This window comes from Rhinoderma darwinii, chromosome 10 (assembly GCF_050947455.1).
Source record: "Rhinoderma darwinii isolate aRhiDar2 chromosome 10, aRhiDar2.hap1, whole genome shotgun sequence".
Taxonomy (NCBI): Eukaryota; Metazoa; Chordata; class Amphibia; order Anura; family Rhinodermatidae; genus Rhinoderma; species Rhinoderma darwinii.
In genome coordinates this window covers 46,942,640-47,014,267 of record NC_134696.1, presented here as the reverse complement: position 1 = coordinate 47,014,267, position 71,628 = coordinate 46,942,640, and the positions used below count along the sequence as shown (strand labels likewise).

Sequence of the window (71,628 nt, the reverse complement as noted above, 5' to 3'; positions counted from 1 at the left end):
GTGGATCCGGTGTTATATATATCTAGGAATTAACTTGCATTGTAATCCTGCCTGTGATAATGAGGACTGCTAAGAAGTGATCTCTACAGAACAGGAAGTGTCAGTCTATTCTGAGGCTCAGTGGCCAGAGTGAAAACTGCAAGATTTTAGGATTTTTTTTATATAGATAATGAAGGAAAATTTAAAAAAAAAAAAAAAAAAAAAAAAAAAAAAATTTTAAATTTGTCTAACAAAACTTGTTTAAAGGCTATGTAAACCTTTGAAAGCATTATATATAATAAAATGTTTTATAGTATTTTAAATAAGTTTACAGTTGGGTTTTGTGAAAAAAAATAAAAAATTCTGTGTCGTCAGCATGACAGATTCAGTGAGCGCTGGTCCTATGTGACAGACACGCAGGATCCAGCTATTATCGATCACATCCAAGTTTCTGTACAGAAAAGACAGAATAAGAGTAAGGCCCCGACACTGCTGCGGCGAACAACCGCGCCAGAACCATGTTCAGCACAGCTGCCAAATACCCTGTTAACGGCCATTTGTTAATGCGGGTAAAACGTTCCTTTATCTACGAAAGTGTGGCCATTAATTAATATGCCCTTTATGGCCGCACGATTTTGCAGGTAAATGGCCGTTCTACCTGCAACAACGTGAGGCCATTAACAGGATATTTGACAGCCGCGCCGAAGATGGTGCTGGCGCAGTTGTTGTGGCTTTACCCTGGACCATCTTATCTATGTAGAAAGAGGCTGCAGAAATTCTGAAGTTTATGCAGAGGGTATGAAAAGACCATCTGGGATCCATACTGAAAGAACCAGACAGACACTCATCTTGATTTTGGCGACCATGATACGAGTGAATGCAGTTATATTTTAGGTTCATTAGAAGCCCAGCTGTTAGTATTACGTGTATATGTAGTCATGTCGCTGCATGGCATTAGAGGTATTTATACTTACATGGGGGTCTTTCCGATCTGTTGCCACATTATGCAATTCCAGTACAGCCTGGTTAACAGTCTTCTCCAAGGTCAGGGCTGTTTGCATCGCATCCAAGGGGCTTCCCCATTCATCACGTTCTGGTTTCTGGACAACAACATGGCATAGGAGACATCTTACATAAAGGCTTAAATGGGGGAACTAATTTAATCAAGGAATTTCCAATCATTTATAATATTGTGTGCAAAGTATCATAATAAAAAAATTATATATAGGATACATAAAAATAATAATGTTTACACACTATTGGTATTACACAAGTCTAGGCTCCCTGCATAAAAGTATAATTAAAGCTGCACTACCACATATGGCCTCTAGGTGCTACTGTACTTCGTCAAATAATGGGCAGATCTATCAATATATAACCTGGTGAAAAACGTGCATTTGAGGATCCTGAAAACTACCCCATGTGGTATACATCATATTAACAAATAGTTGCGCTGTTTGATGAGGCTAACAACTAAATTTAAGATACTTTTGAATTTTGTATTTTAAGGCTGGGTTCACACGTCATGGTCAAGATGCGCAGTTTTGCCGCAATTTTGGAAAATCGTGGGTAAAATGCACTTTTACCGCAACGTGTGAATCCAACCTAAAAGCTACATTACAGGAGTGCGGCATAGTATAACAATATTGGGTCCAGAAAGTACAAAACACAGGCTCAAATACGTAATTGAGGGGCCTTGGTACAGATTTAGCATCGGAGCCAAAGTTACGGCTCTGGCTCTGCTATATATTTACTATATAAAAATTGCTGCTGCTTTTACCTGTTTCACAACAGTTGTTAGCGGTACTAAACATGATAGTTAAGTGATTATGTTATTATTTTCTATAAGGCACATATGGGGGGAATTACACTGGGTATGGGAGGGGGCTGTCTGATATGATGGCAGCTATAGGGTTGCATTATACTGTGTGGGGGCAGCTACGGGGTGCATTATACTGTGTGGGGGGCAGCTACGGGGTGCATTATACTGTGCGGGGGGCAGCTACGGGGTGCATTATACTGTGCGGGGGGCAGCTACGGGGTGCATTATACTGTGTGGGGGGCAGCTACGGGGTGCATTATACTGTGTGGGGACACACACACTTCCTTTTGCTAGCAAACCCCTGTAACAGGTTTTCTATACTAGTAAAGTTATAATAGAGGCGGGCAGAAGAGCTCTATACCTACGGCACCCGTCACAGCTTGTACGGCTCTGCCATGTGCATGGGGCTTTATGTCTATATTTTATCTGCACGGAGGCCGATTACACTATGTTTTTTCCCCTCCATCTCACCTTGACGTCCTGTAGAACGACACGTCCACCACGTGCGTTCTGATATTTCATGAATTTCTCAGCATGCTCGTTCTCTTTATGGCTCTGCTCCTTGAAGAACTCAGCCACATGGTGAAGGGCTACATCATCACGGTCAAAAAAGTAGAACTTGAAAAAAGGAAGAAAGATATTAGGAGCACATAGAAAGTCAAAATAAAAAGAAAATTATACATGTGTGGACCAGGAAAAATGCCACCAGGCAGACAACGTCTCTTGTTGGTCCCCCCTGTGCCCTGTTCTAAACTGCACGATTATTTAAAAAAAAAAAAACCCCAAGGAAGGTTTCCCACGATTAGGCATTATCCATGATGCTAGGAGTCCCTGCCTCGTTGCAGAATTACTGTCCCGTACTAAAAGCCTGATTAAAGTACGGGACAGTTTTTCCACAGCGAGGCAGGGACTCCTAGCATCATAGCTATCTATGATGCTAGGAGCCCGGCTCCCTGCAGTGTGTTCGGTCCGGGAAATACTGCCGACATACGGACCGTTTATCACGGACTGAACACGCTCGTGTAAGTCCAGCTATATTCCCACAAACATGGAGTTTTGCACGCGTAAAAACGCACAGCAATTTTCTTGCTTGTCAGTTTCGTATCCGTCTGCGTTTTTAATGCACGTATGTCAAGCGGTTTTTAAGTCAGCAAAGAGGTTTTTTTACTTCTCATCACTGCTTCAGCAACGGGTGCGTGAAAAACACAGCACACAGATGCGGTCCATTTTTTTTCACGTACCCATTGACTTCAAGGGACTACGTGGTGCTCAGAAACGCACCAAAATAGGACATGCAGTGGGTTTCACGCAACAGACACGCTGAATAGCCTCATTGAATGTTATAGGTCCGGACAGCACACGGACGTGAAATACGCTCATCTGACTAAGGCCTTAAAAAAAGAGTTCTCTGGAGTAATACAGGGGAAAGCCACGGCCAGCCAAGTATTTCACCTACATAGGCATTTTACCCAACCTCTGGGACCCCAAATGATGCCTACAACGAGGGTTACAGAAATCACGCATAACGTAAACCCAGACTATGGGGACTGTGCAATGCGGGAAACAACAGGTCCACCTTGCTGCCAGCACACGGAGATAACGGCACTTTCTTACTAAATTAAAGGTCAATGTTTGTTTTAGAGCCAGGTGGAAAATCTGGAACACTTACCATGGACAGGTAGGTATAAGAGGAGTACATTTTGAGGTTCACCATACGATTAATCGCCGCCTCGGTGTCATGGCTGTAGTTCTGACGCAGTTGAGATTGCATCTTCCCGGTTGGTTAACGGATCTCGGTCTTTGAGAACGCAGGTAAATTTGTTCTGCTGATGGCGCCAGGCAGCGTTCCGTTCAATCACTGTTGAAGCAAGAACTCTTTCTGACTGGGAGGTTTCAAATCCTATGAGGATTTTTATAGTGTCGTGAGTCCCACAGGATGAAGTCACGCCTCACACTTCAGTGATCACACATCCCATTCTGCTGAGTCAATTGGACACCTGAGCCAGAAGCTGCTAATGTTACAAATGACTCTATTTCATTAGAATTACTGCAGAGTCATGATGTTTTCCTAATGGCGAATATTTTTTATAAACTTGTCAGATACAATTCTGCAAGATTAAGACATTTCTTCAGTCTACATTGCATTGGTAGGAGTCCCAGCAGCAGGACACCCTGTGATCAGTTTATTGCCGGCCCCTGTAACAAAATGGGATTGTCCAAATCAGATAACTCCCTTAATGTAATTTGCTAATATTTTAACGAAGGAGCCTCCAGCTTCAGTGGTAAGGCCTCATGCACACGACCGTAGATTTCATCCGTAATTACGGACCCATTCATTTCTATGGCCACTGGAGCCGTGTGAGGGCTTATTTGTTGCGGGACAATCTGTAGTTTTCATTGGTACCATTTTGGGGTAAATGCGATTTTTTGATCACTTTTTATTTAAAATTTTTGGCAAGCAAGGTGACCAAAAACCAGCAATTTTAATAATGTTTTTTTGTTTTTTTACGGCGTTCACCATGCGCTATAAATGACAATTTTACTTTATTCTGCGAGTTGATACAATTACGGCGATACCAGATGTATATCGTTTTTTTATGCTTTGCAGCGTCGGCACAATAAAATCACTTTTGTTTCAAATAATAAATTTTTTGTGTTGCCATATGTGAGAGCCATAACTTTTTATTTTTCCATCAAAAAAGCGGTGGGAGGGGCTTGTTATTTGGAGGACGGGCTGTCGTTTTTAATGGTATAATATTAGGGTACATGCAACTTTTAGATCACTTTTTTTATTCTGTTTTGGGAGGGGTAGTGACTACAAAAAGCGATTCTGGAATATTTTTTATTTTTTTTACGTGTTCACCGTGCGGGTAAAATAGCCTGATATTTTTATAGTTTGGGTCTTTACGGACGCGGTGATACCACATATGTGTACTTTTTTTTAAATGTTTTCCATTTTTTCCTATGATAAAAGACTTATTATGGGAAAAAAGGCGATTATTGTTTTTTTAACGTGAAACTTTTATTTTTTAACTTTTTTAAATTTTTATTAACTTTTTTTTTTTGTCCTACTAGGGGAATTGAAGGCATGAAGCCCTGATCGCTATTCTAATACACTGCCCTACCTACATAGTGCAGTGTATTGGGGTATGTTCACACGCTTAGGGTATGTGCCCACACACTAATTACGTCCGTAATTGACGGACGTATTTCGGCCGCAAGTACCGGACCGAACTCAGTGCAGGGAGCCGGGCTCCTAGCATCGTACTTATGTACGATGCTAGGAGTCCCTGCCTCGCAGCAGGACAACTATCCCGTACTGAAAACATGATTACAGTACGGGACAGTTGTCCTGCAGCGAGGCAGGGACTCCTAGCATCGTACATAACTATGATGCTAGGAGCCCGGCTCCCTGCACTGTGTTCGGTCCGGTACTTGCGGCGAAATACGTCCGTCAATTACGGACGTAATTAGTGTGTGTGCACATTACCCTTAACCAAAAACTTCTGAAAATACTGAGCAGTTTTCAAGGGGAAACAGCTCCTGATTTTCAGAAGTTTTTTGAGCAACTCACGATTTTCGCAGTGTTTTTTACGGCTGTTTTTCTATAGAGTCTATGAAAAACGGCTCTAAAAACGTTCCAAGAAGTGACCTGCACTTCTTTTTCATGGGCGTCTTTTTATGTGCCATTTTCGGAAAGCGAGGCGTAAAAAAACGCCCCGTTGGAACAGAACGCCGTATTTCCCATTGAAATTAATAGTTTAATAATGTTAATGATAATGTTTGCAGGCGTTCTGCTTCCGATTTTTCAACTGTTTTTTTGATCGTTTACGGTCCGAAAAATGGCTGAAAACACTACGTGTGAACATACCCTTAGAGCTGTCAGCTATTCACTGACAGCAAGCCGATTAGGCTTCTGTACTAGGAGGCCATTGTTAGGGCTATGGTTGCCATAGCAACCATCGGCACCCCTGCAGGTGCCCATTGTTGCCATTAGCAACCATCGGGTGCTCTCTAACCACCTAGATGCAGCGATCGCTTTTCATCGCTGCATCTAAGGGGCTAATCGTCCGGATTGGAGGTCCGGTCCTGGCCATTACAGCATACAGCCGACACCCGGTGGTGATGACGCTGGCTCAGCTTCTGAGTCAGCTCCAGCACATACATGTTCTCAAAGAGCTGTGATTGGTCAGTCTGCTGTGACTGACCGATCACAGCGATCGCCGGCAGGGGACCTCTGTGATTGGTCCCCTGCTGTCTTACTGTGCCGATCAACTGTCATAAACAGTTGATGGCACATTTCTGTCACCCTGTCCTTTGACAGGGTGACAGTTGTTAGCCAGGACGCACCGGTACGTCCCGGTGCCTTAAAGCACTGCAATATAGGACGTACTGGTGCGTCCTGGTGCGGCAAAGGGTTAAGCACGGACGCTTGCTTTAATCTTAAGGTTCAGGCCAATGGTAAATAAAAAAACAAAACACATTTGTAAAATCGCTGAGTCATCCCCTGGAACAGAAAAGTCTGCAATTCAGCCTGTGTACTGTAGGGTGACGGTCTGAAGGGAAATGATTAAAACGGAATAAAACCACAAGGTTATACATATAAAAATATTATTGCTGACACAATAAAAAATATTTATCATAAAATTGATGGTAGATGCATACGTGATACGCGTAGTCTGAATAAAGAATAAACCTTGAGGTGAAAGCAAGTTTCCGTGCTTCATGTCAGCAGCGCTGTAACATATATCCCAGATTTGCTTTTCCTGCTCTCCTTTTATAGCGGTGGCATTAGGCTGTGTTCACACTGAGTTTTTTGCAGGAGGAAAATTCTGCCTCAAAATTCAGTTTGGGATTTTGAGGTAGATTTTGACCTTCCTGCACTCAGTTTGCCGCGATTTTCACAGCGTTTTTCGCTCGCGCACATTGAGTGCTACGGGCAAAAAACTCAGCGAAATACACTTTCTCTGCCTACCATTGATGTCAATGGGAGGTCAGAGGCGTAACCGCGCGAAGATAGGGCATGTCCCTTCTTTCTCCCGCCTCCCATTGAAATCAATGTGAGGCATTTTTGGCCGGTTTTTGAGAGCGGTTTCCACGCCAAAAAACTTGTCAAAATACTCCGTGTGAACAGGGCCTTACTGTCAACTGGCTGGGATAAAGCTGCAGTTGACTATATTATAACCTATGTCTACACCAGAGTTGTGCCACATCTACCTCAGGTGAGCAAAACCACTTCTGTCTTCTGCTTCCCTCCACACTGAGGGGACCTGCACATTGAGGCGCTGTGTACCCTTTTACTTTTAGGGTATGTTCACACGGAGTGTTTCCAGGCGTATTTCATGGTGTTTACGCCTCGAAAAACGGCTGAAAAAAACGGAAGCAGAATGCCTACAAACATCTGCCCATTGATTTAAATGGGAATAAGGCGTTCTGTTCCGATGGGGCGTTTTTTACGCCTCGTTTTCCAAAAACATCTGTGAAAAAGAAGTGCATGTCACTTCTTGAGCCGTTTTTGGAGCCATTTTTCATTGACTATAGAAAAACAGCTCCAAAAACGGCGCGAAAATCGCAAGTTGCTAAAAAAAACGTATGAAAATCAGGGGCTGTTTTCCCTTGAAAACAGCTCCGTATTTTCAGAAGTTTTGGAGTTTGCGTGTGCACATACCCTTAGTATGATCATGGGCCCTGTAAAAAGTAGTTTTATTTGATTTTTACTAATTTTTATTTGATTGACTTATTTTATTTGATTTTATAACTGATTGACATTTTTTTTTTTAAGTCCCACCAGGGGACTTCACTATGCGATCTGCTGATCGCATATATAATGCTTTGGTATACTTAGTATACCAAAGCATTATTGCCAGTCAGTGTAAGGGCAGATTCAGACGAACGTTGCGTTTTTGCGCGCGCAAAAACCACTTGACAGCTGCGTGTGTCATCCGTGTATGATGCACGGCTGCGTGATTTTCGCGCAGCCGCCATCATAGAGATGAGGCTAGTCGACGCCCGTCACTGTCCAAGGTGCTGAAAGAGCTAACTGATCGGCAGTAACTCTTTCAGCACCCTCGACAGTGAATGCCGAACACAATATCGAGAAACCTGTTAAAAAAAAAGTAAAAGTTCGTACTTACCGAGAACTTCCCTCCCGGCCGTTGCCTTGGTGACGCGTCCTTGGTGACGCGCCTCTCTTGACATCGGGCCCCACCTCCCTGGATGACGCGGCAGTCCATGTGACCGCTGCAGCCTGTGCTTGGCCTGTGATTGGCTGGAGCTGTCACTTGGACTGAATTGTCATCCCTGGAGGTCAGACTGGAGGAAGAAGCCGGGAGTTATCGGTAAGTCAGAACTACTTTTTTTTTTTTTACAGGTTCATGTATATTGGGATCGGAAGTCACTGTCCATGGTGCTGAAACAGTTTAACTCTTTCAGCACCCTGGACAGTGACTATCTCCTGACGTCGCGTACCGGAATTTTTTTTGCCGGGTTCGGCCAAAACGAGTTCGGCCGAACCCGGTGAAGTTCGGTTCTGTTGTCCGGGTTCGCTCATCTCAAAGACACTCCGTTTGGATGTTTGGAAAAAGAAAAGCACGTGGTGCTTTTCTGTTTACATTCATCCTTTTGACAGCTGGTGCGACCTGCGTGGTTTTCACGCACCCATTGACTTCAATGGGTGCGTGATGCGCGAAATACGCGGAGATATTGAGCATGTCGCGCTTTTTGCGCAGCTGACAAACGCTGCGCAAAAAGCACGGACTGTCTGTACTGCCCCATAGACTTGTATTGGTCTGTGCGTGGCGCGTGAAAACCACGCGGCCTGCACGGACCCAATACACGTTCGTGTGAATCCCCCCCTAAGGGTATGTTCCCACAGCAGCGTCCGTAACGGCTGAAATTACAGTGCTGTTTTCAGGAGCAAACAGCACCGTAATTTCAGCCGTAATGGCATGTTGAGGCGCTATTTGCTGCATCCATTACGGACGTTAAATGAAGCTGGTTTTCTACATGTGAAGAAGTGACAGGCACTTCTTTGACACGGGTGTCTTTTTTACGCCCCGCCTTTTGACAGCGGGGCGTAAAAAAAATGACCGTCTGCACAGAACATCGTAAGACCCATTCTAATGACGACGCTATTGAGCCGCTATTTCGAACGTAATTCAGGGCAAAAACGCCCGAATTAGGTCCGTAATTAGTGTGTGTGAACATACCCTAAAACTGACAGGCAACCTGTTAGGTCATGCCTCCGGCATCGCCTAACAGGCATTTGCTGAAGACAGACCTGGGGGTCTTTGTTAGGTCCCCGGCTGTCATGGAAATCCGACGGCGACCCGCGATTTCTTTGTGGGGGCGCCGATCGGGTGACAGAGGGAGCTCCCTCCCTCTGTCAAACACATTAGATGCCGCTGTCACTATTGACAGCGGCATTTAATGGGTTAAACTGCCGGAATCGGAGCGTGCTTCGATTCCGGCAGTTGCAGCAGGAGCCAGGCTGTGTATAACAGCCGTGCTCCTGCCGCTGATCGCGTGGGTACAGTGTCAGTACCCGCGCCATCACAGGACGGATATATCCGTCCTCCTGCGCGAACTAGCAGCTGCTGAGGACGGATATATCCGTCCTTCGGCGTTAAGGAGTTAAAACCTGCATACTAAAGCAACAGTACAATGACAGTAAATAAACAGCAATTTTCCTGGGTATTACACTGGTACCTCAGGTGCTCCGTAAATTAAACATGGCACCCAGGAATCAATCCAGCAAAATCTGCGCTCCAAATGCCAAATAGTGCTGCTTCACCTCTGATTCCTGCCGTATATCCAAACAGCAGTTTATGACAACATATGAGATATTTCCATACTCTGAAGAAGTTGTTTTATAAATGTGAGGGCTTATTCAGACGAACGGGATATACGTCCGTGCAACACGCATGATTTTCACACGCGTCGCACGGACCTATATTAGTCAATGGGGCCGTGCAGACAGTTGTGTGATTTTTACGCAGCGTTAGTCCGCTGCGTAAAAGTCACGACATATCCGTTCTTTCTGCGTTTTTCACGCATCACGCACCCATTGAAGTCAATAGGTGCGTGAAAACCACGCATGGCACACGGAAGCACTTCCGTGGGACAAGCGTGATTCGCGCAACAGTGAAAAGGATGAATGAAAACAGAAAAGCACCACGTGCATCATACAGGGCTGACACATGAAGCTGTTAAGTCTCTTTTGCGCAGGCAAAACGCTGTGTTTTTTGCGTGCGCAAAAAGCACAAGCTCGTGTGAATCCAGCCCGAGGGTGCTTTTTCTCCTTTATTTGATGAGAATATGAAACATTGAGCTAAAGCTACATCTTAGTGCGATTTTTTTTTTTTTTTTTTTTTTTCACTGCCTAGACCTTCTGTGTTACGGAAAAACTGGATTCAAATTGAATTTCTGCAAAAAAAATAAATATATATATATATGAAATTTGTAAACTTCACCTCTACTTTGCTTCAATTCCTTTGAAACACCTAAAGGGTTAAGAAACTTTCTAAATGCTGTTTTGAATACTTTGACTGATGCAGTATTTAAAAAAGGTTGATTTTTTCTTGGGGGTGGGGGGGTGGGTTCACAAAATATAGGCCCCTTAAAGCTACTTGAGAACTGAACCCTATAAAAATAGGCTTTTGAAATTTTTCTTGAAACGTCCTAGAAATGTTCAAAAAACGATGCAAATCTAAAGTAGTCATATGGGGATGTTAATTAGTGACTACGGTATTGTGTGTATTACTATCTGTCTTAGGCCTTATTTACACAAGCGTGTGCGTTTTGCGCACGAAACCATGCTGCGTATTGCGCGCGTTGACATTGCGTTTGCACTGCGTATACGCAGCGTTGTTTCGTTTTAAACGCGCACACGACCAGCGTTTGCAACGCGCGTAAAAAATGCAGAGGTGATTAATGCGAGGCCAGCCTACAAATAGGCCTGCTGGCCCAACCCCTGCTTGCTGGGAAAACAGGTTTTGCGCCTTAATTTCCGCCTCTGCGGAAACCCCAGTGTGTATTTCTCCATTGAAGTTGTAATTGGCTTTGCACGGCACACTTATGCCTTCTCAGTCGCTGGCACGTGTGCTTCTCGCCTGCATGATCTCGCGTCGTTTTGGGGAGCGTCGACCCATGCTGCAGCACCAGACGCGTGGAAGATGTCGCATTTGGGTTCATCCACTTGTGGCCCAACGTACGACCAAAGGCCATTTCCATTCCCTGTATGAGGACTTACGCCGGCACCCCAAAAAATTTAGAGCGTTCTTCCGCTTGCCTGTGGCCACATTTGACCTTCTGCTTGAGCAGATTCGCCCTCGTATCACCTACAAGAATACCGACATGAGACGCTGCATTTCCCCTGAGGAACGTCTGCTTGTGACCTTGAGGTATGTGTGCAGTTGCAATTACTTAGTCAATGCTGCTGTCAGTTTTACCAGCCCCCCTAACATGTGTTGTGGCTTTCTTTTTCTCTCTTTGCTTTCTAGATTTCTGGCCACAGGCAATAGTTATCATTCGTTACATTTCGAATTTCTTTTGGGAGTGATCACCATTTCGTTCATTGTCACATCCACCTGTGTCGTGTTGTGGCAAAGCTTAAAAAGCACGGTCATGCCTCAGCCCACGACAGAACAGTGGTTACGAATTTCAGAGGGATTTCTTAGAGCAAGTCAATTTCCTATTTGCATTGGTGCCCTAGACGGCAAACACATTCGGGTGAAAAAGCCCCCACGCAGTGGCTCGCGATACTATAACTACAAACAGTTTTTTTCTATGGTATTGTTGGCCTTGGCGGACACAAATTATTGTTTCACTATTGTAGACATCGGCTCGTATGGAAGCTCTGCAGATGCACGCATATTCCGTTCATCCAGAATGGGGAAGCGACTCGTGAATAATCGACTGGCAGTGCTGGAACCTTCCATGCTCCCTGGCTCCAGCGGACCCCCAATCCCATATGTCATCGTGGCGGATGAGGGGTTTGCCCTGACAAGGCAAGTCATGCGGCCTTTTGCAAGAAGGGGCTTGGATGAGCGTCGGCGCATGTTCAATCTCCGCCTAGGACGAGCTCGTAGATGTGTGGAATGTGCCTTTGGCATTATGTCGAACAGGTGGCGGGTCTTTCTGACGACAATGCAATTGTCCATGCAGAATGTGACGTGTTATACAAGCGTGTGTCGTTCTGCATAACTTCTGCCACATTAATGATGCAAGCTTTGATGCAGAATATATCCTAACACATGCAGCCACCAGCGACACCGGCTATTCCTCTCGGCCGATCTCTCACATACGGGCTTCGAGTGCGGAATACTTTGGTGGCATATTTTGAGTGCCCATCAGGAGCCGCACCGTGGGGGCGTGATGACATTTGAAGGGTTGTCTATTTTTTGGAGGCTTCAGGACACAGGTCCCAAGTGGCCAGTGTTTGTTGTTTTATGTTTTGTTCGTGTAGGGTTAGGGACTCGCAAAACATGAGGACCCTTGACGCGGGTTGCGAGCTTACATCTGTCGGGGTTTGATCAGTAGATTTGCCATTGGGAAACATGTTTTCAGGAGATAGAATGACGGTCGGCCAAAAGTTAGGCGAATCCAATTGCGACTGTCCTTAGTGTGCTTAGAGTCCCATGACAGCACCCAAACGTTCTCATCTCTTGCAAACAATGACAAACCCCGATAGATGAACTAAAACCTCATAACATGTGTGCACGCATTGGGGCCAAAGCCCAGAAGTGACTGAGTGTATAGGCGAAATAAATGTGGGGCAAAGATTGTGTTGAGGGGTGTGAAATAAAAACAACACGCAATAGAAACAATGAACATCCATGTTTTATGTGTTTGTAATTCACACTACCGAAACATGGTGTGGACAGAAACAACAAAAGGCATTAGAAACAAAATAACACCAACATGGTGTAAAAGACATAAGGGACGAGTTGCCATCCCTTAACAAATAGTGAGGCCAACTTGGAGCACACCATCACACTCACAGGTGTTGGTAGTGGTGGCCCGGGGAGGAATAAGCAGACCTGGAGCTGCGGAGGATGTTCCTCGCCAGCCTAGTGGTGCTGATGTTGGCCGTGGTACGTTGGGGCAGGGAACGGGGGAGGCATAGGTCGCATATAGGGGTGCGGCCGTGCGATCGGGGTGGGTGGATGGTAGGGTGCCGGCAAATGTGGCGTGGTGGGTGGCGTGGCAAATCTGTGCCACTGTTCTATTGCCGTGAAGCAGTGGTTTGGATTGTGGGGGGGTGTGGAGGCGTCGATCAACGTTATGATCGAGGCATGGAGCCGAGCCATGCGATCCATAGGGACCAGGCGGAGTAGGGGAACAATGCCACGGGCAAAAAAGTCCTGTCCATCCTCATCCGCGGCTCGGCTCAGGTATTCTAAAACCCGGCTATCCACTTGGCCGCCGGCGGAGGGCTGCGGAGCACGGCGCCGGCGAGTTGTGGTTCGCAGGGGGCGCTCCTCAGGCGCAGAGGCGACGGCCCGTGCAGACTGTACAGGGGCGGGGTGCAGGGGTGTCGGCTCCGGGCTAAGGGGCAGGTCATGGGCAGCAGGTGGTTGCGGCTGAGACTCAGCGATGGTGTCGTCGGCTGTGTCCTCCAAATTGTCGGTGGTTCTGGAATGGGAAAACAGGGTTAGAACACAGAGATCATTGCCCACAACAACACGATGGCAAACAGGACCTGGGCGACAAAACATTAGACACATGCAAAAGCACAATCTCTTACGTCCGCATTTCCATAATGTCCTTCAAGAACATCAGCTGCTTCATGTATATGTAGGGGCGCTTACGCGAGCCCCCATCTCCGCTGCGTCCCTTTTCCCCGATTTCTCGGCGAAATTGGTTGCAGCAGCTCCACCACCGTGTTTTTATATCTTGGACTGTTGGAGGAAACGCAAATACATGGTGACATATTGCGACAACGCCATAACAACTCTGCCCTATCAAAAAATGAGGGGCCCTACCCTGGTAATGACATGGTACACTGATGCGCCTGCTACACAAAAGGTCATTTGGCAATGGAGCGGAAGACACATACAGGGCCACAGTACGTCAATAGGGAGGACATTGCATTGCTTAAAAACACATGGTACTCACCCATCCGACTGCGGTCACGGGTTCGGCCACACTCCCATTCCTCACCAAAAAGATCCTTGGCGATCTCCTCCCAGGCGTCCTCCTTGGCCGTGCGGTCGTGGTACGACTCTGCACGAGTGTTCCATATAGCAGCATGGCCCTGGACCAGGCTGATGAGGCGCTCCACGTCAAGCCCACGCAGCAAGCCTGCAGATCTCTGGGGAGTGTAGATTCTCTTCACACAGGCTTGCCCACTCACAGAGAATACGCAAGCACTTCCTGGTTTTTGTTTGCTTTGTCCAGCTTTATAAACTCTTTTGCATGGACAGAACAAGTGGTGTGAAAATCGCGCATGCAACGCAGGAGCATCCGTGTGGCATGCATGGTTTTCACACACCCATTGACTTCAATGGGTGCATGATGCGCGAGAAACGCATGATTTTAGAACATGTCGTGAGTTTTACGCAACGCACTCGCGCAGCGCAAAAATCACAGACTGTCTGCACTGCCCCATAGAGTAATATAGGTGCGTACGTCACGCGTGAAAAGCACGCGTGTATATTACGCTCGTGTAAATGAGGCCTTACAAGCAGATACATTCACATTTATAAAAAAGATAATTTTTGCAATTTCTCAAACTGTTGGTGTTTTCCACAAATAAGCCAGGAACTTGACAATTTTACCCCTGATATAAAGTACAACTTTTCACAGGAAAACAATCTCAGAATCACTTGGCTAGGTGAAAGCATTCCAAAGTTACCACATAAAGTGACGTCAGATTTTAAAAATGGGGCTCTGTCATTTAGTCCAAAAGTGGCTGCCGACAGGAAGGGGTTAAGGTCAGTGTTGGTGCATATTTTTTTTTTTCTCCCGATTTCTTTAGCAACTGGTGCGTGAAAGACTGACAGTAGACAAATGACGTCTGTGTGCTGTCCGTGATTTTTACACCCCCCATAGACTTTAATGGGCGATGTGGTCCACAAAACGGACTAGAATAGGACACAGTGAGTTCCGTGCAATAGAAACATGCTGCGTGACAAATCACTAATGTCTGAATAGCCCCTTCAAATTGCAAAAGTCTGTGTGCCGTTTTTTTTTTTTTTAATGGACAGCACACAGATGTATACAATGTTTTCGGAATAAGGCCTAGAATGTTCCAAGCAGAGCAAAATATAAATGCAGTGGTGTTTAGGAAATAGCGGCACCTAGTGGCCAAATTGCTTTTTACTCACAAGTAGCATCAGAGTTATTAAAAAATATAGCCATGATGCTAGTGAGAACAGAGGCTGTGTTGATTTTTGTGGTCATGTGTAGATGAGAAACTACTGAAGATTATGGACTTGCTTGGAAACGTGACAAAATTAATCTTAAATGTCCCTCTTTGACCATCTGATATGGTTTAAAGGTTTTTGTCCGTGACCAAACTTGTGTAGAACGGTCAAAAGACAAAAAAATAAATTATGAGGACATAAAAACCCTGATCACTGTCTAAGTTTCGCCTAAAGCGGCCCATAAACATTGGGGCCCAGCAATTTGACAAATGAGCAAACATTGACCTTAGTTGCCAGGGGAATCCCATTAACATGACCAGTACTATTGTGGGTAGTATATGCTGAAAATCCAATCTAAACGTGAATGGGTGGAATTCCCCTTTAAGGAAATAAACATGGTACCTATGACAATGTTACTCCTTGTATGATGTAATGGTCATTGACACTTCATATAAATTCAAAAAAAACTTTCCACATTTTGCCCCATAGGAGAATTGTAAATACAAGTATATACACCTATGGGGGGGGGGGGGGTCATCTCACCAGGTGCGACGGCCGCAGACTCTAAGCGGGGTCTAGTGGAGAGATGGCCGTGCATGAGAACACCTTTTTTTGTGGTAGCTCCAAATTGGAGCTTCGATGTGATGGATCCAGACTGAGTAGTTATGCAGAGACATACTGATATTAGTGACACCGCACAGCTTTATTATTATCATTATATGGTCATATTAGATCAGATAACATCATGTTAGTAAACAGACTCGCCCGGTGTTCCAGGGCTCTCTGATGTGCTGGTTTTAGCTGCTTTCCTCCATACTGTGCTTGTCAAACAGGTATTCACCCATGCCATTGCTGGGCGCCCCAAGTCGCTTCAAGTTGGTAATATGGTGTCCTATCGTCTTAATACGCTCCACGTGTTCTTCTAGATGCTCAGACTCCAGATAGTCACACAGCTGCAAGTGAGTAAGTTTTGGGATAGGTTTATATTTGCAAAAACAAAGTCAAGTTTCTTTCTAAAGGACAGCAAAATTGCAGCGTGTTGCTGTGAATGTGTAACAATTGTTCAATTTGACCCTAAAACATTGTATTAAAAGTTTTTTTTTATTTTTATGTCAACCTCTGTTGAACTCCTGTTAAGTTTGACTACTAAAGGCCACCTATCCACTGCCCCCTGAGCACAAGGGGTTTCCCCCATCTTAAACGTTTATGGCCTTAAATGTGGGTCCCACCTCTGGTACCCGAACCTATATAGAGTATGGGGGGGGGGGGGATCACCCAACCCCTGCCTCACTTGGTGCGCCAGCTGCTGGCCACAGACTCCAAGCAGGGTCCAGTGGAGAGGTGGCCGCGCATATTCACAGCTCTCCATTCTTTTTTTTATAGTTGTCACGGAAACAACCAAGTAGCGCTTGCTTGGCCATTTTCGTAACTCCCATTCAACAGCCATCTCTCCACTGGACCCCGCAGTCGTTGTACTGGGCAAAGCGGGAGTCAGGTCCTGTAGACATGCCATAAATGTCTAAGATGGGAATACTTGAGGCACAAATGAGGCCACAAAAGTTTTAACTAGTGATCACAAAGACCTCTCCCTTACCCATCTGCGGTTTTGAAATCTTCATGAACCCAGAAAACTGACACCAAAAAAATGCATCACCTATATTTTGTCTATTTTCTGTACATAATTATAGGGGCAGCCATCTTGCCTGAGCTGCTGTGAAGAGTGTTTATAGTTATGCTCTACAGCAGCCATATGGACCATAGGAACCTGTGAACAGGAGGGGGACCCATTGACTTCTATGGGAGAGTTTTCTAGGCACTCTGTGCAGAGGCCATTGTATAGGGAGGGGGAGGAGGGGAGCTGTATCCATCACCTATTGTTGATGGTGGATCCGGTGTTATCTATATCTAGGAATTAACTTGCATTGTAATCCTGCCTGTGATAATGAGGACTGCTAAGAAGTGATCTCTACAGAACAGGAAGTGTCAGTCTATTCTGAGGCTCAGTGGCCAGAGTGAAAACTGCAAGATTTTAGGATTTTTTTTTTTTTTAATATAGATAATGTAAGAAAATGTAAAAAAAAAATAAAATTTGTCTAACAAAAACTTGTTTAAAGGCTATGTAAACCTTTGAAAGTATATATATATATATATATATATATATATAAAAATCAGTGTTTTATAGTATTTTAAATAAGTTTACAGTTGGGGTTTGTTAAAAAAAAAAAAAAAAAAAATTTACTTTGAGATTCTGTGATGTCAGCATGACGGACAGCTTCAGTGAGCGCTGGTCCTATGTGACTGACAAAATCTATTTTGTCTATCTGATATTGGGGACCGCGGATCCGGTCCTATTGAGGCGTGCACCCACTTGTGGTCTAGTGCTGTGGTAATTTTCTGCTTTGGTCCTATGTGACTGACACGCAGGATCCAGCTATTATCGATCACATCCAAGTTTGTGTACAGAAAAGACAGAAGAGTAAGGCCACATGGAGCGGCCCTGACACTGCTGCGGCGAACAACCGCGCCAGAACCCTGTTCAGCACAGCTGCCAAATACCCTGTTAACGGCCACGTGTTAATGCGGGTAAAACGTTCCTTTATCTGCGAAAGTGTGGCCATTAATTAATATGCCCTTTATGGCCGCACGATTTTGCAGGTAAATGGCCGTTTTACCTGCAACGTGAGGCCATTAATAGGATATTTGACAGCCGCGCTGAAGATGGTGCTGGCGCAGTTGTTGTGGCTTTACCCTGGACCATCTTATCTATGTAGAAAGAGGCTGCAGAAATTCTGAAGTTTATGCGGAGGGTATGAAAAGACCATCTGGGATCCATACTGAAAGAACCAGACAGACACTCATCTTGATTTTGGCGACCATGATACGACTGAATGCAGTTATATTTTAGGTTCATCAGAAGCCCAGCTGTTAGTATTACGTGTATATGTAGTCATGTCGCTGCATGGCATTAGAGGTATTTATACTTACATGGGGGTCTTTCCGATCTGTTGCCACATTATGTAATTCCAGTACAGCCTGGTTAACAGTCTTCTCCAAGGTCAGGGCTGTTTGCATCGCATCCAAGGGGCTTCCCCATTCATCACGTTCTGGTTTCTGGACAACAACATGGCATAGGAGACATCTTACATAAAGGCTTAAATGGGGGAACTAATTTAATCAAGGAATTTCCAATTTGCAATCATTAATAATATTCTATGTAAAGTATCATAATAAAAAAATTATATATGGGATACATAAAAATTATGTTTACACACTATTGGTATTACACAAGTCTAGGCTCCCTGCATAAAAGTATTAAAGCTGCACTACCACATATGGCCTCTAGGTGCTACTGTACGTAGCCAAAAAATGGTCACATTTATCAATATATAACAGGTGAAAAACGTGCATTTGAGGATCCTGAAAACTACCCCATGTGGTATACATCATATTAACAAATAGTTGCGCTATTTGATGAGGCTAACAACTATATTTGAGATACTTTTGAATTTTGTATTTTAAGGCTGGGTTCACACGTCATGGTCAAGATGCGCAGTTTTGCCGCAATTTTGGAAAATCGTGTGTAAAATGCACTTTTACCGCAACGTGTGAATCCAGCCTAAAAGCTACATTACAGGAGTGCGGCATAGTATAACAATATTGGGTCCAGAAAGTACAAAACACATAGGCTCAAATACGTAATTGAGGGGCCTTGGTACAGATTTAGCATTGGAGCCAAAGTTACGGCTCTGCTATATAAAAATTGCTGCTGCTTTTACCTGCTTCACAACAGTTGTTAGCGGTACTAAACATGAGCAATGTAACATGTTAATAAATATGACTTATACATCACTTTAATTTTAATGTATGGTTCTTAAAGTAGGGCAGGTAACAAGCACAGGTATTAGTCCATAGCAACCAATCAGATCACCTTTCATGTGCTCAGCTGTAGTGTACAAATGAAAACTGAAATCTGATTGGTTGCTATGAGCACGAATGCTTTCACTTTCTGCTCACCTAGGTTTTATACAGAAGACCTATAGTTTGTGGACTAGTCTAGGGTATAATTCAGATATGCCCCTCATCTGTATTTATGTAATAGGAAAATGTAAAATGAGAACGCTGTGACAAAAAAGCTAGAATGTGGTTAAAGTCTCATGACTATACTGCAGGAGGAGGTTTATAAACATGTATAGGGGTTGCCCATAATGACCAATCAGATCGCTGCTTTAATTTTTCCTACATGTCCTAGAGTAATAACTACTGAATTCTGGCTGGCTTCTATTTGGATTACGCCTTATGCACACGGCCATATTTATTATACAACCAAGAAGGATGTGGCGTCCGAAGCCCAGATAAACCACGTGGTTTCCGAGGCACAGTTGATTGGACACCACGTCCTCGCTCAATATATATAATAAAGACCGTTGGAGGCACTCACCTATATTTCCCTTTATGAAGAGCTTAAAGTAATTATGTTATTTTCTATAAAACACATGGGGGCATTACACTGGGTATGGGAGGGGGCTGTCTGATATGATGGCAGCTATAGGGTTGCATTATACTGTGTGGGAGCAGATACGGGGTGCATTATACTGTGTGGGGGCAGCTACGGGGTGCATTATACTGTACAGGGGCAGCTACAGGGTGCATTATTATACTGTGTGGGGGCAGTATATATATATAGACCACTGCATTCCTTTTGCTAGCAAACCCCTGTAACGGGTTTTCTATACTAGTAAAGTTATAATAGAGGCGGGCAGAAGAGCTCTATACCTACGGCACCCGTCACAGCTTGTACGGCTCTGCCATGTGCATGGGGCTTTATGTCTATATTTTATCTGCACGGAGGCCGATTACACTATGTTTTTTCCCCTCCATCTCACCTTGACGTCCTGTAGAACGACACGTCCACCACGTGCGTTCTGATATTTCATGAATTTCTCAGCATGCTCGTTCTCTTTATGGCTCTGCTCCTTGAAGAACTCAGCCACATGGTGAAGGGCTACATCATCACGGTCAAAAAAGTAGAACTTGAAAAAAGGAAGAAAGATATTAGGAGCACATAGAAAGTCAAAATAAAAAGAAAATTATACATGTGTGGATCCAATGGGTGGACCAGGAAAAATCCTAAAGGAAGGTTTCCCACGATTAGGCATTATCCATGACGCTAGGAGTCCCTGCCTCGTTGCAGAATTACTGTCCTGTACTAAAAACCTGATTAAAGTACGGGACAGTTTTTCCACAGCGAGGCAGGGACTCCTAGCGTCATAGATTGCAGGGAGCCGGGCTCCTAGCGTCATAGCTGTGTGTTCGGTCCGGGAAATACTGCAGACATACGGCCTGATCACGCTCGTGCAAGTCCAGCTATATTCCCACAAACATGGAGTTTTGCACGCGTAAAAACACGCAGCAATTTTTAAGGCACGTATGTCATTCGGTTTTTATTTTTACTCATCACTTCTTTAGCAACGGGTGCGTGAAAAACACTGACAGCACACCAATGTCCGTTTTTTTTCACGTACCCATTGACTTCAATGGGTTACATGGTGCTCAAAAACGCACCAGAATAGGACATGCAGTGAGTTTCATGCAATGGACACATGCTGCGTGAAAACCCACCACATGTCTGAATAGCCTCATTGAATGTTATAGGTCCGGACAGCACACGGACGTGAAATACGCTCATCTGACTAAGGCCTTAAAAAAAAAGAGTTCTCTGGAGTAATACAGCGGAAAGCCACGGCCAGCCAAGTATTTCACCTACATAGGCATTTTATCCAACCTCTGGGACCCCAAATGATGCCTACAACGAGGGTTACAGAAATCACACAGAACGTAAACCCAGACTATGGGGACTGTGCAATGCGGGAAACAACAGGTCCACCTTGCTGCCAGCACACGGAGATAACGGCACTTTCTTACTAAATTAAAGGTCAATGTTTGTTTTAGAGCCAGGTGGAAAATCTGGAACACTTACCATGGACAGGTAGGTATAAGAGGAGTACATTTTGAGGTTCACCATACGATTAACCGCCGCCTCGGTGTCATGGCTGTAGTTCTGACGCAGTTGAGATTGCATCTTCCCGGTTGGTTAACGGATCTCGGTCTTTGAGAACGCAGGTAAATTTGTTCTGCTGATGGCGCCAGGCAGCGTTCCGTTCAATCACTGTTGAAGCAAGAACTCTTTCTGACTGGGAGGTTCCAAATCCTATGAGGATTTTTATAGTGTCGTGAGTCCCACAGGATGAAGTCACGCCTCACACTTCAGTGATCACACATCCCATTCTGCTGAGTCAATTGGACACCTGAGCCAGAAGCTGCTAATGTTACAAATGACTCTATTTCATTAGAATTACTGCAGAGTCATGATGTTTTCCTAATAGCGAATATTTTTTATAAACTTGTCAGATACAATTCTGCAAGATTAAGAAATGTCTTCAGTCTACACTGAATTGAATTACAGTCGAGAAATATGACTTTTCCCTTGCAGATTATACCTGATTGGTAGGAGTCCCAGCAGCAGGACACCTTGTGATCAGTTTATTGCCGGCCCCTGTAACAAAATGGGATTGTCCAAATCAGATAACTCCTTTAACCCCTTAAGGACACGGCCAATTTTGGCCTTGAGGACAGAGCAATTTTTTTAGATTTCCCTCTTTGCATCCCGACGCTCATAACTCTTTTATTTTTTGTACGACGTAGTTGTATGAAACTTTGTTTTTTGCGGGACGAGTTGTACTTTATGTAGGTACCATTTTTTGGTACAAATACATTATCGTTTCATTTCTATAAATTTTTATTTTGGCGAAATTTCAGAAAAAAAGCAGTTCCGCTTCAGTTTTAATATTTTTTTTTTTACACCATACACGGATCATCATAAATAATGGCATACATTTGTTGTACAGGTTGTTACGGTCGTGGCAATACCAAATATGTCTGTATTATTTCATGTTTTGGGACTTATATTTTAAAAAGTTTATTTATAATAAAAAAATGTGTGTTTCTGTGTAATTTTTTTTACTTTTTATTTATTTATTTATCATTAATTTCTTTGACATTCATTTAACTTTTTTTTTTAATCCCATAAAGGGATTTATCATTTCGATTTTGTAACTGTAATGTACTGGCATAGATCTATATGCCAGTACATTAGCCGGTTACTGATCGTACACAGGCAGTTGTTAGGGCATACCTCAGTATGCCCTAACAACAGGAAATATGTTCAGACAGCCCTGGGGTCCTTTAATGGACCCTGGTCTGTCGGCCATATGAGTTGTGGGCTTTGATCGCGTCACAGTTATCTTCTGTGACGCGATCAATGTGAATTCCCCTCTCCTTGAACGTCGCGATCAGCTTTCATTGCGGCGTTCAAAGGGTTAACGGCGGAGAGATGTTTCTCTCCTCTCCGCTGTCAGAGCGGGGCCGTGGCTGTGTATTACAGCCGTCGCCCTGCTCTCGATCACGCGCACAGACGGCTGTCACACAGGACAAGAATGCTCGTCCTAATGCGCAAAGTACCCGCCGCTCAGGACGAGCATTCTCGTCCTGTGTCGGCAACCAGTTAATGTAATTTGCTAATATTTTAGCTTCAGTAGTAAGGCCTCATGCACACGACCGTAGATTTAGTCCGTAATTACGGACCCATTCATTTCTATGGCCACTGGAGCCGTGTGAGGGCTTATTTGTTGCGGGACAATCTGTAGTTTTCATTGGTACCATTTTGGGGTAAATGCGATTTTTTGATCACTTTTTATTTAAAATCTTTGGCAAGCAAGGTGACCAAAAACAAGCAATTCTGATGTTTTGTTTTTTTTACGGCGTTCACCATGCGCTATAAATGAAAATGTTACTTTATTCTGCGGGTCGGTAGGATTACGGCGATACCAGATCTATATAGTTTTTTTATGCTTTGCAGCGTCTGCACAATAAAATCACTTTTGTTTCAAATAATTTATTTTTTGTGTTGCCATATTCTGAGAGGCAGAACTTTTTATTTTTCCATCAAAAAAGCTGTGGGAGGGCTTGTTTTTTTTCGGGACGGGCTGTCGTTTTTAATGGTATAATATTAGGGTACATGCAACTTTTAGATCACTTTTTTTATTCTGTTTTGGGAGGGGTAGTGACTAAAAAAAGCAATTCTGGAATATTTATTTATATTTATTTTTTTACGGTGTTCACCGTGCGGGTAAAATAGCCTGATATTTTTATAGTTGGGGTCGTTACGGACGCGGTGATGCCACATATGTGTACTTTTTTTTTATGTTTTACATTTTTTCCTATAATAAAAGACTTATTATGGGAAAAAAGGCGATTATTGTTTTTTTAACGAGAAACTTTTATTTTTTAACTTTTTTACATTTTTATTAACTTTTTATTTGTCCCACTAGGGGACTTGAAGGCATGAAGCCCTGATCTCTATTCTAATACACTGCCCTACCTACATAGTGCAGTGTATTAGCGTATGTTCACATGCTTAACCAAAAACTTCTGAAAATACCGAGCAGTTTTCAAGGGGAAACAGCTCCTGATTTTCAGAAGTTTTTTGAGCAACTCACGATTTTCGCAGTGTTTTTTACGGCTGTTTTTGGAGCTGTTTTTCTATAGAGTCTATGAAAAACTGCTCTAAAAACGTTCCAAGAAGTGACCTGCACTTCTTTTTCGCGGGCGTCTTTTTAAGTGCCATTTTCGGAAAGCGAGGCATAAAAAAACGCCCCGTTGGAACAGAACGCCGTATTTCCCATTGAAATTAATAGTTTAATAATGTTAATGATAATGTTTGCAGGCGTTCTGCTTCCGATTTTTCAACCATTTTTTGTATCGTTTACGGTCCGAAAAATGGCTGAAAACACTACGTGTGAACATACCCTTAGAGCTGTCAGCTATTCACTGACAGCAAGCCGATTAGGCTTCGCCTTCTGGCGGGGCCTAATAGGCTTCTGTACTAGGAGGCCATTGTTAGGGCTCTGGTTGCCATAGCAACCATCGGCACCCCTGCAGGTGCCCATTGTTGCCATTAGCAACCATCGGGTGCTCTCTCTACCACCTAGATGCAGCGATCGCTTTTCATCGCTGCATCTAAGGGGCTAATCGGCCGGATTGGAGCCTAGCTCCGGTCCTGGACATTAGAGCAGGATGTCAGTCATGGTAACCATCAGGTATGCCGACAGGCTAGACATTGTCATTAGCAACCATCGGGTGCGCTCTAACCACCCAGATGCAGCGATCGCTTTTCATCGCTGCATCTAAGGGGTTAATCAGCCAGATCGGAGGCTAGTTCCGGTCCTGCCCATTACAGCATACAGCCAACACCCGGCGGTGATGGCGCTGGCTCAGCTTCGTAGTCAGCTCCATCACATACACGTTCTCAAGGAGCTGTGATTGGTCAGTCTGCTGTGACTGACCGATCACAGCGATCGCTGGCAGGGGACCTCTGTGATTGGTCCCCTGCTGCCTTACTGTGCCGATCAACTGTCATAAACAGTTGATGGCACATTTCTGTCACCCTGTCCTTTGACAGGGTGACAGTTGTTAGCCAGGACGCACCGGTACGTCCCGGTGCCTTAAAGCACTGCAATATAGGACGTACTGGTGCGTCCTGGTGCGGCAAAGGGTTAAGCACGGACGCTTGCTTTAATCTTAAGGTTTATACCATCAGGCCAATGGTAAATAAAAAAACAAAACACATTTGTAAAATCGCTGAGTCATCCCCTGGAACAGAAAAGTCTGCAATTCAGCCTGTGTACTGTAGGGTGACGGTCTGAAGGGAAATGATTAAAACGGAATAAAACCACAAGGTTATACATATAAAAATATTATTGCTGACACAATAAAAAATAATAAAATTGATGGTAGATGCATACGTGATACGCGTAGTCTGAATAAAGAATAAACCTTGAGGTTAAAGCAAGTGTCCGTGCTTCATGTCAGCAGCGCTGTAACATATATCCCAGATTTGCTTTTCCTGCTCTCCTTTTATAGCGGTGGCATTAGGCTGTGTTCACACTGAGTTTTTTGCAGGAGGAAAATTCTGCCTCAAAATTCAGTTTGGGATTTCGAGGCAGATTTTGACCTTCCTGCACTCATTTTGCCGCGATTTTCACTGCATTTTTCGCTTGCGCCCCATTGAGTGCTACGGGCAAAAAACTCAGCGAAATACGCTTTCTCTGCCTCCCATTGATGTCAATGGGAGGTCAGAGGCGTAACCGCGCGAAGATAGGGCATGTCCCTTCTTTCTCCCGCCTCCCATTGAAATCAATGTGAGGCATTTTCAGCCGGTTTTTGACGAGTTTTTCGGAGCGGTTTCCGCGCCAAAAAACTTGTCAAAATACTCCGTGTGAACAGGGCCTTACTGTCAACTGGCTGGGATAAAGCTGCAGTTGACTATATTAAAACCTATGTCTACACCAGAGTTGTGCCACATCTACCTCAGGTGAGCAAAACCACTTCTGTCTTCTGCTTCCCTCCACACTGAGGGGACCTGCACATTGAGGCGCTGTGTATCCTTTTACTTTTAGGGTATGTTCACACGGAGTGTTTCCAGGCGTATTTCATGGTGTTTACGCCTCGAAAAACGCCTGAAAAAAACGGAAGCAGAATGCCTACAAACATCTGCCCATTGATTTCAATGGGAATAAGGCGTTCTGTTCCGACGGGGCGTTTTTTACGCCTTGTTTTCCACTCGTTTGCCACTCGTGAGCGTCTGGCAGACGCCATTAATACGCTATACTTTCTCCTAGACTATATGCAGCGAATGTGAGAAAGGCCTTGGTTGGGCCGAAACGTCAATTTAATACCTATCGCTTGCATTAAAATGTCTTCTGTTCTGTACATATATTGAACCTTGTGGAATGAATGAAAAATAAATAATTCTTCTTTGGAATCTACACAATCATTTGTCTTTGGAGTGCTTATAGGTTTTTCTATCTCTACAAGTGGGGTACAACCCGAACCTAAAATAGCACCAACGATTTGGAGTGCATCCTTACTATTTGTTTTAATATTACTTCGTTTTCCAAAAAGACACCTGTGAAAAAGATGTGCATGTCACTTCTTGAGCCGTTTTTGGAGCCATTTTTCATTGACTATAGAAAAACAGCTCCAAAAACGGCGCGAAAATCGCAAGTTGCTAAAAAAACTTATGAAAATCAGGGGCTGTTTTCCCTTGAAAACAGCTCCGTATTTTCAGAAGTTTTTGAGTTTGCGTGTGCACATACCCTTAGTATGATCATGGGCCCTGGGCTGTACATGCTTTCGTGAGGCCTTCACCCCACACATTAGATTAATATTTTGCCGAACCTGCTGACCTCCCGCACCTTACCTGCGCCGGGTTGCTGACATCATCAGCATACTCCCAGTGTCTCTTAGGGTATGTTCACACACTAGGCTAAAAAAGTGAAAACAGCTCCTATATTTCAGTCGTTTTTTAAGCAAATTCGCGTTTTTCCGGAGCGTTTTTATGGCTATTTTTTTAACTGGTTTTCTATAGAGTCAATTAAAAAACGGCTCCAAAAACTTCTCAAGAAGTGATATGCACTTCTTTTTCGCAGGCGTTTTTTAATGTGGCCGTTTTTCAAAACAGCCACGTAAAAAAACAGCCATTCAGAACAAAACGCAGTTTTTCCCATTGAAATCAATGGGCAGATGTTTGGGGGCGTTCTGCTTCTGATTTTTCGGCCATTTTTAGGTCGAAAAACGGCCGAAAATAAGCCGTGTGAACATACCCTAAGGCTGCAGGCCTAAACCAGCCTGTTGCCAACAGGAGTAAATCGCGAGGCAGGGGACCAATGGCTCTCTGGTCCATCATAATTTTTGGGCCTTCTCCCGGCGCTGTGTGCTCCACGACCTGCCTGGGTTTTCTGGGTGCAGATGCCAGCACATTTCAGAGGCAGATGGGGCCCTGCCCCTCTGATAATCTGCCACTGGCGACAGTCATACAAAAAATTACATGAAAGTTACATATAAATGTGACTCTCGCAACTCAATGTATTCCTATAATCTGTGACTTGAAGTTGTCGCACTATAAAAGGTCTATGTTTAGCCCCAGCTAAAGAACGTACCGTTGTCTTGGTGACGCGTCCCTCTTGACATCCAGTCCGACCTCCCTGGATAACGCGGCAGTCCATGTGACCACTGCAGCCTGTGATTGGCCTGTGATTGTTTGCAGCGGTCACATGGGATGAAACGTCATCCCGAGAGGCGGGACTGGAGGAAGAAGCAGGTAAGTTAACTTTTAATACTCTAATTATTATGCGGGTCGTGCTCCCATATAAAGTCCTATAGACATGTCCTATCTTTTGCGGAGCCTTTCTATGGCACGGACACATTCCTGTAAATATACAGGAAGGTGTCCATGGGCAATAGTAGTGAATGGGTCCACAATTACAGACGAATTCTACGGTCGTTTGCATGGGGCCTTACAACACATAATTGGGTATTTAAATAGTGAGCTTTTACTCTATCTATACCGTAAGTCAACCTCCCGAGCAACGCCGGGTATAAAAGCTGGTAATATCTATATTATTAGCACCATGTTCTTCATAGTTCACCATTAACCTGTCATGCTTTAACAACGTAACTACACCTATTTTTTGCCCAATGGCCGTCATTCCTCTCAATTTAACTGGCATTAAACATTGTATAATGAAAAGTTTTGCAACTTTCTAATATACTTTGTGTTTCAATTCCTCAATATTTTCAAGATCACTTGTTGGTGTCAGTGAATGGGAATTCATTGTTCACATAAAGAGGATGCAGATTCGTTTTGTCCAACAATCCCAAGTACATGGCTTGTTAGGTCATGTTCACATGGTGCTAAAAAAAATACGGCGTGTAAACATGTCAAATACGCTAACGTTTTGTTTTAAGGTGCTCTTTTAGAATACAGGGTTTTTTAATGCGTTTTCCGCATGTTTTTTTACGCATTTTGTGCGTGTTTTCTGAGTGTTTTTTGGTGCATAATTAGGTCTCCCATTGACTTTGGGAACATTTGCCTAATTTTCGGCACGTTTTACGCACCAAAGAATTGACCTGATTTTTTTTTAATGTGACGCGTTATTTAACTGCGCAAGCGTAAGAAAAGGCGTTGTATGTACTCACAGCGCTCTTTCCCATTGATGTCAAGAGAAGCTTAATCAAGCGTTTTTTAATGCAGATTTTGGCATGTAAAACACTCCAAAATACGCGTCAAATACACGCCGTGTGAATGGGGCCTTATCCTGTTAACATACGAGATGTATAATATGGCCCCATAACCCCATCCAATCATCATTGGGCGTTTTTGCCAGCTGCCCAGGGCCCGAGGTTCCCAGGGGGGCCCATGGCCACCCCAAGTACAATGCGCTTTTGCCATGATTTTGCAGCGAATCGCGGCAAAAACCGGGACACAACGGCATCGTGTATGTCTTGTAAAGGACCTGCAGACATAAAGGTTTAAGGGGGTCTGTATTTAGGGGGTCTGTATTCGTTTATTGGGTCTGGTCTGGGGTCTGTATTCAAGGGGTCTGGTCTGGGGTCTGTATTTAGGGGGCCTGGGGTTCTGTATTAGTTTAAGGGGTCTGGGGTCTGTATTTAGGGGTCTGGTCTGGGGTCTGTATTTGGGAGGTCTGGGGTCTGTATATTTAGGGGGTCTGGTCTGGGGTCTATATATTTAGGGGGTCTGGTCTGGGGTCTGTATTAGTTTATGCGGTCTGGTCCGAGGTCTGTATTTAGGGTGCTTGTTCTGGGGCATGTATTTGTTTAGGGTGCTTGTTCTGGGATCTGTATTTGCTTAGGGGGGGGGGTCTGGTCTGGGGATGGCAATAGTTTAGAAGGTCTGGGGTCTGTATGCATTCTAATTTATTAGTCTGAGTAAAAGGAGTTGTCCAGGCACATCGATAGGTCATCAGTATGAAAAACCGGTACGTGCCCAGACAACCCCTTTAATGTATCGTCCTGGGCCTTGGTGTCTGAATTTTTGTGTTTCTATAGAGGCTGGAAATGGCTGCAGAAGCGAGGAGCAAAGATGTCTCAGGAGAAGTCACCATACCGGTCTGTGTCAGATGGAGAAGAAAAGGGAACGACTCCCATCCGAGAAGACGTCACTTGTGAGTCACTGGATCTATAGAGGATCTGTCCCTTCTCCTGACATGTCTGTTGTAGAAAAACCTTGTATTCCACATAAAGTCTTTGTGTACCCAGCACTAATAGACAAATGCGTGTTACCATTCCCATTGTCAGGAGGATGTGTCCCTACAGTGTTATACTGTCAGCGATGGTTGGAGACGGTCAGTATGTGGCGATACAGCCCTTTCACAAGAGGAATCGTAACAACCATTTGTCAATACTTGCAGAAAAAGGTGGTGTTCACAATAGACACGGCAGAGCGGCGTTGGGGAAGGGGGGGGGGCAAGTTTGTGGAACAGCCCAGGACCTATGGTCTACTTAATCCACCACTGACCCCATCAGTCATGTAGCCTTCTCTGTTGACTACATTGAGTTCCATGTAAGCACATGGCTCCATAAATTGTCCTATAAACCCACTATCCACACGCTTTTCTGCTAAATGTCTTTCTGGTTAACTATGCACTACTCCTGGCTTTTATCTTTTAGATGTCATTAATCTGCGCCTGCAGAATTTCTTATCTCTATTTGGCAGGGTATTGCTGTATGTGTGAGCGATCAGCATATTTTGGCTACAAATTCATGAGTGTACAGGTCACTGTGGTCACAGATCTTATATACCAGTAGTAAATGGTTTTATAGAGGACTTGATAGCTCCATGTTAACTCAGACAAAATGGCTCCGGGGAAATACAACAAAAAATACATCAGTAGATAACCATACAATGTCACAACTCAGTAACCCAAAAAATATACTTTCATGTATACCAAATGTGTGTATTACCCAGGCTGGAGGGCTGAGTGGCTGCCACTACACAGAACGTTTTAATGCCTATAGCCAGCTATATCTGTAGGACAGACCATAAGGGTATGTGCACACGATAGCTGCCTTTTACGTCTGACGGCCGTAAATTTGAGCTGTTCTTCATTGAATTCAATGAAAAATGGCTCAAATTCCGTCAAAAGAAGTGTCCTGCACTTCTTTGACGAGGCTGTCAAACGACGACGCGTAAATGACAGGTCGTCGGCACAGTACGTCGGCAAACCCATTCAAATGAATGGGCAGATGTTTGCCGACGTATTGGAGCCGTATTTTCAGGCGTAAATCGAGGCATTACGTCCGTAATGGACGGAACGTATTTCGGCCGCAAGTCACGGACCGAACACACTGCAGGGAGCCGGGCTCCTAGCATCATAGTTATGTACGACGCTAGGAGTCCCTGCCTCTCCGTGGAACTCCTGTCCCGTACTGAAAACATGATTACAGTACGGGACAGTTGTCCTGCAGCGAGGCAGGGACTCCTAGCGTCGTACATAACTATGATGCTAGAAGCCCGGCTCCCTGCAGTGTGTTCGGTCCGGTACTTGCAGCCGAAATATGTTCCATCCATTACGGACGTAATGTGCTCGTGTGAATCCAGCCTAACTTTCAACAGGGACAGGTTTTGGTGTTATTTATGGACAGTATATCTACCGCTACAGACTGGTAAAATAGGAATGACAAACAGCTCATACTGCTGCCTGTTATACTAAAAAATGACAAAAGTCGGAAGTGTCTGATATGTCATTCAGCAGTGTCAAAAATGGTGCCACTATTTAACATATTGATAAACAAAGAAATAGGGTGGGCACGACAATATATGTAAAAAGGTGCTTGGACTGCTGACTCAAATGTGTAAGGCCCCATGCACATGAACGTGCTTTTGTGGCCGCTATTCCCCCGAAAATCCACGGGAGAATTGCGGCACCATTCATTCCTATGGGGCCATGTACACGACCGTGGAGCCCGGACCACAGAAAGAACGGGCATGCCTTATTACGGCCGTGTTCTGCGGTCCAGGCTCATTGAAAATAATGGCCGTGCACATGGCTACGGTCGTGTGCATGAGGCCTAAGAATTACACAAAAAGAAGAGGAAAGACAAATGCTACTAGAGTCGCACATCCAAAACAATTTACTTTATTACAATATACATGAAAAAGTACAAACAATGAGCACAGCAGTATTCAAAAGGGAAAAAGAAAAATCTAAAAACAATTAAAAACGAAGAAAATAAGCCTAAATAAATGCCAAAGGGACCCCCAATATTTCCCTATTAGAATTTAAACAGGAAAAATGTCACTTAAAAGAAAGGACACCCGGAAAAATCTGCATTTAATGACTGAAAATGCAATGTCAAATATAGAATGCAAAGACAATGCAAATATATGATGAAGTAGTGTGCAAGATAGGAAAAGATGCGATTACCACACCATGCTGGTGGAATTACAGACCAGGTCCCGTGTGGGCAACAGTGGGACTGAGACTGACTGTTTGACGTATACACTGAATGGCCACTTTATTAGACACCGGTTTTTTCACGATTGCAGCTTCCCTGTGTGGAAATTAGACAAGTAACCCCGGAGAGCAGCATCAAATCAAGTGAGCAAGGTTTCCATTGATCAGTTTCAGTGTCAATCCACATTAGAATTAGAAAATTAAGCGATCTGAGTGACTTTGAGCGAGGCATGGTCATCGGTGCTAGATATAGACGGTGCCAGTATTTCAAAACTGCCAACCTTGTGGAGTTTTCTTGTTCAATGGTGTCGAGAGTAAACCGACAATGGTGTGATAGTGGAAAGATATCCAGCGAGAGGGGATCCTGTGGACGTCAAAAACTCGTAGACAAAAGGGGTCAGAGTGGGATGTCAAGAATCATTCTGACAGGTGGTGCACAATCAAGCGAATTGCAGCTGAATACATCACTGGTGCCCCACCTAACGTGTCTGAACGCACAACTTGTCGTTCCATAGCACAGATGGGGTATAACACCTGTCTAGGGAAAGAGAAAGGCAAGACTCTAGTGGGGAAAGGAGCGCAAAAATTGGATCACTGAGCCATGGAAAAACATTGCCTGGTCAGACGAATCCAGATTTCTGAAGCACCGTGCTGCTGGGAGGGTCAGAATTTGGCACAAGCATCATGAATTGATGAACCCTTCAGATCAGGTGTAAACACTTCAGGCTGGTAGAGGTGAAGTAATGATGGGAAGAATGTGTTCTTGGCACACCCTGGGAGCGGAAACAAACGGAGACCAACTGCAAAGGAAGCATTACCATTGAAATCAAGGGTAATACAAACGGAAGCTATAGTTTCCATTCGGCTTGCCGTTCATTGGTTCCTCTGACGGAAAGGTCTAATGGAACCGATGAGTGGAAGTCCAACACTGATGTGAACACAGCCTGAGGGCGGATTTACACGAACGTGTAATGCGTCTGTACAACGCGCGTGCTTTTTACGCGCGTCGCACGGATCTATGCTAGTCTATGGGGCAGTGCAGACTGTCAGTGATTTTTGCGCAGCGTGAGTGCGCTGCGTAAAACACACGACGGGTCCTATATTTCTGCGTTTTTCACGCATCACGCACCCATTGAAGTCAATGGGTGCGTGAAAAACATGCATGCCACACGGAGGCACCTCCGTGGGACGCGCGTGATTCGCGCAACAGCAGTAAAACTATGATGACCACGTGCTTTTCTGTTTACAAACATCCAAACAGAGTGTCATAATGATGGCGGCTGCGCGAAAATGACGCAGCCGCGCATCATATGGTGATGCCACACGGAGCTGTTAAGTGCCTTTTGCGCGCGCAAAACGCACACGCTCGTGTAAATCTGCCCTAAGGCTTACCTAAGCATTGTGGCTGGTGAAGTTCATCCCTTTACGGCAGCTGGCAATGGCAAAAGGGCACTTTCGAGGCAACTGCGAGAAGCTATCCAATATTCCTGCAGAACAATTCCAACAACTAGTGGAATCTATGCCACAATGAATTGCTGCGGTTCTGAAGGCAAGAGGAGGTCCAATGCGCTACTAGAAGGATGTCTCTAATACAGTGGCCATTCAGTGTTTATGGCACAACTCCAGCAAATCGTTTTGACCTGCAGACCCACTTTTATGTTAAAGGGTGCCTCCAGTTATGCAGCTGACGGCATCTCCTGACAGCCAGAAATTTAAAAAGAGATGGCAAGAGATGTGGACGGGAGAACAGGCAGTTTGAATGTTGGCAACCATATGATGCCAGGAGCCTCTCCTGTAAAGCTCATTGCAATGTCAGAGTTGATTGGCAACTGGATCGCTGTGCCAACCACATCTCCTGCTGCCACTTTTAGGGCTTGTACACACACAACGGAATTGCTGCAGAAAATTTCTGCAACAATTAAGTTGAAAAGCGCAGACGTTCCGCTGCGGCAAAAACACACCATTTCTTGTGGTTTTTACGGCAGAAAATGGTGCATATTTTGCTGCGCTTTTTACAATGTTAGGAGATGGTGACATCTCCTCTGAAAACGCAGCAATTCTGGCCACTTTCCACAGCAGGAATTGACATGCTGCGGTCCGAAAAATACGCACTGCAAGTCAATTTCTGCTCTGAATTTTTACGCAGCATGTGGATGAGATTTGTTAAAAATGCGGCAATTCTGCAGCATGTGGACAAGCCCTTAAACCTCTGGTCAACTCCATGACCAGCGGACTCGAGGTCTGCAGGTGGAGCAGCAATCACACTGAAGGGAGGGCCAGTGTTACAACTACACGTGCATCCCAGAGTTGTGCCTGTTTGTTGCACAACTGTTTGGTGAATGCGGCTCTGTCCGCTCAGTGGATTATTTATCATTTGTTTTTCATATTGCACTATGGAGCACTTTCCATTTTATTTATTCATTCACCAGGGCCAGCGTCAGCACCCGGCAAACCCGGGTAAGTGCCGGGGCCCACTCGGCCGCCGGGTGCTGACACTGCCATCGCTAAGGCATCACTGTCCATATAGCGGCTCTGCTCCGGGACTCTGTCTCTGGGAAAGCCCCTGACATCGCTGTCCATATATGGACAGCGATGCCAGGACCAGAGCAGTGTCCCAGCCTTGCACCAGCATTCACTGTGCCGTCAGCAGCTCGGCACAGGCAGGCGCGGTGTAGTGACGTCAGTACATGGCGCCTGTCTGCGACGAGTCACTCACTGGACAGTTTAGAGGAGGGGGAGAAGGATCCTCCACACGTCGGTAGGTAAGTAATTATGATGTTACTTTTCTATTAGGTACATATGGGGGCATTATACTAGGTATGGGAGGGGGGGTCATATTGTAGCTGCTGAGGGGGCATTATACTGTATGTGGCAGCTATGGAGGGCATTATACTATATGGGGGCATTATACTGTATGGGACAGCTAAGGGGGGCATTATACTGTATGGGGCAGCTATGGGGCATTATACTGTGTGGTGGATTTATACTGTGGGAGCAGCTATGGGGGGCATTATACTGTGGTGGTCAGCTACTGGGGCATTATACTTTGTGGGGGCAGGTATGGGTAGCATTATACTGTGGTGGTCAGCTATGGGGGGCATTATACTGTGTGGGAGGCAGCTATGGGGTGGTCATTATACTGTGGGGGCACTCATGGGGTCTGTCAGGCAAGGCAGCTGGGCATAGGCGTGCGCAGGGGTCTGGTGGTGTTGAGTAGGGGGGCCTAAGCTGAAATCTTGCACCAAGTGCTAGTAGTGCTTTGCCCGGGACTATGGATCTGGGGTTGACGTCTCCATATATAGACAGTGACGTCAGGAGCTGTGTGGCACTACCTGGGAGGGGGGGCTGTGTGGCACTACCTGGGAGGGGCGATGTGTGGCACTACCTGGGAGGGGGGCTGTGTGGCACTATCTACAGAGGGCACTAAATTTATTGGGGTACAAACTGGGGGCCTAACTTTTATATGGGGGCATAAACAGGGCATAACGTCTATATGGGGGCACAAAGTGACGATTTTTGGCATTTTACTGCCGCCGTGAGTTTCCCCGCAAAGGGGCCCACTAAGTCTGTGTCGCCCAAGGGCCCACATAAACCTGGAGCCGGCCCTTTCATTCACTAAAGTTGACCCTTTGCTCCAAGAAAATGCTATTTATGGCACGTAAATGAAGATGTTCCCCTTTGAGGGTATGTTCACACCTGGCAGATTCAATGCAGAAATGTCTACAACTGAAAATCCATTCTATATATTCTTAAACGGGGCTGTTTCTGCAGCAGGTACATGGATTTCTGCAAGCCCCATTCAGATATATGTGACAGTCGCATACATTTCTGCTGTGTGTGAACATACCCCTAAAGACTAAATATTAGTGTGTGCCCTTCCTCGTGTTATGTGCAGACACTCCTTGTTTTAGTTCAAGACCATAATAATTTTTTACATAATCTCGGCTGCAGGCATGCATGCAACATTAGGAATCTAATGCGACAAAGACAACGCCTTCAAAATGTTATAGAAGAAAATAAAATGTAAAATCTACAAAACCCCCAAAAACAAGTTGTGAAATGTAATTGTAGGTTTGCACTAAACATTATTAAGGGGGCACCATCATTGGAGAGCGTGCCCGGAGAGGACATGTGCTAGGCCTTGGCTGTGTTTACTATCTGAGACCGGCTGCTGAGGATGGGAGGGGAGGGCTGGGAATTAGGAGGGACCTCTTACCCCTGCAGCCTCTATATAAGGGGTGGGGCAGGTTGATGCCTTTCATTCATCTTCCTGCATTGTACAGATAATCATGGAGTCCCAGATTAGGCAGAACTTCCATCAGGACTGTGAGGCAGGCCTCAACCGCACTGTGAACCTGAAATACCACAGCTCGTACATCTACCTGTCTATGGTGAGCCCCCCGCCTGCTCGTGACTAACACACGTCCATGTTGTATCTGAATAAAGCTCCATGTAAATGTTATGTCCTGTCTAGTGGTTTTCTTTTACTAAACCCTTCTCCACTTTTCTGTTGTGTCTTGTACTTTTCCATCTTCTATGTCTTTTTTAGTTGTGTAAATTCTCATGGATGATCTGTTGTGAGGCGACAAAGATGATACGGTCTGATCTGTTTCCGCGTTTTATATAGAAATATTTGCTTACCAGAAAAAAAAAATGACTGGGTTTGTTTTATCTACTATAATGTCTCGTCCATGCAGCACACGCATGAGACGCCTCCTCGTAAGTGAGATTTATGGCGCACATGGCAATGTTTATCATGTCATACGTTTTGTTGTTGTGGGGGGGGGGGGGATGCGTTGTGCAATGTGGGATACCACTTGCTATCACACACAAACTCACTGTGTAAGGGTACGTTCACACGCAGTGAGCAAAAACGTCAAATACTGAGCTGTTTTCAGGCGAAAACTGCTCCTGGTTTTTTTAACAACTCGCGTTTTTCGCGGTGATTTTTACAGCCGTTTTTGGAGCTGTTCTTCAATGGAGTCAATGAAAAAACGCCTCCAAGAAGTGTCCTGCGCTTCTTTCGATGAGCCGTCATTTTACACGCCGTATTTCGACAGCGACGCGTAAAATAAAGGCTCGTGGGAACAGAACATCGTAATTCCCATTGAAAACAATGGGTGGAAGTTTGTACCGTGTTTCCCCGATAGTAAGACACCCCCGATTGTAAGACGTATCGGGGGTTTCAGGGGGGTCGGCTAATATAAGCCGTACCCCGAAAGTAAGACATATGTCTTACTTTCGGGGAAACACGGGGGTATTGCCGCCTCCTGCCCACTTCCACTCCCACTTCCACTGCTAGTTCGCGCAGGAGGACGGATATATCCGTCCTGTGATGGCGCGGGTACTGAGACTGTACCCACGCGATCAGCGGCAGGAGCACGGCTGTTATACACAGCCTGGCTCCTGCTGCAACTGCCGGAATCGAAGCGCGCGCCGATTCCGGCAGTTTAACCCATTAAATGCCGCTGTCAATAGTGACAGCGGCATTTAATGTGTTTGACAGAGGGGGGAGCTCCCTCTGTCACCCGATCGGCGTCCCCGCAAACAAATCGCGGGTCGCCGTCGGGTTTCCATGACAGCCGGGGGTCTAACAAAGACCCCCAGGTCTGCCTTCAGCATCTGCCTGTTAGGCGATGCCGGAGGCATGACCTAATAGGTTGCCTGTCAGTTTGACACTGACAGGCAATAATGCTTCGGTATACTAAGTATACCAAAGCATTATATATGCGATCGGCACATCGCATAGTGAAGTCCCCTGGTGGGACTAAAAAAAAAAATGTAAAACAGTTAAATAAAGTTTGTGAAAAAAAAAAAAAAAAAAAAATCGATAATTTTTTTCCAATATAAGACATACCCCGAAAGTAAGACATAGTGGGGCTTTTGGGGATAAAAAGAAAGTAAGACACTGTCTTACTTTCGGGGAAACACGGTAGGTGTATTAGGGCTTGTTTTTCTGGCGGAATTCGAGGTGTAAACTGCCTGTGTGAACATAGCCTCACAAGCTTCAGTATTGGATACGTATCCGGGTCGTATATGAGCGGTTGGGGCTGCGTTATGGCAGAAGAGCAGGTAAGAGAATGGCGCAATGATCTTCTTATGCCCTTTCTCACATTCCTACGACCCTGTGTTCTTCAGGGCATATTGGAACGGACCGCGTGTTACGAGGTTGAAGTGCATCTTGTGTGGAGTTGTTTGTGTTCTGCTAGACGGCTCATTTTTAAGGCTGCGTTCACATGTGGTGGTTTTGCTGCATTATAACCACAGCAGCCAAATGTTCAGTTGTAGTGAATGCGACTTCCCAGGCACACAGTGTGGTTTTATTTTATTTGAGGCATGCATTTTTATTACATTTTTTAAACTGTGCCCTTTTGGCGATTTTATAGCATTACGGCTTTATTCAGACGAGCGCATTTCACGTCCATGGGATGTTTTTTTTTTTTTTACGGACACCACGCGGAAATTCAATGGGGGTATTCAGACATGCGTTGGTTTTCACACCGTGTGTCTCTGTTGCGTGAAACTCACTGCAGGTCCGACTTTGGTGTGTTTTGTGCGTGAAAATAACGGACACCGCGTGGACGTCATCCGTGTGCTGTCTGTGATTCACGCACCAGTTGCTAAAGAAATGCAGAGAACATAAATAGAAAAAAATTTGCACCAACGCTGGCTTAAAAAACGATGCCACACGGCACTTATACTGATGGCACACGGAACTGCAACACAGGAAAAACACTGCGTTTTTGTTTTTTTTTTGCGGATTCAAAACGAACACGTTCGTGTGAATTTAACCTTAGGTGGCAGATTTCCCCATTGACTTCGCACAGCGCCATTGTGCTGCAAGGTCATGTGGTACATCGGAACGTCCTCCAAAATCCACTGCATTTCTAAAACTGCAATCGCAGTAAAACCACCATGGATTAGTGTCAGTTTTTGCTGTGCAATAATATGGCCGTGTGCACGAGTGTGGCTATATTAAATGTCACATGCAGAAAGACACCCTTCTGCCCGAGCCGCCTCTCGTCCCACTGTAGCTCTTCTAAGAGTTGTACATAATTACATTTTGAGACTTCTTGTAATGTAAAAACTCTTCAAATAATAACTCCTGGTCGTTTATAACCATTCTGCCTCTGTTGTCCTATAGGCCTCCTATTTTGACCGTGATGATGTAGCCCTTGCTAACTTCTCCAAGTTTTTCCGTGAGCGTTCAGAGGCGGAGAAGGAACACGCTGAGACGCTCATCAAGTATCAGAACCAGCGAGGAGGACGTGTCTACCTCCAGAGCATTGAGGTGCGCAGTCTGTCTTCACGTGCCTTTTCATTGATCTTGGCCTCTAATCTACAATACTGAGGCCGGTCTGTGATGGAAGGGTTTATAATGGGAGTTCTCTTTTAAAAGCTGACTGACGGGGTTTTCACGTGGATCCGTTATCTAGTAAACCACAACGTGGTCCTGGTCTATCTATAAATGACATAATAGGCGTTTAGAAGGAGCGGGCATAGAGACTTCATATACTAAGTTCCCAACTAAAATATAACCAACTGTTTAAAGATTATTTCCACCTAAAGCAAATGTTTTTGCTATTGTAGGAAAGTATTCGTAACCAGATATTTTCCCTCGTTGTGCCCCATTGACAGGGAGCCTTGACAAAAAATAAATTGGAAGGACACTTTTTGGGGCGTTTTTGGAGCCGTTTTTCATTGACTTCAATGAAGAACGGCTCCAATTACGTCCGTAAAAGACGCCGCGAAAACGTAAGTACATGCAAAAACGTCTGAAATTCAGGAGCGGTTTTCGCCTGAAAACTGCTCTGTAATTTCAGACGTATTTTGCGTTGCCGTGTGAACATACCCTAAAAGCCACTTCTCCAAGGCAAATCCATGTGCAGTCTGTGCGGCTCCAGACTATGGAACTGTAAACACTCCTCCGTAATTCGGTGCCACAATGTTTCTGGGGGAGAGTACCTCCGTAATATGGTATGCAATGGAGCGGGCTGCATGCCATATGAAATCAGAGGCATATGGAGATAGATTAGGGCCCAAAAGAATTCTATGGAGCCCAGCAACTTAGAGGCTGTATGAAGCCGTAATATTAAAGTGTCATGAGCCTTATATATTAATGGGAAACTGGTGAAGGCTAGATGAATGCTCACCAAAAATCATATGCTGCCCTATGTAAGGGGAGCATAGTATAGGAACAGGTCCGCTACACCCTTAACCCAGACGGCACAAAAAAAATATTGTGCCGTTTGGCTTATCGCGCCTATTGAAAAAATACAGCAAACTCCTAGCTATGAGTCTCCTGTATTTATAAGGCCGGATTTACACGAGCGTGTGCGTTTTGCACGCGCAAAAAATCGCTGCGTTTTGCGCCCGCAAAAGGTACTTTAATAGCTCCGTGTGTCATCACCATATGATGCACGGCTGCGTGATTTTCGCGCAGCCGCCATCATTATGACACTATTTGTATGTTTGTAAACCCGAAAATCACGTGGTGCTTTTCTGTTTTCATTCATAGTCGTACTGCTCTTGCCCGAATCACGTGCGTCACACGGAAGTGCTTCCGTGTGCTGCGTGTCATTTTCACGCACCCATTGACTTCAGTGGGTACGTGATGCGCGAGAAACGCACAAATATAGGACCTGTCGTGAGGTTTACGCAGCGGACACACGCTGCGTGAAACTCATGGACAGTCTGCACGGCCCCATAGACTAACATAGGTCCGTGCGGCGTGCGTGATTTTCACGGATGTTGCACGGACGTATTACACGCTCGTCTAAATAAGCCCTAAGGGGAGCGTTCACCCCACTCAGCAGTGACTAATGGGCTGCCGTGTATATCTGCAGATATAAGGTTGCCCGTCAGTCACTGGTGACAGTCCACTGTATTCCTTATTAGGCTAGGTTCACACTACCTATTTTCAGACGTAAACAAGGCGTATTATGCCTCGATTTACGCCTGAAAATAGGGCTACAATACGTCGGCAAACATCTGCCCATTCATTTTAATGGGTTTGCTGACGTACTGTGCAGACGACCTGTCATTTACACGTTGTCGTTTGACAGCTGTCAAACGACGACGCGTAAAAATACAGCCTCGTCAAAGAAGTGCAGGACACTTATTTGGACGTTTTTGGAGCCGTTTTCTCATAGACTCAAATGAAAACAGCTCCAAAAATGGACGTAAAAAACGCTGCGAAAAACGCGAGTTGCTCAAAAAACGTCTGAAAATCAGGGGCTGTTTTCCCTTGAAAACAGCTCCGTATTTTCAGACGTTTTTGGTCACAACGTGTGCACATACCCTGTGCCAAACGGCACAACTTCGATCTGCAGCAAATACGGCAATATTTAAATCTAATATGTTGGGACACAGGGCATTATGGGGTAGGAAGATTTAATAACTGGTGGCTGTTAGTGAATATAATTTATCCTCTATTAGAAACCAGAAAAAGATGACTGGACGAATGGTTTAGAAGCGCTACAGACAGTCCTGAAGCTGGAGAAGACCGTGAACCAAGCTCTACTGGATCTTCACCGCGTAGCTGGTGACAAGAATGACCCCCATGTAAGAAAATGTGGCTCTGTCATACGGTCACTAAAACTGTGCATTCTTTATATTGAAGGGGGGACACTATAGGAGTTAGCGAGGCTACAGTTGTATCGGGGGCCTGGTGGCTGAGGGCCACATAGGAGTACACAATGCTATAAATGTTGTACTTGTAGGAGGGTGGGGGGCATACGCTGGAATCCAGGGGCTTCAGGTTGTGCTTCTGTTTTTAGATTGGCAAATGAAATAACACAACTTGAATGCCTGGTTTCCTTGACTGTTACCATAGTAACATCCGTGGCCACGTGAAAGATGCTTAATTGCTTAGTAAAGCTCGGCCAGATTTTCCCTGAACACTTCGTTAATGATTTCCTGCAGACGTGACATTACATATTGCACTTATGTCATCACTTGATATTCAAAAACTTGAGATACTACTTGATGCAATTGTGCAATCGCTATTTTTGCAGGTTTCTTCTTGCCTTTGGATACAATTCTTCACTCTTGCTCTAAAAGACTGAGGCATGACGCAACCGCCAAATAGTGACGCCTGAGGCTGACACTTTCAATGTCTTTATGAAAGAGGATTTGTTTCCAAAGACCTATCGGAAGAGTAAAATTATGGCAACATGGCGCATGCAATTTAATGCAAAATCTATTATACACTACGGCTAAAATAACTTTTCTGACTGTAGCGTCAGAGTATTTGTGACCTGATTTATAAGATGGCATGTTGTGTGCGCTAAACGCCCCTCCATTCTTGTAACGGTTGTCTGTTAGACCCCATACTTCATCTGCAAATGATGGCATGTGAGCCCCCTTGGCGCTCTTTCCTCCTAAAGTGAATGTCCACCCTCGAACATCTTTTTCTCTAAATGGGTCCAAATTTCTTTGCTGATTTCGGAATCTATTTTAATATGGTCAACTTTTTTTCTTTTTCCCCTCTTCACTCGGCAGATAGAATTCGCAAGCGGAAACGCAAGATAAATTGACATGCTGCAGATTTTAAAATCCGTACTGCAGGTCAACTTACATGCAGGAAAACACTGCAGCGTGTACACGAGATTTCCTGGAATCTCATGGTCTATGCTGGTACTGTATTACTCTGCGGTTTTTCCGCACTCAAATATGCACGGTGAAACCGCATGTAATACGCATCATGTGCATCGACCCTTAGGACGGGTTCCCATTGGACTGATACCTGGAACCCGCAGTACATTCCGTCCAAAAACCACACTGAAATGTGGTGCATTTTTTTTTCTACTGAATTTTCACTGCAGAAAGCAGCGGTAAAAACTACTCATACTTGCGTAGGTCGTTGTTATGGCAGCGTGTCCCTCCTGCGCAGTCCGGGCCGGCCTCCCTGGATGACTTGCATCCTGTGTGACCGCTGCAGCGGCATACACATTGGATGTTATGTCATCCAGGCTGGCCTCCTGGGATGACGTGTCATCCCATGTGACCACCACTGCAGCCTGTGATTGGCTGCAGCGGTCACATGGAATGCAACTTCATCCCATGAGGCCAGACTGCAGGGAGGAGGAGGAGGGCATTCTGGGTAAGCATGCAAAAGTCGCAACGCTTGGCTTTCTGTTGTGGGTTTTGCATCCCCTTTGAATTCAATGGGGAAATCCCGCAACGGAAAAAGCAACAAAAACTCAGCATAAATTGACTTGCTGCGGAATAAAATTCCTCATCGCAGGTCAATTTATTAACGTTTATGCCGTGGGGTTTTTCCTAATCTCAACCGCTTTGCTGCTACGGTGAATGCTGCAGAATTGCGCTTCGTGAGAACCTGTTTACGCTTCGTGAGAACCCGGCCTTAGGCTTTCATAGACCATCAGTTGCTATTTTATACCCAGAGCAGACCTTTTACCATGTATCATCAAGGTTTCATATAGAATTCTGGTTTGTTGATCCATCTCACACCTGTTCACACCATAAACATCACTGAAAAGAAATGTCCCCTGTGCACTGTGAGATGTTCCCTGGCAGGTCCTTACTAACAAAACCATCCATGGGTAATGGGTGGTATCTGTGCCCACATGACTGCAAGTCTCCCTTTCCTAGAAGTCTCCGTATGGCTTTCCAGTACACCTTTTACTTTCAAAACTTCTCTCCCTTTTCTGCAGATGACTGATTTCCTGGAGTCTCCATTTTTGTCTGAGAGTACAGAGACTATAAAGAAGCTTGGCGATTACATAACCAGCCTGAAGAAGCTGTGGAGCAGCCACCCTGGCATGGCAGAATACTTATTCAACAAGCACACACTGGGCTAAATAATCTTCTGCAATGACCCATCTCTTGTTGCTTCAGAATCTGTATGTAGGCAGTGAAAAGTACATGGTTTTATCAGGAACAAAAACATTCTTACCCTCTACCAGCATCATATTTTCAATAAAATATTTTGTACCAAATCTGTTCATGCCTTTTTCTTTTGTCGTGGAAGTTGAGTGAACCTCCACTTTTTGGTAGATTATGTCCACAATGTGGAGAACATATTGTGGGCCAAATGCATTTTGTATCCCTTTAGCCCACATTTGAGGTGCTTCCCATGGGCGACAATCAAGAGGAACTATTAAGTTTTTGCTAATATCTGCAATTGGTAGTAATGTGGCCTGATTGGCTACTCATGCCGTGTGCCTTCTCAGAATAGTCAGCAGGTGATGTCATCAACCTAAGGCCTTATTTACACGAACGTGTCCGTTTTGCGCGCGTAAAAAACGTGGCGTTTTGCCTGCGTTGCAGTTCTGTGTGATATCAGTGTATGGTGCTTCTCGGCGTTTTTACGCGTGTATGTCATCCGTATGTCACGTGGTTTTTACGTCAGCAAAATAAACTGAAGGAGGTGTTTTTCTCATTTCTTTAGCAACTGTTGCGTGAATCATGCACAGCACACGGATGTGCGTCCGTGTGCTGTCTGATTTTGACGCACCCATTGACTTCAATGGGTGCGTGATGCGCAGAAAACGCACAAGAATAGGACATGCAGTGAGATTCACGCGGCGGACACACGATGCGTGAAAAACACTGTCTGAATGGCCCAATTGACTTGCATAGGTCCGTGTGACGTGCGTTATTTTCACACGCGTAACACGGACGTGAAATACGCTCGTGTGAATTAGGGCTTACTGATGCATAGTTTAAACTGACTGCATCCTTGACTGTCATTCAGAATTTTTCAATGACTAGATATTTCAGGTCATTAAATCAAGTAATCTGTTATAGGTGATTAAAAGGGTTGGTCTCTAAATATGTGTCATGCTAAAGCTTTAAAAATTAGGATGTCTTCATAAATGAATCGCCCCGCCTGATCTGTAAATTGCGCTTCGGGACAGGGGAACATGTAAGCAATAGAGTCACCGTAATAGACACTTGCTCATCCTCATGTTGCACAAAGACTATGCATGCAGCCCTATAGAGAGCCCATAGAATGGGTGTCCTGCTACTTATGGCACTTCTACATTACCTAAATAATTCTACCATAGTGCCCAAAATCACTGTTGGACTGGGTTTCTGTGGGCACATCAATGATTCTGGGAGTCCCCCGTTTATCTATACAGAACATGTACACATTTACAATAAATTGCAAACTACTCTTTGTTATGATTGCACACACAGGACATATCCTCAATAAGGTCTAATAGGTTATCGGTGAATCATCCCATAAGAAATAGACCCTAGTGGTAAGCGTTTAGCGCCAAATAGTTTATTTTGTTTTCGGGGGCCTATTATTGTGCCGGGGCCTACTGGAGGATCCTGTGGTGGCCAAGTCCAACGCTGGGCAAAATGGTGCTTTAGGCCTCATTTACACGAACGTATTATACGCGCGTGCGACGCGCGTGCTTTGCACGCATGTCGTACGCACCTATATTAGTCAATGGGGCAGTTTAGACGATGCGTGAATTGCGCTCAGCGCGTGTGCGTCGAAAAAAACTCACGACATGTTCTATAATCGTGCGTTTTTCGCGCACTCACGCACCCATTGAAGTCAATGGGTGCGTGAAAACCACGCATGCCGCACGGAAGCACTTCCGTGCGAACTGCGTGATTCGCGCAAGAGCTGTCAAACTCCTGAATGTAAACAGAAAAGCACCACGTGCTTTTCTGTTTACAAACATCCAAACGGAGTGTCAAATTCGAGATGAGCGCACCGAACTTCACCGGGTTCGGCCAAACTCGTTTTGACCGAAACCGGTAAAAAATGTTCGGGTACGCGACGTCAGGAGACAGTCACTGTCCACGGTGCTGAAAGCGTTAAACTGGTTCAGCACCATGGACAGTGACTTCCGCGCCGAAAATCCATGAACCTGTAAAAAAAAAAAGACGTTCTGACTTACCGATAACTCCGGTCCGACCTCCCGGGATGACAGTTCAGTCAAAGTGACAGCTACAGCCAATCACAGGCCAAGCACAGGCTGCAGCCAATCACAGGCTGCAGCGGTCTCATGGACTGCGGCGTCATCCTGGGAGGTGGGGCCGGATGACAAGAGAGGGACGCGTCACCAAGGCAACGGCCGGGAGCCCGGACTGGGGGAAGCAGGAAGTTCTTGGTAAGTATGAAAGTCTTTTTTTATTCACAGGTTGGTGTATATTGTGTTCGGCATTCACTGTCGAGGGTGCTGAAAGAGTTACTGCCGATCAGTTAGCTCTTTCAGCACCTTGGACAGTGACGGGCGTCGACTAGCCTCATCTCTATGATGGCGGCTGCGCGAAAATCACGCAGCCGCGCATCATACACGGATGACACACGGAGCTGCCAAGTGCCTTTTGCGCGCGCAAAACGCAGCGTTTTTTGCGCGCGCAAAACGCACACGCTCGTGTAAATGAGGCCTAACTTTGAGTATATGGAGCTGTGCCATCCATGGTCTTTCACTGCGTTCTTGGGCTCCTCTTTGTTCACTGTCAGATGGTAACACCAAGTCGCAGGAAATAAAGCCTCTGCCCAGATCTCATTCTCACTGATTTACTGCTTCATGAGAGGAAGCGTTAATAAAATATGGTGCAAAGGAAAAGAGAACCCAAAATTTAGTGTCTCAGAAAATTTGAATATTATATAAGCACAATTTCAAAAATAAATTTTTCAAGTCCTGCTGGAAAATGAAATCAGCATCTCCATAAAGCTTGTCAGCAGAGGGAAGCATGAAGTGATCTAGAATTTCCTGATAGACGCTGCGTTGACTCTGGACTTGATATAACACAGTGGACCAACACCAGCAGATGTCATGGCTCCCCAAACCATCACCGACTGTGGAAACTTCACACTGGACTGCAAGCAACTTGGATTGACGTCTCTCCACTCGTCCTCCAGACTCTGGGACTGAGATTTCCAAATGAAATGCAAGATTTACTTTCATCTGAAAACAGAACTTTGGACCACTGAGCATGACCTGCCTAGGTAGAGTCGTGTGTTAACCTTAAACCATACTATCCCCCATCCCCATTTAGTAACGACACATGACACCGAGGTTGGATGTGAAATGGCCACAGCAGCCGTTTATTAATTTCACAGTTTTATAAAAACAATTTAAATCCGAAACATTCGGATAACTAGTTAGGAATCCACCAGAGAATTCCTCCTAATAATTCACATGACCCAACATGGGTCATAACATTAACCCGAGCAGAGGAAGCCCTTGAAGCCCCCTCAGATAGTCCTTTTTAAAGAACACACCGAATTAGCCATCTGCAAACCACCAATTACCTCCAGCCGTAAACCAGCTCGGAAGCACCGTTCACCTCTGCAGATGGCTCCAACCACTAGAAGTCCACTTCAAGGGGATAACACCCGATGAAGCCCTCAAGTGATATACCGACCACTAGAAGTCCACTTCAAGGGGATAACACCCGATGAAGCCCTCAAGTGATATACCGACCACTAGAAGTCCACTTCAAAGGGATAACACCCGATGAAGCCTTCAAGTGATATACCTTCTACCAGAAGACCACTTCAAAGGGATACCACCCGATGAAGTCTTCAACCATGTACCTTTTTTGGGGGACGCATACCCCCGATGCGACCCCCCCACCATTTTGTACTGACTGGCCTCAAGGACTCCCCCCGCCAGCTGCCATGACAACAGAACCTACTCCGGAAAAAAGAAAAACATGTTAAATAAGCACACAAAATAAAAACACAACGCTCATAGCCAGACGTACATAAGACCTAAAGAGTAACAAAACAAGGGTGGGAGGGTGGGAGCTTTGCTTACTGTGTGTTACTCCTCCCGCTGCTTCCGGCTCAATGCCGAGAAACAGCGGGAAGCGCAGTAACGGCCCCCCCGCCCCCCTTAACTCCTCCCCGTCCCTCCTTCAGCTCCTTCAACTTTCCCTGACCTCGTAACATTAACCCTTTCCCTACCAGGACGGTCATGTCGGCTTCCCTTAAGCCTGCAGCTGCGTCCAGCCTCTTCTTGACCTGCCTAGGTAGAGTCGTGTGTTAACCTTAAACCATACTATCCCCCATCCCCATTTAGTAACGACACATGACACCGAGGTTGGATGTGAAATGGCCACAGCAGCCGTTTATTAATTTCACAGTTTTATAAAAACAATTTAAATCCGAAACATTCGGATAACTAGTTAGGAATCCACCAGAGAATTCCTCCTAATAATTCACATGACCCAACATGGGTCATAACATTAACCCGAGCAGAGGAAGCCCTTGAAGCCCCCTCAGATAGTCCTTTTTAAAGAACACACCGAATTAGCCATCTGCAAACCACCAATTACCTCCAGCCGTAAACCAGCTCGGAAGCACCGTTCACCTCTGCAGATGGCTCCAACCACTAGAAGTCCACTTCAAGGGGATAACACCCGATGAAGCCCTCAAGTGATATACCGACCACTAGAAGTCCACTTCAAGGGGATAACACCCGATGAAGCCCTCAAGTGATATACCGACCACTAGAAGTCCACTTCAAAGGGATAACACCCGATGAAGCCTTCAAGTGATATACCTTCTACCAGAAGACCACTTCAAAGGGATACCACCCGATGAAGTCTTCAACCATGTACCTTTTTTGGGGGACGCATACCCCCGATGCGACCCCCCCACCATTTTGTACTGACTGGCCTCAAGGACTCCCCCCGCCACAGCGAAACAGGCCTTGACCACCTTAAGCCTGTGAGTTCCTCCACACCACCACCGCCCTTTCTATTCCTTCTGCTATCGCCAAGCTCCAAAGATCAATGCCAACCTCGGTCAGATGAACCCCGTCACTCCTCCAGAAATTCCCCACTCCTGACTCCAAATCCCTATGCCTCACGCAAATGCCCCCGTTTTTTGCCACAAAACGGGACACCGCCCGATTAACTTTAATGCGAGCCTTATTGACTCTCTCCACAGATCTAGCTAACCGCCAATGCTTTCTTGGGACTATGTCCGACCACACTATCACCAACTTGGGATAAGATACCCACAAACACAACATATCATGTTTGATATCCCGCACCAACTCACGAAAGGGGCGGACTCCTAAGTCATTCCCACCCACGTGCAACACTAAGACCTCCGGAACCCTATCAAGCCGAGCATATGTCTGGAATTCCGCCAACACCCTGCTCTACGACATACCTCTAAAACCCAGCCAATGCACAACCGCATCCTGTCGCGGAATGCGCAACTGGCGACCATTCGGGCGGACGTCCGCCCTCAAAGCCCCCCAGTGCACGTAAGAATGACCCATCAACCACACCAAACACGGAGGCGAATCTGAAACGGAAAAACAATTAGGCACCACCATATAACATTTGTAAAGCGTTAACAGCAAAATTCATAACATATGGGGGCGGACATAGGACTTAAACCTGTTGGACTCCCAACGACCAATACGCCTCACCCCCTCATCATCCAACCCCCAGCGCCCCGCTTCTGTTGCTGCGCCAATCCTGAAGGAATGAGATGAATATGAGCCTGCCGCGACACCAACCGCCGTCAAACATTTTTAAAATACAGCTCCAAACTGAAACCTGGACAAAAACGACCCGTCCACATGACGTAACAAAGGCAAATCTGGAGACCCCCTGTTTGGCGTAAAACCCCGCATGCACTCTACTGGGCACATAACCGACCCCGGGGCGCAACCCCTTCAAAGCCTGCGATACCAGAAATTCCTTCGATACATCCTGAAAGCCCCGCAACTTAAACCCAAACGCCACCGCAGATATGAACCGGTTCACCTTCGCCACTGAAAACCCCGCCTCCCAGGCGTCCCCTAACCAGTACAAAAGTGCCACCAACCTGTCTCTATCCGTATTGACGTCACCCAACTCTCTTACCCACTCCTCCCACTGCCTCCAACAAGCAGCATAAGCACTCCACGTCGTGCGCGCCAAAGACCTTTGTACCAATTGTTCTACGGGACCGAGACCAGATCCCAAAGATGCTGCGGACAAGCCAAACCGAGACGTTCCGCTCCCGGTGCCAATTGCCGAAACCGGTCCCACTGCGAGCGAGAAAGAGCATCAGCGATACAATTCCGTACACCCGGGACATGCACCGCCACCACCCACGCGTTCAACGACAAACATACCAACACTAAATGTCGCAACAATTGAACTACCGGAGGAAAGGACGCCGTGATGTTATTAATGGCAAGCACCACCCCCATGTTGTCGCAGTAAAAAACGGACCTTCTTATCCCTGAGCCAGTCCCCCCAAATGGTAGCCGCCACCACGATGGGAAACAGCTCGAGCAGGGCCAGATTCCGCGTGAGTCCACTGGACACCCAGCTAGCCGGCCATTGACCTGCGCACCACGGACCTCCCCCGTAAGCTCCAAAACCACCCGCCCCAGCCGCATCCGTGAAAATATTCAAAACACTCGTATCCTGCGCTGGGGCCATCCATAGCGAGCGACCATTGAACTGGCCCAAGAAGTCATTCCAAACCTGAAGATCAGCACGGTACTCCTCCTTGAGCCGCACAAAATGATGCGGCGCACGCACTCCCACCGTTGCCGCCGCCAACCTCCTACCAAACACCCTCCCCATCGGCATAATCCGGCAGGCGAAATTCAACTTCCCCAGCAGCGACTGAAGCTCCCTCAGCGTCATTTTCTTCATTCTACAAGCCCGTTGAACCTCCAGCCTCAAAGCACCCAACTTATCCGCCGGGAGACGACACTCCATTGCCACCGAGTCTATTTCGATTCCCAAAAACAAATCGTCGCTACCGGGCCCTCCGTTTTTTCCGGCGCCAAAGGAATCCCAAAATCCCTCGCCACCTTCTGTAGAGCATGAAGCAAATTACCGCAAACCGGCGAACCCCCCGGGCCAACGCATAACAAATCATCTAAGTAATGGATCAACGAGTCGACCCCGGATACTCCCCTCTTTACCCACTCCACGAAGCTACTAAACGCCTCGAAGTATGCACAAGAAAGGGAACACCCCATCGGAAGGCACTGATCCACGTAAAAGGCCCCATTCCAAAAACAACCCAACAGCCGTTGGCTTTCTGTATGGACCGGCAACAACCTGAACGCCGCCTCGATGTCAGTTTTTGCTAGCAGCGCCCCAGGACCCGCAGCCCGCACTAACCCCACCGCCTTATCGAATGAGGTATAAACTACGGAGCACAACTCGTGATCAATCCCGTCATTTACCGACGAACCTTTGGGATACGATAACTGTTGAATCAAACGAAACTTTCCGGGCTCGCGTTTAGGGACAATACCCAAAGGGGACACAACTAAATCTTTCACCGGCGACTCCACAAATGGCCCCGACATGCGCCCCAACGAAACTTCTTTTAACAACTTTTCCGACACGACTTCCGCATGCAAGTAAGCCGATCTTAAATTTCTCCGCGTAACCGGAACCTCATAAGGAGGCGGAGGAATAACAAAACCAACACTAAACCCTTCATAAAGCAACCTAGCTGCCGCCCTATCCGGATACTCATTTAGATAAAGGGCCATCCTTTCCACCCTCACCGGCGACACCCCCTTGACCAGCCCCGTGCTGGTTCCCGGACCTCTTTTTTCGCAGACATTTTGCCGCCCCGTGTGATGCACCATTACACTCGGAGCACACGTGCTTGAACTTGCACGTGGCCCCAAACTTGCACTGGCCTTCATTGAATTGCCAGCAAAACCCCGCCTTTCCCCCGCCGCTTGGTCCACTCTGACTAGACTGGCCTCCCTGGCCACCGCTCCCGGGAAAGGGCTGCCTAACCGGAGCCGTAACCCGCAACCAGAGAGCAATATCCTTCTGGTCCCACCGAATCGCCGGCCGAACCGCCTTCCGCTGACGGAATTGCTCATCATATCGCAGCCACGCCTGACCCCCATACGCCCTATGAGCCTCCCCAATAGCATCAAAATAACAAAATAACGCCGAACAATTTTCCGGCGCCTTTTCCCCTATCACACTAGCCAATATGGCGAACGCCTGCGACCAATTAACGAACGTCTGCGGGATAAGCCTATACCGCCGCCGTTCCTCCTCGTCCTTTTTACTCTCATCCCGCTTGCTCTTATCCAAATTGAATTTAGCCAGCGGCAAGAGAGAAAAAATTTCAACGTATTCATCTTTCCAGATCCGATCACGCACCTCCTGCTTTAAATGCGCCCCCAACGGACCCTCAAAACAAACATACACCTCCCCCCGAGCACGATCGTCCATGCGCACTCGATCGCCGTCCTTCTGTGCCTCAGTCTGCACCGACACCGCGACCGCCTCTCTAACCGCCACCACAGGACGCGCCTGCAACGATCCCACGTCCCTGGGGCCTTCCCAAACTACCGCAGGGGACACTTCCGTTACTACCGGCGCCGCGGCCCTATCAAGGCGCCCCACCAGCTCCCGTAAGCAACCCACTAAATCTGCCAAACCCGCTCCGTCGCGTCCGCCCGCGCCACTACCGGCCCCCGATGCTATGCTAGCAGCCCCCCCGCCGACACCCGACATAAAAATCGCTGGATAAGACAATAATGGAGTTATACACTCACCGGGCTGCACAGGCGCTGTGTTCCCGTCAGCCGGACCATCCTGACCTCGACGATAGACGTCCAGTTCACCTTCCTCCAGTTCTTCTCTCGCCGACGACTGTCCCTCCCAACGACATCTTCGGAAAGGGGATGAGGACGCGCTGACCGATGGGCCGGCAACCTGCCGCCCGACCGCCGGGACCCAGACTTCCGACCGGACCTGTTGCCTCGACGTCGCTGCAGATCTAGTCGTCCGTCTAGACGATCCTGACGAAGCCTGCCCCCTGGCCGGAACATCACCATGCGGGGCGGCCGTACCTTGCTCTCGACATCTTCCATCTGATGGGGGAGGGGTGACAGGGAGCCCAGCCTGCGACTCCCTGCTTACCGCCGGACCCCGTCGCGGCCTGGGATTCCTGCCAGGACGCAGGGCCTGGGAAGGGGCGGTCCTCCCAGCTGCCTGGCCTGCAGCGTCCGGGATCGGGCTCCCTCTGCGACGCCGTGTCCGCGGGACTACCTCCGGACTAAGGCGCTCTGGAGGTCGGGACCGCCGAGAGGGACGGGTCGACACAGCCTGCATCGCCGTCACCCCTGCCACCGCTCTCTGCCTGCCCAGCGCAGGAGCGGTTGTTGCCGACTCCCCCCCCGCCGCCATAGCCATGCTCGTAGGGGGGCCGGGGGAGGGGAGCCTGTCCCTTACAACAGACCCCGAACGCCGTGCCCGACGTGGCGAAACGGCGTCCGGGATCCGCGTTAATGCAGCCACGGTCTCCTCCAGCCATCCGGGACCGTGGTGCACAGCAGCGGCGCGCAGCCGCTCTAAAATCAGGGCCTCTGCCATTGCTAAAAAACCGGGCAACGGGGAGCTTTGCTTACTGTGTGTTACTCCTCCCGCTGCTTCCGGCTCAATGCCGAGAAACAGCGGGAAGCGCAGTAACGGCCCCCCCGCCCCCCTTAACTCCTCCCCGTCCCTCCTTCAGCTCCTTCAACTTTCCCTGACCTCGTAACATTAACCCTTTCCCTACCAGGACGGTCATGTCGGCTTCCCTTAAGCCTGCAGCTGCGTCCAGCCTCTTCTGTAGTGTTGGTCCACTGTGTTATATCAAGTCCAGAGTCAGCGCAGCGTCTACCAGGATATTTTCCAGCACTTCATGCTTCCCTCTGCTGAGAAGCTTTATGGAGATGCTGATTTCATTTTCCAGCAGGACTTGGCACCTGTCCACACTGCCAAAAGTGCCAATACCTGGTGTAATAATCACAGTATCATTGTGCTTGATTGGCCAGCAAACTCGCCTGACCTAGACCTCATAGAGAATCTATAGGGTGTTGTCAAGAGGAAGATGAGACACCAGACCCAACAATGCTGACGAGCTGAAGGCCTCTATCAAAGCAACCTGGGCTTCCATAACACCTCAGCAGTGCCACAGGCTGATCGCCTCCATGCCATGCCGCATTGATGACACCTCAGCAGTGCCACAGGCTGATCGCCTCCATTCCACGCCGCATTGATAACACCTCAGCAGTGCCACAGGCTGATCGCCTCCATGCCACGCCGCAGTGATGCAGGAATTCAGGCAAAAGGAGCCCCGACCAAATATTGAGGGCAGATACTGTACATACTTTGCAGTAGGCCAAAATTTTCGTTTTTAAAAATGGGCCTATATAATATTCAAATTTTCTGAGACACAAAATTTTGGGTTTTCATGAACTGTTACCATAATCATCAACATTAAAAGAAAAAAATGCTGGAAATAGATCTCTCTCTGTGTAATGAATCTATAGAATGAGTTTCACTTTTTGAATTGAATTAGTGAAATTAATTAACTTTTTGATGATATTCTAATTCATTGAGGAGGACTAGTATATAAATCTTGCCTGCTGTATTTTAAAGGGAATGTGTTGCCAGCAAAACATGTTTTTTTTTTTTTGTTAAACAATTAGTGTGTAGGTGATTAAACATTGTTCTAATTTTTTTTATTTTTTTCACGAGTCAGGAAATATTATAAATTGGATTCAATTTATAATATTTCCCAGCACTGGTCACTAGATGGAGCAATTCCCAAAATTGCAGCATTGCATGTGGTAAAGCAACCACATTGCTTTATGCTGCAAAATTGGGAAAAAAATCCCTCGCTCTAGTGAGCTCTCAGAATCCCCCCCCCCTCCTTTATCCTGGCTAGTGCCGGGAGAAACGAGGGGATTGAACGGTCAAACCTCCTACACTGTGTGTCGCCATTTTTTGAGCTAACACACAGTGTAGAAGGTTTACATACACTAGTAAAACACACTGAAACACGAACATACATAGAAATCACTTACCTGCTCCAGTCGCCGCCGCTCCCTCCGGTCCGTCCGCTCCGTCTGCTGCCGCTGCTCCATGTGCACAAGTCTTGAAGCCGCGACCGGAAGTAGTAATCTTACTGCCCGGCCGCGACTTCCGGTCCACAGGAAAATGGCGCCGGACGGCGCGCATTTCAAATCGGACTGTGTGGGAGCGGCGCATGCGCCGTTCCCACACACACGGCGTACACCATAGTGGATGGAACGGGCCCCGTTCGCAGTCCCTATGGGACTGGAGCTGCCGTATTCCATGTCTGTATGTGTCGTTAATCGACACATACAGAAATGGAAAAAAAAATGGCAGCCCCCATAGGGAAGAAAAAGTGTAAAAATAGAAAAAAAGTAACACACAAACACACAAATAAATATAAACGTTTTTAATAAAACCCTAACATAAAACTGATATAAAAAAAAAAATGTTGGTGACACTGTTCCTTTAAAATGCACTGGGTGCAGAATAATGTGTGAGATCTACACACTTGCATCTGAATATGTCACCAACAGATGCTACCAGCTGTCAGATGTATCCACGGTCTCATAGATGCCTGTTTGTAAAGTACAAGTGTCTTATGCCTGAGCACTTTAAAGGAACAGTGTCACGAAAAAAATTTTTTTAGATCAATTAGATTTTTGTGTTTTATTAAAAAAATAATTATTTATTTGTGTGTTTGTGTTTAACTTTTTTTTTATTTTTTAACTTTTTCTTCCCTATGGGGACTGCCATTTTTTTTTCCATTTCTGTATGTGTCGATTTACGACACATACAGACATGGAATACGGCAGCTCCAGTCCCATAGTGAATGCGAACGGGGCCCGTTCCATCCACTATGCTGTACGCCGTCTGTGTGGGAACGGCGCATGCGCCGTTCCCACACAGTCCAAGTTGAACTGTGCGACGTCCGGCCCCATTTTCTTGTGGACCGGAAGTCGCGGCCGGACAGTAAGATTACTACTTCCGGTCGCGGCTTCCGGACTTGTGCACTTGGAGCGGCGGCAGCAGACGGAGCGGACGGACCGGAGGGAGCGGCGGTGGCAGGAGCAGGTAAGTTATTTCTATGTATGTTCGTATTTTAGTGTGTGTTTACTACTGTATGTTAACCTACTACACTGTGTGTTAGCTCAAAAAATGGCGACACAGTGTAGGAGGTTTGACCGTTCAATCCCCTCGTTTCTCCCGGCACCAGCCAGGATAAAGGAGGGGGGGATTCTGAGAGCTCACTAGAGCGAGTGAGTTTTCTCAAATTTTGCAGCATAAAGCAATGTGGTTGCTTTACCACATGCAATGCTACAATTTTGGGAATTGCTACATCTAGTGACCAGTGCTGGAAAATATTATAAATTAGAATCTAATTTGTCTGACTCGTGAAAAAAATTAAAAAAATTAGAACAATGTTTAATCACATATACACGAATTGTTTAACTAAAAAAAAACAACATTTTTTTCTAGCAACACATTCCCTTTTAATTCAGCACTGTCCCCTTAACAGTATAAGGTATGTACTCTTCATTTTAGCCTTTAGGTGGCAGCACTTTATCATAAGTGAGGAGGTTCACTTTCAGCCATTTAATGTGTTGTCATACTATCAAGGACTGGGAGAACCTCTCAATATATATCTGGTCAAATATCTATAGATTGATTGGTTCAACCCCCGCCCCCCGAAGACAACACTTTCTAATCTTTACAAGGGACCAGAGTCCTTGTCCTTGTACAAAGCTCTGCTACCTGTCATGAAATAATAAAATTCTGTCTGCCCATAGCTACCACTAGGGGAGCTTACTGTATACAGATTTATACAGCTTCCATTGGAGCTGTATAAATCCTTATAGTGAGCTCCTTCTAGTGGGGGCTGTATGCATCCAGATTTCTATAGTTGAGTGAATGGAAGCAGGGGACTTTGAGCTCTATAACAAACTGAGCTCTGGCCCCTATAAGCAACATGGTGCAGTTTCTGGGACAACAAAAACCAGGCAAAAATAAAAAAGAGAAATTCTGTAATATACTTATTGTGTGATGACTATGCCACAGTGACCTTGTGTTACTGTTGCCACCTTGTCTGACCAAAAATACTGGCCAAGTTTACACGGGTAAGTTATTGATTTGCCACCAATGATATGTTTACACCTTTGAGTTTTGAGGCATTTGAAAAACAAACAAAAAAACAAAAGAGCAGCGCTATACAAAAAAAAGATGGAAAAAAATGCAGTAGATCCTATAATCGATATGTGATGATCCAAGGAATAGACAGCACTCACTGGGGTGAAAAAGTGATGCTTTATTCACCCATGGTAATATGTTTCAGCCCCCGTCATGGGCTTTCGCAGAAGTTTTGATCAGTGGGGGTCCATGCACGGAGACCCTCACTGATCGCTAAAATGAAGAGGCGGAGGCGCTCAGGTGAGCGCTGTGCCGCTTAGTTTCTTATCGGATGGCCGAGCAATCTGTGTACAGGCTCAATAGAAAGTCTGAGTCCGTACATCGCTTGCTCGGCTTTCCTAGGAAAGTCTATCAGAATTTAAGCGGCACAGCATTCACCTGAATGATTCAGCATTTTCATTTTAGCGATCGGTGGGGGTCTCAGTGCTTGGACTCCACCAATCAAAACTTCTGACATGTCACTATAACATGTTAAAAGTTTAGTTACGCTTTAAAGTTGCTTATTGACAAGTCAGCTTCAGCAGAACTTGTGCCCTACTGCGGTACTGATCTCAGCATCAGAAAAGCCTGTCCCTGCTCACAAGGGACTTATTCGGCAGTCACACCCCAACACAACAGGCAGATACCAAACAGACATCATCAGACTTGTACAGATATCGGCAGTCAATATGCCATGATGCAACACTTTGAAAAAATCATATTGCTGAGTTATTAGGGCTAGCTTAGGATAAACTTACAAGGCAAAATACATGGTATAAATTTGGTGAGGCCAACAATCCTCTCTTGCCCACAACTGATGGCTGCTCTGCTTACTACATCTCCCCCTGCGTCCACACTTCCACCAGTGGAATAAGGCAGAGTTTAAAGTCCAGCATCTCCTGCGGCCCGGTGCCAACACAATTACAACGCATGCACACACGGTTTATAAAAAATAACCGATAATTAAATGGTAGCTACAGTGGTGAATTAAGTAGACCATAGGCCCTGGGCTGTTACCCAAACTTGGCCCCCCTTCTCCACCGCCACCCTGCCACGCCATAACTATTGTTAACCTTTTTGTGCGAGCATTAACAAATGGGTGTTATGATTCTCCCTGTCAAAGGGCTGTGTCCCTACATACTGACAGTCTCCAACCATCGCTGACAGTATCACACTGTGCAGGAACGCATCCTCCTGACAAAGAGAATTGTCTATCAGTCCTCGACTGCACAATAACTTTTTGTGAAATACAAGGATTTGATATAATAAACATGTCAGGAGAGGTGACAGATTCTCTATAAATCTAGTGACTCACAGGTGACGACTTCTCATATTCTAGTAGGTTTTTTCCTCTTTTCTTCTCCATCCGGTCCAGAGTTCATGACGACTTCTCCCGGCCACGACCCATTGCTGCAGAATTTACTACTCAGATGTCTTCGGCTCCTCACTTTTCCAACATTTCCACACCTTATAAACGAAGATAAATTATCTTGCCACACTGTGCTCCTAAATATAATAGCACCATACACTGTGCCCCTAAACAATATAGTACCAAACACTGTGCCCCTGAATATAAAACCATACATTGTACCCCTGAATATAATTGTTAAACACTGCAAAGTAATGCACCACATTCACAGTGCCCCCTGTACATAGTGCCACATATTGCCCCCTATAGATAGCGCCACACACAGCCACTTATAGATTGCGCCACACAGCCCCCCTGTAGAGGGCGCCACACACAGCCCCCTGTAGATAGCTCCACACAGCCCTCCCCTCTTGTAAATTGTGCCACACAGCCCCCCTTGAATATAGTGCCACACAGACCCCATCCTTGTATATAGTGCCACACAGGCCCCCTCCCTTTGCCCCTTGTATATAGTGCCACACAGCGCTCCCCCTTGTATATAGTGCCACACAGCCCCCTTGAATATATTGCCACACAGCCCCCAATTGAATATAGTGCCACACAGTCCCCTCTTGAATATAGTGCCACACAGCCCCCACCCTTTGCCCATTGTATATAGTGCCTCAAAGCTCCCCCCTTGTATATAGTGCCACACCGTGCTCCCCTCCCATTGTATATAGTTCTACACAGCCCCCTTCCCTTCGATCCCTTGTATATAGTGCCACACAGCGCTCCCCCCTGGTATATAGTGCCACACAGCGCTCCCCCCTTGTATATAATGCCACACAGCCGCCCTCCCTTGTATATAGTGCCAAACAGCGCTTCCCTCCCCTTGTATCTAGTGCCACACAGCCCCCCTCCCTTCGCTCCTTGTATATAGTGCCACTGTGCTCCCCCCATGTATATAAGGCCACACAGCACTCCCCATTGTATATAGGGCCACACAGCGCTCCACCCTTGTGTACAGGGCCACACAGTGCTCCCCCTTGCATATAGGGCCACACAGCGCTCCCACTTGTATATAGGGCCACACAGCGCTCCCACTTGTATATAGAGCCACACAGCGCCCCCTTGTATATAGGGCCACACAGCGCCCCCCTTGTATATAGGGCCACACAGAGCTATCCCTCCTAAAAGAAATATATATATATTGTACTTACCTTGCCCCGTTCCCGCCAGACGCATGCGCATCCTCCGGGCCGGACGCATGTGCAGACCAGCGTGATGCAGTACATCCTCACGCCGGCCTGTGCAGGGAGTCTTCCTTGCGCCTTATAGGCTGCAGGCCTAACGTGGCCTGCAGCCTATAGTATTCATTTGTATCTGATTCCTGTCGCAAGCACTTGGGCCCCCTCCGGTGCTAGTGACGCCACCAGGCATGAGGGGGCCCATGTGGTTCGGGCGTGCATGGGCCCCCACGGAGCCTTGGGCCCCGGGCAGCCGGCCAAACCGCCCTTATGAGGTTCCGCCACCTGAGACCCCCACCAATCGCTAAAACGAAGCGGCAGAAGCGCTCATGTCAGTTCGGCTTTTTCTGGAGATCAATATATTGTAGCACGGACTTAATAGAAAGTCTATGAGCCCGTACTCCGATACATCGGCTGTTCGAAAAAAGCCAAACACACGAAGCGGCTGAGCAGTCGCACAGGCGCTTCTGCCGCTTCGTTTTAGCTATTGGTAAGGGTCTCAGTGTTAGGACCCCCACCAATTAAAACTTCTGACATGTCACTTTGACAAGTCAGAAGTTTGTCAAAGTTTAGTTACCCTTTAATGTTGCCGGTAAAATTGAAATACCGCCACCGGCCTTAAGCCAGTTAAACTAGCTGGGCCGATGGTATACCGGCCGGGTTGGCAATCCTACCTTGTGTACATTCTAATGTCACATGGCTGCATTTTATGGCTGTAGACAACAGTGACATTTATCACAGTGATGATTAGTCCATAAGGCCTAATTCACACGAGCTTATTTCACGACCGTGTTACGCGCGTGAAAATAACGCACGACACCCGGACCTATGCAAGTCAATTGGGCCATTCAGACATTCAGTGTTTTTCATGCAGCGTGTGTCCGCTGCGTGAAACTTACTGCATGTCCTATACTTGTGCATTTTTTGCGCATCACGCACCCATTGAAGTCAATGGGTGCGTGAAAATCACGGACACCACACGGACGCACATCCGTGTGCTGTGCGTGATTCACGCAACAGTTGCTAAAAAAATGATGAGAAAAAGAAAAGCACCTCCTTCAGTTTATTTTGCTGACGTAAACAACGCATGACATACGGATGACATATGCGCGTAAAAAACGCTGACAAGCACCATACACTGATGTCACACGGAACTGCAACGCAGGAAAAATGCTGCGTTCTTTACGCGCGCAAAACGGACACGTTCGTGTGAATAAGGCCTAAGTATGTAATGTCCAGGTGGATGGTAAGGTGGGTGGTAAGAGGTCCATTACCCTTTTTGCCCGGAGGCCCAGACAATTCTCAGTCTCCCCCTGCATTAAGGAGTCCAGAAAGCAGGTTGTTGCCAGTAAGTTGCGCTGCTTCCCTTTACTTTAATTCGGCTAAATTGAAGAAAATTGTATGAAGCTGTTCCTGAGTGACAGCCTACAGTGAGGAATAAAATACCCTTTTTTCTGTCATACACCCTTTAACCTATTTTACAGCAAATTCTACATGTACAGTCCTAGCAATCCCCACAACAGGTAAAAAAAACCTGATGAATATTGAGAAAAACAACAATACATGTTGATTTGGACGCTGTTATATCTACTGTACTCCGCTCCCAGCAAGTGAAGGTTCATGCTGTGTAGTCATTCAGTAATAAATGTCAATAAATTATAGCAGAGATAGCAAAGTATAGGGCAACAATAGTCTAAGGCTATGTTCACACGGAGTATTTTGGGGAGGAATATCTGCCTCAAAATTCCGTTTCGAACTTTGAGGCAGATATTCCTCTCCCTGCACGCCGATTTTTCGCGGCAATTATCGCGCCGTTTTTCGCCCGCGGCCATTGAGCGCCGCGGGCATAAAACAGCGAGATATACGCTTTCTCCTGCCTCCCATTGAAGTCAATGGGAGGTCCGAGGCGGAAGCGCCCGAAGATAGGGCATGTCGCTTCTTTTTCCCGCGAGGCAGTTTTACTGCTCGCGGGAAAAAGACGCCGACGCCTCCCATTGAAATCAATGGGAGGCGTTCTCGGGCCGTTTCTGCCGAGTTTTGCGACGCGGTTTCCGCGTCAAAAAACTCGGCAAAATACCCCGTGTGAACATAGCCTTATATTTCATTGTGTGACTGTTTTCTGCATCAGCTTATTAACCCCTTTAATGTCCAGGCATTAATTTTTTCACAACTTTTTTATTTTTATGTCGACAGCTATTCCAGCATAGTTTTTTGTACTTCAAATTAGCTCCGTTCACGATGCGGTGTAAATAACATGTTAACTTTATTCTATGGGTCAGTACGATTACAGGGATACCAAATATGTATAGGTTTTTCATGTTTTACTACTTTTGCACAATTAAAACACTTTTAAACAAAAATCATTTGTTTTTTCATCGCCGCTTTCCAAGAGCCGTAACTTTTTATTTTGTCCGTCAATGTAGCCATATGTGGGCTTGTTTTATTGCGGGACGAGATGTCATTTTTATTATTATTGTGGTGTACAAGGGACTTATTCATTAACATTTATTTTATTTTTTGGTGAGGGAAATGGAAAAAAAGGGACTTTCGTCGTTTTTGTGGGTTTTTTTTGCACGGTGCTCAAACGGCGGTTTAATTAATGTGTTAACCTTATTACTCAGTCGTTACAATCGCGGCGATACCATATATGTGTATTTCTTTTGCACTTCTAGTAAATAAAATCTCTTTTTATGAAAAGTGGTTTTATTTTCATTTTTACTGTAATCTTTTTTTATTTTTTAATAAACTTTATTTAACTGTTTTAATTATTTTTTTTAGTCCCACTAGGATACTTTACAATCCAATCTTCTGATCGCAGAGATAATGCTTTGGTATACTTTAGTATACCAAAGCTTTATTTCCTGTCAGTGTAAGGGGGGATTTACACGAGCGTGTGCATTTTTGCGCACGCAAAAAACATAGCGTTTTGCGTGCGCAAAAGGCACTTAACAGCTTTGTGTGTCATCACATAGGATTTGCGGCTGCGTGATTTTCGCTCAGCCGCCATCATTTTGACACTCCATTTGGATGTTTGTAAACAGAAAAGGTGGTGCTTTTCTGTTTCCAAACATACTTTTTACTGCTGTTGCGCGAAACACGCGCGTCCCACGGAAGTGCTTCCGTGTGGTGCGCGTAATTTTCACGCACCCATTGACTTCAATGGGTGCGTGATGCGTGAAAAACTCAGAAATATAGGACCTGTCGTGAGTTTTACGCAGCGGACTCACGCTGCGCAAAAATCACTGACAGTCTGCACTGCCCCATAGACTAACATAGGTCCGTGCGACACGCGTGAAAATCACGCGCGTTGCACGGACGTATATCACGTTCGTGTAAATCCGCCCTAAAACTGACAGACAATCTATTAGGGCATCCATCTGGCATGGCCTCATAGGCATATAGCCAGGGCAGACCTGGGGGCCCTTGTTAGGCCTCCAGCTGCCATGGCAACCCGTTGGTGTTCAGCGTTCACGTTCACAGGTTTCTGATCGGGGAGCTCCCTCTGTCAAACCACTTAAATGCCGCAGTCGATATTGACAGCAGCATTTAAGAGATTAAACGGCAGGGATTGGAGGTTTCTCCATTCCGTGCCGTTGCAGCAGAAGCCCGGCTGTCATTCATAGCCAGGCTCCTTCGGTGACTGTGCAGGCACAGCTTCTGTGCCTGCGCTATCACAATCACATACATGGACGGTGGAATGCGTGAATGGCTGCATTTCTATGCCGTACATGTACATGATTATGCGCCAAGGAGTTAAAGCATACAGTTTGATGGTATATATGGTATCTCACTACTGGCCTTACCTGACTGAAACACACTTGTAATGTCACAACGGCTTACCTGACTGAAACACACTTGTGATGTCACTACTGGCCTTACCTGACTGAAACACACGTGTGATGTCACTACTGGCCTTACCTGACTGAACCACACTTGTGATGTTACTTCTGGCCTTACCTGACTGAAACATACTTGTGATGTCACTACTGGCCTTACCTGACTGAAACACACTTGTGATGTCACTACTGGCCTTACCTGACTGAAACACACTTGTGATGTCACTACTGGCCTTACCTGACTGAAACACACTTGTGATGTCACTTCTGGCCTTACCTGACTGAAACATACTTGTGATGTCACTACTGGCCTTACCTGACTGAAACACACGTGTGATGTCACTACTGGCCTCACTTGACTGAAACAGACGTGTGATATCACTACTGGCCTTACCTGACTGAAACACACTTGTGATGTCACTACTGGCCTTACCTGACTGAAACACACTTGTGATGTCACTTCTGGCCTTATCTGACTGAAACACACTTGTGATGTCACTTCTGGTCTTACCTGACTGAAACATACTTGTGATGTCACTACTGGCCTTACCTGACTGAAACACACTTGTAATGTCACAACAGTAAATTTTGGATTAACGATAATTAATAATGGTAACATTAAATCAATAAATATTAATAATTTAATAATAAATATAACAAATAAATAACTGTTAAAAAATTACAATAAATCACCAATCAACCAATCAATTACCAAGTCCTTCCAGCATTAGGTGGTAGACTACACCCTATCTAAACAACATTGCGACGAGTTTAACATTTTTTGCACGAGCCATAGCTAGAATATTCTGGAACCTGCTAGAACATTCCGTTCATCTGACCTGTTGTTGACCTTAAGGCCTGATTCACATGAACGTGTTAAACGTACGTTGAAACAGCGGCCGTCCCATGGTCCTATGTAATTCAATGTGGCCGTTCACACAGCCGTTGTTTCAACGGACCGTGTGAAAGGTCCGTGGGAAAATAGGACGTCCTATCTTTTCACGCATCACGCATCCCTCCATAGACTCTCAACTATGGTGGATGTGTGACATCGCGTCCCGCAGCGCTGAGCACAGATGCACCTCGGACGTGAAAAACTGCAGTTTTTCACGTCCGAGATGCGCAGCGTTCGTGTGAATCAGGCCTAATAGGTAAGAACCACTGTGGGAATAAAATGGGGCGAGGGAGGCGGAACAAACCAAAGAAATTCCATCCAAGAAATACGAAAATAAATATATTCTAAATTACTTCTAAATTATTGAGACTGTGCTACCATGTGTCCTCCAAGCAAAATGCCCTGGGGCCCCTGACAGTAGTGATGTTACAGCTGCTGACCAGAACAACTTTCCTGAGTCCTGAGCGACAAATCGACATGGGTTGTATCGCTGGATAACTAGATGCATTTGCCATTCAGATGTTTCGGAAAGCTGGACCACCACCCCTATGGGAGCTGTACGATTGTAATTACATGAGTTGTTTTTTGTTGCTATTTGGCAAAACCGTGACATTTATGTTGAAACCGCAACAAAACGACTGTAAATACAGTAAAACCTCTATAAAAAAAAATTCTCTTTGAGAAGACCACCCCCTTATCCAGACCAGGTTTCTTGTGACAGATTCTCAGATCCACCATATATTGTGCATACTGCCCGTTTTCTTTATGAAGAGTACCCCCTAGAAGACTATTATTCAAAGAAAATTTGGGTTCAAAATTTGGGTTCAAAATGGTTTCCACTGTACACCTTAAAGAGGCTCTGTCACCAGATTTTGCAACCCCTATCTCCTATTGCAGCAGATCGGCGCTGCAATGTAGATAAGAGTAACGGTTTTTTTTTTAAACGAGCATTTTACGAACAAGTTATGGCCATTTTTATATTTATGTAAGTCCAACTGGGCGTGTATTATGTGTGTTATATCTGGGCGTGTTTACTTCTTTTACTAGCTGGGCGTTGTGAATAGAAGTATCATCCACTTCTCTTCAGAACGCCCAGCTTCTGGCAGTGCAGACACAGCGTGTTCTCGAGAGACCACGCTGTGACGTCACTCACTTCCTGCCCCAGGTCCTGCATCGTGTCGGACGAGCGAGGACACATCGGCACCAGAGGCTACAGTTGATTCTGCAGCAGCATCGGCGTTTGCAGGTAAGTCGATGTAGCTACTTACCTGCAAACGCTGATGCTGCTGCAGAATCAACTGTAGCCTCTGGTGCCGATGTGGCCGACACGATGCAGGACCTGGGGCAGGAAGTGAGTGACGTCACAGCGTGATCTCTCGAGAACACGCTGTGTGTCTGCACTGCCAGAAGCTGGGCGTTGTGAAGAGAAGTGGATGATACTTCTCTTCTCAACGCCCAGCTAGTAAAAGAAGTAAAAATGCCCCGATGTAACACACATAATACACGCCCAGTTGTACTTTAACTGTAAACACGCCCAGTTGTACTTTAGCAAGCCTCATTTACATAAATATAAAAATGGTCATAACTTGGCCAAAAATGCTCGTTTAAAAAAAAACAAAAAAAAAACGTTAGTCTTATCTCCATTGCAGCGCCGATCTGCTGCAATAGGAGATAGGGCTTGCAAAATCTGGTGACAGAGCCTCTTTAAGGCCTCATGCCCACTTCAGTTTTTTTCCTCAGGGTGCGATCCGTTGTTGTAACTATTAGCACCCTGACACATTCATTTCAATGGGGCCATGTACACTTCCATTGTTTTAACGGAACCATGCGGCCGTTCCGTCAAAAGTAGTGCAGGTCCTACTCCTGCCCGTTTTTGACGGAACAGTCTCGGCCTTTGCATTGATTTGGTCCGTGAAACAACGGGCTGCACACGGAAGCTATCCGTGTTTGGTCCGTATTTCACGGAATCGTCATTAGCGGCCGTTCAACGGCACACGGAAGTGTGCATGAGGCCTAAGGCCCTATTCACACGCAGTTTTTTAGTGGAAACCGCGTCAGAATCAGCGCCAAAAAATGGCCGAAATCACCCCCCATTGCAATGGGAAGCCGAGGCCTTTTTTTGCCGCGGTTTACACCTCTGATCTCCCATTGAAATCAATGGGAGGCAGAAAAAACTCACGGCACTCGTTTCCTAGCATTTTTCGCTGCGTTTTTTGCCCGCGCTCCTTGCAATAGTTTCAATGGCCACAGACGAAAAAGGCGCCTCGACAAATGTGGCAAAAAAGCGCAGGCAGGTCAAAATCTGCCTCAAAATTGCGGAAGGCAGATTTCTGAGGCAGATTTTTTCTGCCTGCAAAAATCTGTGTGAACAGGATCTAAGGGTACGTTCATAAACAGCGTATCCACTCAAATACACCGCGTTCCAAATTATTATGCAAATGTTATTTTTCGCTGATTTTCCTAAATAGTTGATGCAAATGACAGTCAGTATAATCTTCAAGCCATCAACCGTTGGAGAATAATGCAAATTTTATTGAACAAATTTCCTAATGATAACAGATTTTTTTTAGAAGTAAAAAACTCAAAATGCACTGTTTCAAATTATTATGCACAACAGAGATCAAAACATTTTAAAGGTTGTAAAGAGAACTAAAATGGTAATTTGTTGAATTTGCAGCATCAGGAGGTCATATTTACAGAAATCAAAAGCTCTTTCAATCAAAAAAAAACTTAACAGGCCAAGTTACATGTTAACATAGGACCCCTTTTTTGATATCACCTTCACAATTCTTGCATCCATTGAATTTGTGAGTATTTGGACAGTTTCTGCTTGAATATCTTTGCAGGATGTCAGAATAGCCTCCCCGAGCTTCTGCTTTGATGTGAACTGCCTCCCACCCTCATAGATATTTTGCTTGAGGATGCTCCAGAGGTTCTCAATAGGGTTGAGGTCAGGGGAACATGGGGGCCACACCATGAGTTTCTCTCCTTTTATGCCCATAGCAGCCAATGACACAGAGGTATTCTTTGCAGCATGAGATGGTGCATTGTCATGCATGAAGATAATTTTGCTACGGAAGGCACGGTTCTTCTTTTTGTACCACGGAAGAAGGTGGTCAGTCATAAAATCTACGTACTTTGCAGAGGTCATTTTCACACCGTCAGGGACCCTAAAGGGGCCTATCAGCTCTCTCCCCATGATTCCAGCCCAAAACATGACTCCCCCACCTCCTTGCTGACGTCGCAGCCTTGTTGGGACATGGTGGCCATTCACCAACCATCCACTACTCCATCCATCTGGACCATCCAGGGTTGCACGGCACTCATCAGTAAACAACACGGTTTAAAAATTAGTCTTCATGTATTTCTGAGCCCACTGCAACCGTTTCTGCTTGTGAGCATTGTTTATTGGTGGCCGAATAATAGCTTTATGCACACTTGCAAACCTCTGAAGGATCCTACACCTTGAGGTTCGCGGGACTCCAGAGGCACCAGCGGATTCAAATACCTGTTTGCGGCTGAACACCCCTTAAAGAGGCTCTGTCACCAGATTTTGCAGCCCCTATCTGCTATTGCAGCAGATAGGCGCTGCAATGTAGATTACAGTAACGTTTTTATTTTTAAAAAACGAGCATTTTTGGCCAAGTTATGACCATTTTCGTATTTATGCAAATGAGGCTTGCAAAAGTACAACTGGGCGTGTTGAAAAGTAAAAGTACAACTGGGCGTGTATTATGTGCGTACATCGGGGCGTGTTTACTACTTTTACTAGCTGGGCGTTGTGTATAGAAGTATCATCCACTTCTCTTCACAACGCCCAGCTTCTGGCAGTGCAGATCTGTGACGTCACTCACAGGTCCTGCATCGTGTCGGCACCAGAGGCTACAGATGATTCTGCAGCAGCATCGGCGTTTGCAGGTTAGTCGATGTTACCTGCAAATGCTGATGCTGCTGCAGAATCAACTGTAGCCTCTGGTGCCGACACGATGCAGGACCTGTGAGTGACGTCACAGATCTGCACTGCCAGAAGCTGGGTGTTCTGAAGAGAAGTGGATGATACTTCTCATCAGAAAGCCCAGCTATTAAAAGTAGTAAACACGCCCCGATGTACGCACATAATACACGCCCAGTTGTACTTTTACTTTTCAACACGCCCAGTTGTACTTTTGCAAGCCTCATTTGCATAAATACGAAAATGGTCATAACTTGGCCAAAAATGCTCTTTTTTAAAAAATAAAAACGTTACTGTAATCTACATTGCAGCGCCTATCTGCTGCAATAGCAGATAGGGGTTGCAAAATCTGGTGACAGAGCCTCTTTAAAAAAGCTATCTACGCAAAACGTGCGTTGGGGTTTCTCCACACTTGGGAGTCGTCACATCTGAGGAGCCACATGGGTTAGTAACTGATTCAGGTTTACTATTAATTGATGATTTGTTATGCTATTTGCCTGGCTATCTGTACACTTAATTGAGGTTTGGACAGGCTGTTCTGACTATTCTGTCCTCTGAATAATTATTAAGTGGGTGTAGATTAGACTAATCTGTAGTCATTACTTATGTCATCCTCCACTATCTTTTACAAAGACTCATTGCACTGGGGATACAACATACTTTTTGGACATGAATAGATATACACTCTGTTAGTCCTTGCCGTACTCTTATAATGTATTTACTTTAGAGCAAATGATGACAATCTTCTTTGGGAACTTTCCCACTCCTGTGTACACATAAATTACTACTGTGGCTCAATTTTTTCTCCTATTTTTGGAGATATGCAGTGATTCGATTTGTAGTCTGTATTTTAACCATGTATTTCGTATTGTCCAATAAAATTTGTAATTTTCTATGCAATTGGCTTTTTAAGGCTCAATAGTATTTGACTCCTTTTTCTCGTGTATGTATTTAAATGTTCCATGGCATGTTGTATGAAGGAGGTATTCTCGCCCTGGAGCATTAGGTGATGTGACTGCAACGAGACTGCATGCCACAATACAGGCTTTGCCTGCGGTATGAGGCCTTAACAGGGAGGCAGTATTAGAACGGCAGTACAGCCAACATTCACATGAGCGTATCAGATTCACGTGCGTGAAAAACGCGCGCTTGAATCTGGTCCGTGTGTGTAGCCTTATCCATCAGTGTACTTTGTGAGTGGCATGGGTTATTCACGCACTTGCAAAGAACACCTTTTTTTTTTTCAATCGAATTTATGTGCAAATCAAGCACGATTGTGCGTGCGTATGCGGTGCGTGGTTTTCACGCACCCATTGACTTCAATGGGCACGTAGGTGCATGAAAACGCACCTGTATAGCACATGCAGTAAGTTTCACAGCGGACTCTCGCTGCGTGAAAACTCACGCATGTGTGAACAGCCACATTAAAATCAATAGGGCCGTGTGCTGCGTGTGATTTCCATGTGCAGCACACGGACGTTGTTCACGTTCGTGTGAATGGGCCCTAAGGGTATGTTCACACGCTAAAGTAAAAACGGCTGTAAAATACGGAGCTTTCTTCAAGGGAAAACAGCCTCTGATTTTCAGCCGTCTTTAATACATCAAATGTTTTTTATTTATTTAAAATCTTTATTTTTGAATGTTTGGAAAAAACAGTAACAAAGAAATACATGTACAGGCAGGTGGAAGCTCGAAAATACAGAGCTATATGCAATATATAATAATATAACATAAGTCGCATAGTACAGTCATAACACCTTTCCGGCGTGCAACAACATGTAAAGCCAATATCACAGTAGAAACATGAAAAATAAAAATAAAAAATACAAATAAAGATATAGAAAAAGGTACTCGTTACTTGCAGTTAGTGTCCCTTCAGAGGTTATGATCAAGGCGAAAAACTCATATGGAGTTAGTGAAGTCAAAATACCTACATTACAATAGTAAAAGGGAGGTACGAGCTCACGTTAGGTGAGTCGTCGTCCAAGTGCACCACGGGGCCCATAATTTCATAAACTAGTCATGTGTTCTAGATTCCCAGCTGGACAATTCTTCCAGCCTAAACATTTGCCTGACTCGATTGAGCCACATTGGGACATCAGGAGGTATTTTATCCAACCATTTAATCGGGATGAGGAGCTTAGCTACCATGATAAGTAGTGAAGACAAGTCAAATCTAGTGAGGCTACAGTCTGATGATGGTAGATTAAAGAGGCTCCGTCACCACATTAAAAGTGGCCTATATTGTACATAATATGATCGGCGCTGTAATGTAGATTACAGCAGTGTTTTTATTTAGAAAAACGATCATTTTTTACGGAGTTATGACCTATATTAGCTTTATGCTAATGACTTTCTCAATGGACAACTGGGCGTGTTTTACTATATGACCAAGTGGGTGTTGTACAGAGGAGTTTATGACGCTGACCAATCAGTGACCAATCAGCGTCATACACTTCTCTCCATTCATTTACACTGCAGATAGCGATATAGCTATATCGCTATGTGCAGTCACATAAACACACTATAACGCTACTCGTGTCATGACAATGAATATACATTACCTCCAGTCAGGACGTGACGTGTATTCATTCTCCTGACCACTTCTATAGCGTCTCTGTGAGTTATAGCATAGCAGGCGTAGTCTCGCGAGATTACGCTGTAAACTGTCATTCACAGCGAGATCTCGCTGTGCCGTGCTGTAAATCACAGAGACGCTACAGAAGTGGTCAGAATTCTGAATAAACATCACGTCCTGGCTGGAGGTAATGTATATTCATTGTCAGGACACTGCAGTAATGTTATAGTGTGTGTATGTGACTGCACATAGCGATATAGCTATATCGCGACCCGCAGTGTAAATGAATGGAGAGAAGTGTATGAGGCTGATTGGACACTGAATGGTCAGCGTCATATACTTCTCTCCACAAAGCCCACTTGGCCATATAGTAAAACACGCCCAGTTGTCCAATGAGAAACTCATTAGCATAAAGCTAATATAGGTCATAACTCCGTCAAAAATGATCGTTTTTCTAAATAAAAAACACTGCTGTAATCTAAATTACAGTGCCGATCACATCATGTACAATATAGGCCACTTACAATGTGGTGACAGAGCCTCTTTAACCAATACTAGAGAGGGAGTAAGTTTAATGGACCTATTACAAATAGTGCCGACCGTCGATTCAATAGATGACCAAAACGGTTTCATTATAGGCAGGGCCGCCATCAGGGGGGTATTAGGGGTAGTGGTGTGAGGGGCCCGGCCAAACCTAATTAAAAGGGGGGCCCGGCCACTGCTGCGACTTGTCTTTGGTAGAAAAAAACGGGCCCCTGCAAAGGGGCCCGTTTTTTTCACCAAATGAATGTCGTGAGCTGCGGGCCCCCCCTCTCATGGGGGCCGTCAAACACCGCCGACCGATGACGCGCACCCGCAAACTCGCGACCGTCCGAGCGCGCAACCGCGACAGCACGGGCGCTCGCAGAAGCAACAGCACGCACGCTCGCAGCCTCGACAGCACGCGCGCACCCGCGATCGGCCGCGCGCGCACTTGCGATCGGCCGCGCGCGCACTTGCGATCGGCCGCGCGCGCACTTGCGATCGGCCGCGCGCGCACCCGCGAACGAAGCGAGCGCACCCGCGGACACACATGGACCCAACTTACCTGGAGCCTGGCTGGAGGTGAAGGACTGGACGTCTGGACCGAAGACCTCGCCTGGAAGACCTCGCCTGAAGGACCTCGCCTGAAGAGGACTGGAGTGGGAGCAGCAGCTCTTCTGACACGGTGAGTAAAGTGTGTCAAAGTGCTGTTTATGTATGGCCCTGTTCACACAAAGTATTTTGCAGGCAGAAAA

The 71,628-nt window shown here is 45.8% G+C and overlaps 4 protein-coding genes across 6 annotated transcripts in view; 1 reads left to right on the top strand and 3 right to left on the bottom strand.

The window, feature by feature from the left end:
• The window catches only part of LOC142661431 (ferritin heavy chain B-like), a 5,098-nt gene extending 1,234 nt beyond the window's left edge, over positions 1-3,864 (bottom strand). The window contains exons 1-3 of the mRNA XM_075838827.1: positions 3,471-3,864; positions 2,273-2,419; positions 954-1,079 (exon numbers count right to left, since the gene is read on the bottom strand). Coding sequence (XP_075694942.1) covers positions 954-1,079; positions 2,273-2,419; positions 3,471-3,572 — 375 coding nt within the window. The 5' untranslated portion in view covers positions 3,573-3,864. The remainder of the gene's footprint in view (positions 1-953; positions 1,080-2,272; positions 2,420-3,470) is intronic.
• An 8,845-nt stretch (positions 3,865-12,709) lies between these two features.
• LOC142661430 (uncharacterized) lies at positions 12,710-14,149 on the bottom strand. Its single transcript, XM_075838826.1, has 3 exons — positions 13,919-14,149; positions 13,548-13,701; positions 12,710-13,435 (listed from the first exon to the last, which is right to left on the bottom strand). Exons 1-3 carry the CDS (start codon positions 13,920-13,922, stop codon positions 12,871-12,873), a joined length of 723 nt encoding a protein of 240 aa, XP_075694941.1. The 5' UTR covers positions 13,923-14,149; the 3' UTR covers positions 12,710-12,870.
• A 1,698-nt stretch (positions 14,150-15,847) lies between these two features.
• LOC142662030 (ferritin, middle subunit-like) lies at positions 15,848-27,313 on the bottom strand. Of its 3 annotated transcripts, none has more exons than XM_075839850.1 (5): positions 27,225-27,313; positions 21,146-21,376; positions 20,052-20,198; positions 18,154-18,279; positions 15,848-16,121 (listed from the first exon to the last, which is right to left on the bottom strand). In XM_075839850.1, the coding sequence occupies exons 2-5, from the start codon at positions 21,245-21,247 to the stop codon at positions 15,966-15,968; spliced, it is 531 nt and encodes a 176-aa protein (XP_075695965.1). In that variant the 5' UTR covers positions 21,248-21,376; positions 27,225-27,313; the 3' UTR covers positions 15,848-15,965. The 3 variants fall into 3 exon arrangements, with proteins under 3 accessions (XP_075695965.1, XP_075695966.1, XP_075695964.1); XM_075839851.1 differs by having other exon boundaries at positions 21,146-21,334; positions 27,225-27,312; XM_075839849.1 differs by having other exon boundaries at positions 21,146-21,473; positions 27,225-27,284.
• An 8,480-nt stretch (positions 27,314-35,793) lies between these two features.
• Positions 35,794-43,504, top strand: LOC142662031 (ferritin, lower subunit). Its single transcript, XM_075839853.1, has 4 exons — positions 35,794-35,932; positions 38,686-38,832; positions 40,980-41,105; positions 43,220-43,504. The coding sequence occupies exons 1-4, from the start codon at positions 35,831-35,833 to the stop codon at positions 43,364-43,366; spliced, it is 522 nt and encodes a 173-aa protein (XP_075695968.1). The 5' UTR covers positions 35,794-35,830; the 3' UTR covers positions 43,367-43,504.
• The last annotated feature ends 28,124 nt before the right edge of the window (positions 43,505-71,628 follow it).

What these genes read in the sequence shown, in the direction of transcription:
- LOC142662031 (XM_075839853.1), top strand. Translation starts at nt 35,831, where the DNA reads ATGGAGTCCCAGATTAGGCAGAACTTCCATCAGGACTGTGAGGCAGGC. An exon ending in TCTACCTCCAGAGCATTGAG is followed by an intron (nt 38,833 to 40,979) that starts GTGCGCAGTCTG and finishes ATCCTCTATTAG; the next exon opens with AAACCAGAAAAAGATGACTG. An exon ending in GTGACAAGAATGACCCCCAT is followed by an intron (nt 41,106 to 43,219) that starts GTAAGAAAATGT and finishes CCTTTTCTGCAG; the next exon opens with ATGACTGATTTCCTGGAGTC.
- LOC142662030 (XM_075839850.1), bottom strand. Translation starts at nt 21,247, where the DNA reads ATGCAATCTCAACTGCGTCAGAACTACAGCCATGACACCGAGGCGGCG. An exon ending in CTTATACCTACCTGTCCATG is followed by an intron (nt 20,199 to 21,145) that starts GTAAGTGTTCCA and finishes CCTTTTTTCAAG; the next exon opens with TTCTACTTTTTTGACCGTGA. An exon ending in CAGATCGGAAAGACCCCCAT is followed by an intron (nt 16,122 to 18,153) that starts GTAAGTATAAAT and finishes ACTCACTTGCAG; the next exon opens with CTGTGTGACTATCTGGAGTC.
- LOC142661430 (XM_075838826.1), bottom strand. An exon ending in GACATTATGGAAATGCGGAC is followed by an intron (nt 13,436 to 13,547) that starts GTAAGAGATTGT and finishes TTCCCATTCCAG; the next exon opens with AACCACCGACAATTTGGAGG.